This window comes from Erythranthe guttata, chromosome 8 (assembly GCF_056151865.1).
Source record: "Erythranthe guttata isolate IM_541 chromosome 8, IM_541, whole genome shotgun sequence".
NCBI classification, from domain to species: domain Eukaryota; kingdom Viridiplantae; phylum Streptophyta; class Magnoliopsida; order Lamiales; family Phrymaceae; genus Erythranthe; species Erythranthe guttata.
In genome coordinates this window covers 13,968,711-14,040,799 of record NC_142540.1, presented here as the reverse complement: position 1 = coordinate 14,040,799, position 72,089 = coordinate 13,968,711, and the positions used below count along the sequence as shown (strand labels likewise).

The window sequence follows — 72,089 nt, the reverse complement described above, 5'->3', positions numbered from 1 at the left end:
TCGCAATCAGGTTCGTTTGCATTCTCATAACAATATGTCTTGATTTGTTCTATTTACTCGAGCATCATTTAATTTTTCGTCTCGCAAAAAAATTGTGTTTCAGATACTCAACGTGTACGTAACAGAGTACGACAGTGGGGGGCTGTATTGGCCTATCGTGCACAACACAACGATATTCTCTTTGGTGCTGACCCAAATAATAGCTTTGGGGGTTTTCGGAATCAAGGAATCGCCTATTGCGTCGGGCTTCACTTTTCCTCTAATCATTTTTACTCTCCTTTTCCATGAGTATTGCAGGCAAAGATTTCACCCCATCTTCGTAAAAACACCTGCACAGGTAACAACAACTCAATATCGATTTTTACATATATAATTTTTTTTTTCCGGTTATTATGTGACGCAAAATTCTCATGCAGATTGTTATTGAAATGGACCGTAAAGACGAGAATTGTGGGAGAATAGATGAAATCCATATGCAACTGCAATCGGCTTATTGTCAGTTCAGATCAAAGTCCCACAATCTGCATAAAAGTACAGAACATAACAACAAGATTGAGTCTGTTTTGGCTGACAGCATCGAGACAGGTGATATTGTCACGCTCGAAGATCTTGACGACATTACACCAGGTTTGCAACTCAAGTAGATACGTGTGTGTGTATATATATTTATTATATAACCGGAATCTTATGTATTGTTGACAAATATACAGCCGTTTTGGGAAAGAGATCGATTTAAGCACACCCTGATGGATTTACATGAGGAACTATATATATGGGTCTGTTGGTATGCCTATATACTAGTTTACGGTTTACAAAACGAATTGGAGGTTATGTTCCAATATTGGCCGATCGAAAAACATATGATGAACTTGTAAAACTTGCAAAGCCCCGTTTGCTGAAATCTGTCCCGAAATCATTTTGCGAGTTCAGTTTTGTGGCAAAGAAATTACCTCAAAAGATCCATAAATGCTCGTTCAAATTCATTTACCGCAATGTTTTTGAATTCTATGTTTAGCTTAAAGAACATATTTCGGTAGGCAGAGGCATCCCCTTTTAATGTGGTTGAACAAACTACAGTAGCACCTCGATAAATTAATAACCTCGATTAAATAATAGTTTCTCTCAGTCCCGACTCGGTGAAAAAGTATTAAATTATTAACTCGATAATTTAATAATTTGCTAAATTAATAGAATTTCCCTAGTCCCGACTGTATTAATTTATAGAGGTTTAACTGTAGATGATATATTTCTCAATACTAGAGAATGAATTAGTCGAGGAACCAAAACACGTAATTAAACGTTCAGTTACTTTTCGACTATAATCAAATGGTATGAAATTGCGACCACGGGTTATCAATTGTCGGCATGGGCGAATCAAGAATCTTCACCTTTCTAAGCAACTCCAAAAGGAGAGGTATCAAAACGGAGCATCAAACACTCGATTGATGCTTGAAATAATACTTTGATACTTTTAAAAAACTCATATGCTCCAACTCTTGAGGTATTAAATAAATTATCCCTTTTTTCATTGAAAATTTATTGAGATTTTATTTCTTTTTCCCGTTGAAATTGCGGGAGCTATTTTTAAAGAATATTTGATTCCTCTCTTTTTTGGGTGCATTTTTGCAACCCGAGGAGGTTGAGTATCAAACTAACTACCACTTCAACACCTCCATTGGAGTGAAATATTTTGAATGTTGGGAATCAAAATGGTAGTTTTGTAATTTGATACTTCATTTGGTCCTCCCACTCGGATGGCAAAATATTAAAATGGATCATCAAATACTAATTTCATTTGATGCTCATTTTTTTTTTTTTTTATACTCATTTACTTCAACCGCAAGCATTAAATGAATTATCAAATTTTAAAGATAAATGTAAATAAATTTAAAATTGACACAATTCAATTCATGATAGATTTTTTGGGTAGTTAATATTTTGATACCTCTTTTTTCAGGATGCACTTTTGCATCTTCGGACTTTGAATATCAAAATAATTATCAATTTAATTTCTACACTGAAGATGAAAATTTAAATTTTGGAGTATAAAAATAGAAGTTATACCATTTAATTTTCCGTTCTATTATATTTATGTCACTAAATTATAACATGAAAGGATCATGGTCAATTGTGCAAAAATGCCTACCGAAAAACCAGAAATCTATATGCAAGTGTCTCTTCACACACAATCTCTTCTAAATCTTGGTGATTTGTTTCTCTTCCTTATCGAATCACGTACATATTAAATTTTTGAATATAATTTATTTTATATTAAACAATGTTCAAGAGTTGTTTAATGATAGATAACGGGTGAATTACAGTTAGACCATCTTCTACTGAAAACAAACCAAAAGATGCATGTATTTATGTCTTTTTATATTTTTCAGAAACAATTATCTCACAGTACGTTTTCAGAAGTTATAGATAAACAATTCCATGTATTTTCGACTTTCAACCTCCGATTTTTTTTTACATTTTCGGCACCAATCTTTTTCAACATATAACCTCTTAAGTTTTCTTGTTTTGCCAACATATAAACTCCGAAAGTTTTGCAAATTGAAGTACCAAACTTGTAGGAATCCGTTGGTTGCCGAGGACGCAAACATTATTTTTTTCAACAAAAGATCGAAATTTTTATGTCCAAAATGACTCAACTTTCTTTATGCGTCTATAAGACTATAACGGCTTAATCACACTTTGCATCCTTGAAATATATCATTTTGGCACTTTGCACCCTTGAAAAATAACAATAGCACTTTGCACCCTCAAAACACAATAAATCATTCACAATGCACCCTTAATTGAATGATAAAGGATAATTCATTTTTTTATTGATTTTTTTTCTGGGGTGCAAAATAACAAATTAAATTGTTATTTTCTTCAACCTTCAACTTACTTTCGAGCGCACGTGCGAGAAAATATAAATCACACCTGATAATTGAAAGAAAAAAAATTATATTTTCTTAAAACTAAAATCAAATAAACTTTTATCAGTAAATTATTCGATTCATAGATATTTTATTGTGTTGGTGGAAATCTTGGGTAAAAATATTTGGAAGAAATATGATTTTTAGATAACTTGATAACAATATAGCTGAAGGATTTTTTTTTCGTGAAATATTTTTTTGTGATAAAAAATATAAGTTTTCAATACCACAAAAAAATATTAAATTATCTTTATTAGGTTTAAAAACTCATGTGGGGTGCTTATGCATTATATATTATGTTTCGAGGGTGCAAATTGTTATTAATTTATTTCGAGGGTGCAAAGTGTCAAAATAGTATATTTCAAGTGATGGGGCCCATTTTAGCAGGCTTAGGCTGGGCCCAAGTAAGTGGGCTAGAGGAGGAAACACGAGCTTGACCGGCGGAGTTTGTACGAATTGGTGGCCCAAATTAGGCCTTAGCTCGTATGACAAGGCGCGGATTGCATGGGAAGACTCAGAGAAGAAGGAAAGAAGATATCTTATATAAGGAAAGGAGATAAAATCGGATTAGTTAAGAAGGAAACGTGTAATTTAGAGATAATTGGTTCATTACACACCTCTTGATAATAGGAAAATATCTAGAATATTAACTCACCTATATAAACACATGTAAAAATCCTCATTAGGCATACGTTTTTAATACATCAATAATATATTTCTTTATTTTTTCTCTACAAACTTTATTTTATTCTTTGTACATCTAGCCACCGCTATCCGATTCGGCTAGTGGTGGATTCTCCGGCAACTCTCAAAGTAGGTTTCGGAGAAGGTCTTGAGGATGCGAAATTCGAGAACTATCAGGTGGCGCCGTTTGTGGGGAAAATAGTCGGATTAAGGCGTTGAGTTTCTAGAACTGTTTGAATTAGATATCCAAAATACTCGAGCGAAGTATTTCATTAATGTTTCTGAATTGATTAATTCATTTGAAGAATGTCAACCTTATTTGATTATTTGAGAATTCCCTATGTTTTATTGGTCGCGGAATTATATTACTATTACGTGATGGGGCGTGCTAAATTCTACACTAAAATTTACTAAATTCCACAAATAAATTAAAAAAATATTCTCTCTCTAATCAAAATTTCTCTAACTTCTCTTCAAAATGATTTTATCCAAGTCACTCAAAATTTATTATTTTTTTACGTGAATAATCATAAAAAATGAGTTCCATTTTATTTAATATTTATTCAATTTCATTAAGCATTTTTAATTATTCAAATTCATATGAATTCGAGTTTTTTCCTCAAATTCCAACTTTATTTTAGTTTGAACATGTGAAAATTTTTGTCAAATTCGAACTTGGAATGCTAAGGATGTTTTCAGTGTGTGATTTTGTGAAAAAAACTAGGGAAAAAGAAGAAAGACATGGAAGGAGAAAAAAGATTTTAGAAAAATAAATATTTTTAGTTATGTGCATGATTTGGTAAAAATAGTATGGGATTTAGCATTTCAGTTACGTGATTTGCAAAAGAAAAAAAATGAGAAAAGGGGAAAAAGAAAAAAAAGTGGGCACTCACAAATTCATAATATCTTAGGGGTGGCCTATATGCATTCTTGTATGATTATTTAATTGATTTTATTAAAACCAAAATAGCATCTTGTTTGAAAATTTTGATGAATCTGTTGTCTTCTTTATTCATTCTAATATGCCACTGAAGGCACTGGAGAACAAATTGAATAAAAATGAGGCGTATTGACTGCATCGATTTCTCGAACTTGCAGCTATTTCACTATAGTCTTTAGCTACGACCTCGAGGATTGGTTTTTTGTAGCCTGCATTCATTCTATAGAGCTCGCATCAATCCCTTACGTTTCGAACTCATGAAAGCTCGTTTCGCCATAGGCGCAAGATAAGTTTTTCCTTTAGCCTCAATATTTTGCAGAAATTCTTTATAAAGTTTTTTCTACATTTTAATTTGAAATTTGCATGATATGTGAATTGTAGTGCTTCTCAATTGTTAAAGAAGATTGCATGTACATCTTTGCTATATATCTTGTATCAAACAAGAACTATATGCCGAATAGCTTATGTGATACCTATCTTAAAAAAAATTATAAATTAAATCGGTTGCTCGCTATACGACTCATTACTATCCCTTATAGCATGGATCTATTGAAACTTTGAATTTATATCGAGCTCACATTAATAGGGCAAGTATGCTTCAATTTGACTTCTTATGAGGTTGCATTTGAGTTTGATAACCCCCGTTTATTTTAGGATACTCGCATTTGCCTTTTTAAAACTACAATAAATACCTATTTCTCTCAAGAATTCACCTGTCATGAAACCTAATGAAGCATTGCGATAAATTATTGACTATACCATCCTTTCAGAATTTTACTTCAATATCTTAGTACATGACTCCACAACTTTGAGCTTGTTCGCTGATGCTTGAATTTATTTAAGCTCGTCTTTATTAAAGTATAAATTATCTAAAAGTATCTCGAAAAGTTATTATATGCTTGCATATGTCTCTAAAAGTTCGCAGTTATCTGTCAAAATTAAATATTCTTAAAGAATAAATTCTTTTAATTCAATTTATCTTAAGCTCAATTATCTATTAGATTCCATCATATGCATGAGCTCGCATATGTATCTTCATTATATGTTTTATATTAAAAATAAAATAAAAAAAACAACAAGTTCGCTAAGGGTTGGAAGATCCCCGCGGCTTCGGCCCAAAATGTAGTTAAAAGTGTTTAAAAGGGTTGGAAGATCCCCGCGGCTTCGGCCCAAAAGGTAGTTGAAAGTGTTTGATAAAGGTTGGAAGATCCCTGCGACTTCGGCCCAAAAGGTAGTTGAAAGCGTTTAAAAGGGTTGGGAGATCCCCGCGGCTTCGGCCCAAAAGGTAGTTGAAAGTGTTTAAAAGGGTTGGAAGATCCCCGTGGCTTCGCCCAAAAGGTAGTTGAAAGTATTTGAGAAGGATTGGAAAAATCCCGAGGCTTCGGCCCAAAAGGTAGTTGTGTTCGCCCGATAAGTCAGTTATAAACGTTCGCACAGTTGAGCTCATTACGCTCGTTTGAACAACATATTAACCACTTATGGTTATGAAAATCAAGCAAAAAAAAAAAAACAATAATATTCAATAATCGCGTGTTTCGAAAACAAACATAAAACGTAAAGGCTCCGCGAAAAGCGAAAACGGATAACTTAAGCTAAAAGCAAGCGAGAAAGGAAAAAAAAAGGAAAAAAAAGGTAATGGTTGATTTCTGACTTTTCATATTCTCAAGCGAAGGTTCACTAGAGAATAGAGGGGAGTAGACGATGGGGCCCATTTTGGTAGGCTTGGGCTGGGCCCAAGGAAGTGGGCTAGAGTAGGAAACACGAGCTGGGCCGGAGGAGTTTGTACGACTTGGTGGCCCAAATTAAGCCTTAGCTCGTATGACAAGGCGCGAATTGCATGGGAAGACTCGGAGAAGAAGGAAAGAAGATATCTTATATAAGGAAAGAAGATAAAATCGGATTAGTTAAGAAGGAAACGTGTAATTTAGAGATAATTGGCTGATTACACACGTCTTGATAATAGGAAAATATCTAGAATATTAACTCACCTATATAAAAACACGTAAAAACCCTCATTAGGGTTACGTTTTTAATACATCAATAATATATTTCTTTACCTTTTCTCTACAAACTTTATTTTATTCTTTGTACATCTAGCCACCGCTGTCCGATCCGGCTAGTGGTGAATTCTCCGGCAATGCTCAAAGTAGGGTTTCGGAGAAGGTCTTGAGGGTGTCAAATTCGAGCACCATCAGCAAGGGTGCAAAGTGCCAAAATAGTATATTTCAAAGGTGCAAAATGAGATTAAGCCCATCAATAACCATACACCACATGTCGTTTTTTGTTGAAATAAGTGGTGTTGCTTCTCTGTCGGCGGCGGTGAAGTCTTCTTTCTTCTCCGGTGCGAATGAGTCTACTTCACTGTCGGTGGGAGCATCGCCGACAACAATAAAATGGGGCGACAATAGGGTGGGGCTGTGGGGAGGTGCAGGGGCGCACCGTGAGGCATTTAGGTGGGGGCCTAAGCTTATGATAAAAATAATGAAAATATAAACAACATAAAAATAAATAAATAAATAAATGTGGTTTTATAAGAATATATTTGCAGAAATATTTGAAAGAGTTTTTATTTTCACACATTTGCATCACTTACATAGATTACATTATATAGAGTTATAGGCTAACAGTTTGCCGAGAAATCCTAATATCTAGTTACAACAAACTCCTAGATATTTGTACATAGTTGAAGTCAATCTTTTCAAGGAGTCATCAATCCCGTGGAGTGTGAGCTGGAGAGTTAGTTTCGGAAATCTCGGACTCTCTTTGAATATCTGTTTCAACACGCCCCCGCAATCGAATGGGAAGATCTTGGACATGGAGATTGTTTTTTAACAACATAAAACGTGTAGCACTCAAAGGTTTGGTGAGAAGGTCTGCAATTTGATCATTGGAAGAGATGAAACAAACAGAAAGTTGTCGTGCAAGAACTTGATCTCGAACATGATGAAAATCAAGTTCAACATGTTTAGTTCTTGCATGAAAGACGGGATTAGCGCTCAAGTACGTTGCACCAATATTGTCGCACCATAAGCGCGGTGAAGCAGAAAGTGGCAGGCCAATTTCGGAGATAAGTGATTGAATCCATTGTACTTCGGCGGCAGTGTTAGACAAGGATTTATACTCAGCCTCGGTGCTGCTTCGAGCTATGGTAGGTTGTTGTTTACACGTCCAACTGATAAGATTGTCACCATGAAATATACAATAAGCACCAATAGAACGTCTATCGTCTGGATCAGAAGCCCAGTCAGCATCAGTATATGCTTGGAGCTCATGAGAAAAGGTTCTGGATAAAAGCAAATCATTCGAAATGGAATGCTTAAGATATCGTAGTATTCGTTTCACAGCTTGCCAATGAGGAACTCTTGGTGAGTGCATGAATTTGCTGACCCGATGAACACCATAAGCTATGTCTGGTCTGGTATAAGCAAGATATTGCAGGCCTCCCACAATACTACGATAAAGTTGAGCATCCTCGAAAGTGGAACCTTCATATTTAGACAAAGTGCAGTTGGTGGCCATTGGTGTAGTACATGGTTTTACTTTGTCCATACCAGCCCGAACCAAAAGATCAAGGATATACTTTCTCTGAGTCAGCCACAAACCGTGATCAGTTCGGATAGCCTCAATGCCAAGAAAGAAAGATAAATCTCCCAATTCCTTTACAGGAAATTCAGTACCAAGAAGTGTAATATAGTGTTGGATTTTCAGTGCGTCAGACCCAGTGACAATAATATCATCAACATATATGAGAAAATAAACACGTAAATCACCTTGCCGAAGAACATATAAGGAGGTATCAGATTTGCACCCCTTAAAACCGAGAGAAACCAACTTATCTGTTAGACGAGAAAACCAAGCTCGCGGTGCTTGACGGAGCCCATAAATACTCTTTTGCAGCTTGCACACATAGGAAGGAAAGTCTGGATGAATAAAGCCAGGAGGTTGAGACATAAAGACATTCTCATGGAGATTGCCGTGCAGAAAAGCATTATGCACATCAATTTGTTTAATTGCCCAATTGCGTTGCACAGCAATAGACAATATCAAACGGATAGTGACTGATTTTACAACCGGACTGAAAGTATTCGTAAAATCAATACCCTGCTGTTGATGGTAGCCTTTCGCTACGAGACGCGCTTTAAAGCGTTCAACAGAGCCATCGGCTTTTCGCTTGATCCTATAAACCCATTTGCAGCCCACGAGGTTGACATTCGAATTAAGAGGAACAAGGGTCCAAGTGTTATTTTTTAGCAAAGCGTCAAATTCTTGGTTCATAGCTTCACGCCATTCATTGTGTTTTACAGCCTCGCTAAAGCATGTAGGCTCGACAAAAGTGTACTGCGTAGTAGCTAGTAGAGCTTCGGGCAAAGGATATTTTAAGGCGAGACCTGCATATGGTGTTTTCCGCTTGAGAGAGTTGGTTCTAGAACGAGTTACCATTTTGATGAGATGGTGCTGCAGCCGTGGTCGCAACCACATAATTTGATTCAGCATTATGGACGGGAACATCTCGTTCACCATGATCTTGGACATATACATTTGTTATCAATGGTTGAGATGTAGCAGCAGTTGGAGACGGAGTAGTCGTACTAGGAAGAGACATTTGAGGTGAAGTAAAGTTGGCGGAATTTAAAGAGTGTGGTAGGGAAACACTTTCGGAAGAGACAGGATGGTGTTCAGGAGTCGAAACATAAGGAAATAGAGACTCATTGAAGACAACATGACGAGACACAAATATTTTTCCCGTTGTCAAGTCGAGACACTTGTAACCCTGATGACATAGACTATAGCCAAGAAAAATACACGTTTGAGACCGAAAATCAATTTTATGTTTATTGTAGGGTCTTAAATTTGGCCAACACGCACAACCAAAGATACGCATAAAATTGTAATTCGGTTTCTTTTTGTAAACTAGTTCAAAAGGGGATTTTTTATTCAAAATTTTTGTCGGCAAACGGTTAATAATGTATGTTGCAGTTAAAAATGCATCTTCCCAAAAACATTTAGGTAATTTTGAGTGAGCTAGTAAAGCAAGACCCATCTCAACTATTTGCCGATGTCGCCTTTCAACAAAACCCATTTGCTCATGTGTGTGAGGGCAATAAATACGGTGAGCTATTCCACATGATTTAAAATAGGTATTTAGTCGTCTATATTCGCCCCCCCAGTCTGTTTGTATAGCTGTTATTTTAGTATCAAAGTGTCGCTCGACAAGAGCTTGAAATTGTAGAAATATTGACTCAACATCAGACTTTTGTTTAAGAGGAAAAAACCATATAAACTTGGTAAAATGGTCAACAAAGCAAACATAATAACGGGAACCATAAGTAGATAAGCAAGCAGCAGGACCCCAAACATCTGAGTAAATTAATTCAAGAGGTTTGGAAGAGTTAAATTCAGAAGAAGTAAAGGGAAGATTATGGCTCTTAGCCATCTGACAATCAGAACAAACATTATGTCTCTTATTCTTGACAATAGGAAATTTATTTGTAGAAATAACGTGCTGAACAATAGGAAATGAAGCATGGCCAAGGCGATTGTGCCAGTCGGAGACGGATAAATGAGTACCGACAAAGGCAGTAGGGGAGGACTTCTGAAAAGACGGCGAAAAACAATATAGGCCATCCGAAAGACAACCTCTATGTTGGATGTTCCCCGAGTAATCCTTTATGAGAAAAAAATAATCATGAAATTCAAAGAAAACATGATTATCTTTAGCAAATTGATGAACAGATAAAAGATTTTTAGTAATGGCAGGCACTACAAGAATTTGATCTAAAAGAAAAGAATGAGAAGGAGTAGAAATTTTGGAAGAACCATGATGAGAGATAGACAAACCTGCTCCGTTTCCAACCTGAATCTCATCTGAACCTTGATAATCCTCACTGCGAAGTGTGAGTTTGTTCATATCCGGAGTCATGTGATGAGTTGCTCCCGTGTCAGGATGCCAAACAGAGTCTGTGGTCGGCGAGGCCGAGGCAAGCATAGCACTTGGACCTTTTGGTTTATAGGAGGATTGGAAAGTGACGTCAAACCTATGATAACACTTGTGGACAGTATGACCATGTTTTTCACAAAGCTGACACCATAAGTTTGATCTTTGAACTACACCAGAGTTGTTTCGGTTGAAGGAATGATGGTTACTGGCACTGTAACCTCCACGGCTGTTATTGTATCCTCCTCTATAGGACTGATTACCACGGCTTAGAGGACCATTAGAAAAACCGCGACCCCGACCACGAGGTGGATCGAAAGATCGAGCAGCCACATTAACACTTGCTACAGAGAGTGCCGAGAGTGGTTGATTGTTGTGTAGAATCCGAGCTTCAGTTGTGAGAAGCATAGAATAAACCTCTTCTAGAGTGATACTTTCACGACCAACAATAGTATTAACCAAGGGATCATATTCCGGTCCAAGACCAGCCAAGATATAAGTGATTATATCATCCGAAGTGAGTGCCTGGCCAGCCATAGATAGTTGATCTGCGAGTTTCTTGATTTGCACGAAGTAATCTGTAGCAGAGAGATGACCTTTGCGAGATGTAGCTAATTGAGACCGAACTTGGACAACCTTGGCTCTAGATTGAGAAGCAAAACATGTTTGAAGTGCAAGCCAAATGGCATGGGAGGTTTCAGATTGATAAACTTGGGCAAGAACTTCTTCGGTGAGAGAAGAATTAATAGTGCTAAGAATTAGATTATCTTGTTTGGTCCAGAGAGCGAATTCGGGATTTGGAGTTGAGGTGCCATTGACGGTAAGAGTTGCAGGTGGTGCTTTAATTGTTCCATCGACATAACCGAAGACTTCTTGGCCTTTTAGGTAAGGAAGCATTTGCGCATTCCATATGGGATAATTTGTGCGAGTAAGTTTAGTAACATTAATGGTAGAAGAAGGATTAAAGATGGGAAGGGATGAAGTGTTTGTGGCAGATGCAGTAGACATGGTGGAAGAGAAAAGAATTTACGACGTTTGTCAATACCCAGCTGATACCATATAATAATATATTTGCAGAAATATTTGAAAGAGTTTTTATTTTCACACATTTGCATCACTTACATAGATTACATTATATAGAGTTATAGGCTAATAGTTTGCCGAGAAATCCTAATCTCTAGTTACAACAAACTCCTAGATATTTGTACATAGTTGAAGTCAATCTTTTCAAGGAGTCATCAATCCCGTGGAGTGTGAGCTGGAGAGTTAGTTTCGGAAATCTCGGACTCTCTTTGAATATCTGTTTCAACAGGTTTAATTTTTTATTTTTATTTTGACGATAAAACAAATCTTCAAATAAATACGTCCAAAATAATACAATCATTTAAGTTGTGCTCTACGTTTTTTCTTCGAATAGAATTCATCTATTATTGAATATCTACTAAAAAGATCAGCAATTTCCCTTTCAATATGTAGAATCATGCAATCTCCAAAGAACCCATCTTTTATTTTGTTCAGAATTCTAGTTTTGGTAAGTTTCATAACAGAAAAAGCTCGTTCTGTTGTAGCAGTAGACACCGGAAGAAGTAAGATCAAATAAATCAACCTATCAACTAGATAATATACTTTGGATTTTTCCGTCTTTGTTAATCCTTCGCATAGTGCTGCAAGAGTAGACAAATGATATAGGTCTTGATGCTTAGTCATGTCAAGATGATAATGTTGCAATTGAAACTTAAGGAGGAGCTTATCTTGTTTTGTGAAATCTGCAGGATAATATTTATCAACAAGAGTGCAAATATCATCTACTTTAAAGGACTTGAATGAATCACTTGGGTCCAAAGCACAACTAAGAGTTAAAAGTTCCATTGTTTGCTCATTAAATCTGCAATTTAACTCTTTCATTTGTGTGTCTATGGTATTCACAAGTATATCAAAATGAAAATGATGCTCCATCGTGATATTAGTATCTCGTGGCTGGTGAATCGACTTCTCCCGACCTACTTTATTACTTTGGCAAAACAAATTAAGATCATTTAAAAAACTATCCCACCCATCATCTCTCAAATTTTGAAGAAGTTGTTTTGTTGTTGAGACTAAATGCATAGCATTCAATATGTCTTGGGATCGTTGTTGCAAAGCGTGACAAAGAACATCTGTAACTCCCATTATCCTTTCCATCAAGAGTAAGATAAAAACAAATTGAAAAGATGTCATAGCAGTATAAGCAGAATCAGCGTCACCGCGTTGGGAATAATTTGCTCCATCAGATATAATGGTTTGAAGCACACTCCCAGTAGCACTAAACATTTTCTTCAAGCTACACACAGAAGAAAAATGGGAACCCCACGAGTATTTCCAGCTCGTTGTAAATTGCCAATTTGATTAGCTCCATTACCAGTTCCAAGTTCATTAACAGATATCAAACGAGAAATTTCAGCTTGTTGTGCAGTTATTAACTCACTGGTTCTCTTACAAGAAGCGCCCACAATATTACAATGGAGTCCAACTTTGAAAAAAATAATGAACAAGAATTACCTCTCTTAATACCGCAACTAATGTCAACTGAAGTCGATGAGCAAAACAATGTACGTAATATGCATACGGGCAATCTTTCAAAAATAATGCTTGTAATATGTTCCATTCGCCACGCATATTGCTTGCACCATCATAACCCTGCCCTCCAAGATTGTCAATACTTAAAGCATGATGAGAAAAAAATGTTGAAAGTTCGTTTTTAAGAGTCAACGAAGTTGTGTCTTTGACGCTTACGATATCAAGGAAACGTTCTTGGAGAACACCTATTTTATAAACAAATCTTAAAACAAGAGCCATTTGTTCCTTTTTTGATTCGTCTCGTGCCTCATCAACAAGATACAAAACTTAGAGTCACCAATATCTTCTCGAATTTTATTTCTCACTTTAGATGTACTTGGCAGTGGGAGGAGCTTTATCTAAAACATTTGGAGCTACTTTTTCATTATAATTTGCCAAAAGCTTCACCATCTCGCGAAAATTACCTGAACTTTTCGACGTTGGGCCTTCATTGTGGCCTCGAAAAGAACATGATTGGTATGCAAGCCAACGAACACAGTCAATTGAGGTTTTAAGCCTCAAACGATTATTCAATACTTCTTCTGATGACTGTCTTTGCAAGACCTTGTCTATATGAGCAGATTGATTCATTATATTCTCCCATGATTTTAAAGAGGCACGATGCTGGGAGTTATGGCATCCAATATGGCGTAAAAAAGCACAATTTTTTTCTTTCATTTACTTTCTTCCAATTTCGAAATCCTTCCACCATAAATGTATTCGCGCCAAAACGTACATTTGTCTCACTAGCAAAAATAAAGCATGACAAACATAAGCAGCATCTTTACTCGGAGAATACTCTAACCAAGCCAGAAATTGGGAAAACCATGAATACTGGAATCGTCGACGATAGCCCTCACTACCTGAATAAGGATATTCGGGTAAATAAAATTGATATGCCCCTAACTTAGGTATTATTTATAAATACTCAAAACATAGATAAAAAAGATATTTAAACATAATTATATCTCCATCATATATATATCCTAATAACATAATAAAAATTTAATAATAATAAGATCATAATACATAAATATGCTTCCTTATAAAATATAAATAAAAAGGCATTTTTTTTTAAATTACATACATTCCTAGCATACATTATTAGTTCTTTAACAATAATAGTTAACATAAACAAAATAAAAAATAAACTCATTTTTTTTTATTAAAATCCCAAATTTTATTTTGAATTATAAAATAAAAAAATAAAAACCGATTTTTGACCGATTTTTTGCCGATTTTTGCCACTGAAGTTTGACCGGCCTTAAAGGTTTGACCGCCTCGGACCGCCTCAAACCGCCTAAGACCGCCTCACAGGCAAAAAACCGAATTTTCAAACATTTTCACTAAAATCCTAAAGGTTTTGGACCGCCTCCGCCTCAGAGACCGATTAATCGGCCGCTTCGGCCGATTTTTAGAACACTGGTATCAGTATACGTATCAGTATTAATATCAATATTTGTATTAGTATTCGTATCAATATTGATATCAGTATTGGTCTCGGTATTGGTATTAGCATTGATATCAGTATTGGTAGTGGTGTATACATCTTATCTGTTTTGCAATATTTATAAGTTGTATTGTTGTTTGAGTAATGTGCATCACTAAGTCAACGTTGTTAGTTATCTATTGTGTTACTTCATTGCTACCGTGTTTGTTGCTAAGTTAGTTATTTTGCAGAAAATTCACATGGTGTAGTAGATTGCATTCCATGAAATAAAGTTATACCATATGTTTTAAATGATTTCACTTAATCTTAATTTCGTGTTTTGTGCGTTTCACGTTTTCTTCTTTGTAATATTTAATTGAATTTCATATATTACAACTCTGGATATAAAGTTTATGTTTTTTTATTTCCTTCTATTTTATTTTAGTTGAATTGATGTTGTTATAAAGAGACAGTCATTTACATATTTTTCTCATTTGAAACTGACATCCTTGCAACGTACGGAAGTACTACTTAATTCTTAAAAATATATCTAGTGTCATAAATTGGATTTAATTAAATAAAATGTAATAAAGAGCACAAATAATCAATGCAACTTTACACCCGAAAAAAATGAACCGGGAATACTTGTGCAATTGTAGCTTAAGTAAGATATTTAAAGATGATTTTAGAAATAAAATATTCATTTAAACTATCTTTTACTTTCAAACATTGTTCTAAATATCGATCGTAGCTGTTGATATATCGGTTGCCATATCGATGGCGGTCATAAATCTTTATGATATTGGTGAGGCGGTTTGAAAATTCGGTTTTTGAACGGTGAGACAGGTTGAGGCGGGTCAAACCGATGTATCGGGTCAATAAATTGGAAAAAAATATCAATTTTTTTTAATTGAAGGGAAAATAGGGTAGGGTTTTATTTTTCCTTTCCAGTTTCAACGCAACTTCTTTTAATAAAAAAAAACCAAACTAAATCACCACCCCCTAAGAAAGAAGAACCTGACAAAACTTACTAACCGAAAACCAACCACACTCGTGGCTGCTACAGACTGAGATGGTGTTTGACGGCGGCGGTAAGCATCGGTGGGGATAAAATCATGCAATTAAATATTTTTTAATATATATTTTCAGTATTGATATGTCTAATTGGGCCAATTCAATGGGTCTATAATTTCTTTATCTATTGTGCCACGAGCCCAATGTTGAAGAGCACTGCCACCGAGGCCCAATCACCTTCAAATAAGGTTTTGCCCCGACCATCTCAACTAATTAAACTTCAGCCAAATCAATGAGGTATAAATAAATGTTTGAACTCATTCCTTAAGGTACGTCCTATTATCTGAGTAATACTACTCACTGTACTCTCTGGACTATTTCTACTATCCGTATGTCTGACATGAGTGTCGGAGGGGTTTCCGCCGGATCAAACCCCGGCCTAGTTCACGTGTTCTATGATCGCAGGTATCTCAAGGTTGTCAAGCTGGTGAGCCAGTGATCTACTCTGCTCTTCCAGCTCATCCTACTTCAACTATCTAAGGTGATCTAACTTTAGCATCATCAAGTATATACAAATAATATTTAGAAATATATTACCATAAATCTAAACCGATTTATTTTCGATTATTCACTGCCGGACTGATTTATCGTATGGCGGTCCGGACCGCCTCAGACCCGATAACTGCATTTTAGAACCTTGCTTTTTAAATAAGATTTTACAAACACGACGTTGTAAACACAAGTATTATTTTGCAAAAACTAAAAATTATTTTACGAAAACAAAAAAGTATATAATTATATTAATTAAACACAACATTAAAAAAAAAAAATAACTGCAGAAATGAAGACACGAATCTTTTGATATCTCAGGGAAGGGTGTCACCATATATTTACACATAATTGCACACAGTAAATAAATAGTTACCATTATATTATACATTTATGGTGGGATTTACAGTATGTACGTAGGATTAAATTAATGGGATTAAAATTTGAGACACAAACACCTCAATTAATTAAAAGTCATAAATGAGAGAGAAGTAAAGAAATCTTTCACTTATGTTTGTTTGGCGTTAACAAGTCGTCTCAAAATCAATTTTCTCTCTCACACAGCACACGTAGTAGGCGCACACACACAATACACGTACGTACGTACACACACGCGTTTGAGCAACTACTCTTGAATTGATGACCAGAATTGTTGCGCGTTCAAAGTTTGATGTATCAAAACAAACACCCCCACAATACAATCTGTTGTAGCGGGGCGGCTGTTTTTGCTTTTTCTAGAAAAAATAAAGCTGATTCCCTTTTTATTAGAGAGAGAGAGAATCTGTTACAATTCTAGAGAGAGAAAGAGAGAACAAAATGAATCACTTATTACAATTTTTTTTCATTTTCTTTTTTGTTTAATTTCTCATAGCGTGATTCCAACGTTGCTTGTCTGAACCTTTTCCCTTTGCCCAAAAACAACTTCTCTCATGTTTCGCTTTCTCTCTCTCTCTCTCTCTCTCACACACACACATAACACACACAAACACACACAGAAAAGCGTAATTGCTGGGTTATCTTGGAATTTCGGAAACAGGGTGCATGTCATTTTCGCGGGGAGGGGTAAATGGGTAAATTAAAAAGAATGTTCTTTCCTTTGTGTAACTTGGCTTTATTTTTATGATTAGTATTTTGGCTTTCTTTATTTGTGGGCGAGAGATAGAGAGAGAGAATTTGGGGGGTTTTGGCCGGGAAAGAGAAAATCCGGTCTTGGTCCGGTTTTTGCGGTGATAAAAAACAAAACCCATTTTTCTGATTTGTAATGAAATTCTTAAGAGAAAATTAGAAATTGATTTTTGATAAAAAAAAAAGACTCGTGGTGGTTTTTGCCAATGTTTTTGTCCAAACGTCAAACTATAGCAATACCTCTTTTATTTTCTCTTTCCATTTCTCTCTCTCTCTTCTCTCTCTCTCTCATAAAATAAAAGAGAGAAAATCCCGTCAATCTCTCTCTTCCTCTCCCTCATAAATTTCCTCCTCTGTTTTTCCCCTTCTCTTTTATTTTCCTTCCTTTCTTTCTTCTGGGCTTTGCTTTGATTCTCTGTTTTCAAAAAAAAAAAAAAAAAAAGAGTTGGGGGAGAGAATCAGAGTAAACTGTTCATCTCCCTCCCTCTCTCTCTCCTCTTTTCTTCTCTCTCTAGAAAAAAATAAGAAAATGGTATCAATGAGGACAAACCTTGAAAGCTTCTTGGATTGCACAACACCCGTGGTCCCATCTCAATTCCTTTCCAAGGTTTCTTTTTTTCTTCTTCTTCTTTCTGCAATTCATACATACATTTTGTCTTAATAATTTCAGTTCTTTGATTGATTTATTGTTTTTAATTTAAAAAATAAAATAATGGGATTGATTGTAGAGCGAGACGAAGAAGCTGAATAGGCTATGGCATCCATGGGAAAGAGAAAAAGTAGATTACTTTGTACTTTCTGATCTTTGGAATAGCTTTGATGAATTAAGTGCTTATGGCGCCGGCGTTCCGATCATCTCCGACAACGGTCAAAATTTAATCCAATATTTCGTCCCTTATCTCTCTGCTCTCCAAATTTTCACCAGCAATTCTTCTCTTACCTGTTTAAGGTAATAAAATTATTTATTTAATTTTTTTTCTTCCTATTAAATTGTGTTCCCTTATTCAAGTCCAGTTGGTCTAAATTTTATCGATTTTTCCGAAGAAATATGATTGTTAGTGAAGTTGTAAACATGCAAGATCAATACTTAATTTTGATTTGCAATAATGTATAGGGAAGAGACAGAGTCTGTAATAAGCGAAACAAGGGGGGATTCGTATAGCGATTCGTTCAGCGACGAAAGCGAGAGCGAAAAGTTATCGAGGTGGGACGGATGTTCGTCTGAGGAAGGAGATAGCTTTTGGCATCCGAACGAAAGATTGGGTAATCTTTACTTTCAATACTTTGAAAGATCATCTCCTTATGGAAGGGTTCCTCTTAGCGACAAGGTAATTAAACAACGCCCGAATTTACTCGAGAATCAATAAAGGAGATGTTAATTTGTTTTGGATATGATAGAATCGAATTGTATTTCTTTTCTTGATTGATTGGCAAATTGGCATATAATAAAGACCAATACTTTTTTCACTTTTGAAAACGAACCAACATACTTCTTTAAAAAAAATAAAAGTATCGTCTCTGTCGAAAATATTATTGCATTTCTATATTTGAGATTATTTCCTTTCGTATTATAAAACGATCGAAACGTGAAAAATGAGATTTTAATTTATTTAAATTGCTTGCCAGATTAGTAGCTTATCGCAAAGATACCCGGGATTAATGTCATTGCGAAGTGTAGATCTCTCGCCTGCTAGTTGGATGGCTGTCGCCTGGTCAGTATATATCCGAGTAAATATGGAATGAATATTAATTATGGATTATCCGAGTAAATTAATATATGTAAATTAATTACAAAAAACGACGCGCAGGTACCCTATCTATCACATTCCGAAGGGTCAAACCATTAAAGACTTGCAAACATGCTTCCTTACTTACCACACCATTTCTTCTTCTTTTCAAGGTACGACGATGAACGAACCTTTTTTAATTATTTCGTAAAATAGATTTTATGGAAGTATTTATATAAGGTAATGAATGGTGTGAATAATGATAGATGTGGACGAGATTGAAGAGGAGGTGGAAATGAAAGAAAAGGAAGGGGAAAGAATAGCGGTCCCACCGTTTGGTATGGCGACGTATAAGATGCAAGGTGATATTTGGTTATCGGAAAACAAGAAGGGTACCGACGATAGAGAGAGGATAGTGTCTCTATTGAGTGTGGCCGATTCTTGGCTTAAGCAATTACGAGTCCAGCATCACGACTTCAATTACTTCATAGGAAATCGCCATCCTTAAAAAACAAAACAACCCCATCACAACATGTTTAATCAAGACTTGTACAAAATCGGAGTTTAACTTGTGTTTTTTTTTTTTTTTTTTCCCGATAGTTTTAGCATAAGTGAGACTATAAATCGCGACGTTGGTTTTTGCGAGTTATATGAAAGGAGAGGGAAGTCCTTGGGGGATGTTTGTTTAACTGTGGACTAGTTGTTGTGCAATTGAACAATGTTTTTCGGGCTTTTGCGCATTTTCTTTTACTATAGTAAATTTTCGCTACTTTTTTTAGACATGATAACTAAATTTTAATTATGCTTTTGTTGATAATAGTTGAAATTAATATGCTCAATCCATGCCATTTCTTTCTCTTTAGCAAAATTTTTAGATGTCAATGAATGATTATTCTCTTACAATAATAGATTTTTGTCGATTTAGTGGTCCAATTTGAATTTATTATAACCATTATCTTACTTACACCAAATTTTTGGTATACCGAAATTTGTTAATGCTACTGGTATAGATAATTTTGTCATTATATTTTTTGAACATTACTTTTGGTCTTCCAAAGTTTTTGTAAATATGTATTTTAGCAATTTGTTTTTTCATAATCTTTTATTTATTTATATATATATATATATATATATATATATATATATATATATATATATATATATATATGGTAAAACTTGTATTATTTTAAATGAAGTTTATGAACATGTACTTATTTTTTATTTATTTTTTATCAATACCTCTAAATCATAATCTCGGATGATGCTCAAATCCCTAAAGAATTAAGTTCAATACATTATTAGAATAATCTAGACTAAGTAGATTTTTCTTACATACTTGAAATATGTTACAAAAACAGAATCACATTCAATATTGCTTCTCTCTATAATGATTTTGTTATTTCTAGTGGAGTCCACAAAGTTAGTCCTATCATGATATATTTAAATACATTTGTGTAGTAGTATGCATATAAATTATAATAAAGGGCATATTACAAATAAGCCCATCAGTGGGAACTTATTCATAAAGAGATCCAGACAATATTCTCCTTTACCAATAAGTCCACACATGGTCCAGATTTATGTAAAGGACTAAAATAACCCCTCTTACTTTAATATGCTCCAATTTCATCCTTAACTTACTTTAACTTCAATTTGACCCCAACTTTCACAAATTATTCAATTTTGACCCAAAACTTTTTTTTTTTCACAAAATTTTTTTTTTTCAAAAACTTTTTTTTCCGCCGGATTCCGGCGTTGACCGGCGGTCAACGCCGGTCTCCGGCGTTGACTTTTTATTTTTTTTTTATTTTTTTATTTTTTTATTTTTTTTTTTCTTCCGGATTTTTTTTCCGGATTCCGGCGTTGACCGGCGGTCAACGCCGGTCTCCGACGTTGACTTTTTAATTTTTTTTTTTTTTTTTTTTTTTTCCTTCCGGATTTTTTTCCGGATTCCGGCGTTGACCGGCGGTCAACGCCGGTCTCCGGCGTTGACTTTTTAATTTTAATTTTTTTTTTTTTTTTTTTTTTTTTTTTCCTGTAACTTTTTTTTCCGTTTAAACAGCAATATTGCTGTGAATGACAGTAATATTAACTATATTACTGTTAAACACAGTAAAATTAACTAAACTATAGTTTAACACAGTGATATTGCTATATTAATCTCTAGCACATTAATATTAACACAACAAAATTCATTATCATTGTATAATAAAGTAATATTACTATGTTGTCCGTTCAACAAATGTAAACAAAATAAAAAAAACCAAAAGAATTACTATTACTGTGAGTGACAGTAATATTACTATAGCAACAGTAATATTACAATAGTAGACAGTAATATTATTACGTTACTCCGTGAATAACTCAAACAAACAAAAAATCCAAACAAAATAATAATATTGATGTGGTTGACAGGAATATTACTATAACAACAGTAATATTACCGTCAACCACAGTAATATTATTGTGTTTACAGTAATATTACAATAATAGACAGTAATATTAATACGTTACTCCGTGAATAACTCAAACAAAACAAACACCCCAAAAAAATAATAATATTGATGTTGTTGACAGTAATATTATTGTGTTTACAGTTATTTTACTGTCAACGACAGTAATATAATTACGTTGACTTGTCAACAAATCAAAAAAAAAAAAAAAAAATAATAAATAAAAAAAATATAATATTGCATTAATTTACTGTCAACGGCAGCACAATTACATAAATGTAATGTCAACGGCAGTACAATTACGTTAATTAACTATCATTGACAGTATAATTACGTTAATTTACTGTCAGTGACAGCACAATTACGGTCAACGTGTAGCGGCGGACGTGGAAAAACAAAACAAACCAAACAAAAAAAAAAAACTTAAAAAAACACTAAAGAAAGAGACCGCCGGAAACCGGCGAAAAAATCCGGAAGAAAAGAAAAGAAAAAAAAAAGAAAAAAGCAAAAAAAAAAAAAAAAAAAAAAGTCAACGCCGGAGACCGGCGTTGACCGCCGGTCAACGCAGGAATCCGGAAAAAAAATCCGGAAGGAAAAAAAAAAAAAAAAAAAAAAAAAATTTAAAAAGTCAACACCGGAATCCGGCGGCAAAAAAAAAGTTTTTGAAAAAAAAAATTTTTTGAAAAAAAAAAAAATTTTGGGTCAAAATTTAATAATTTGTGAAATTTGGGGTCAAATTGAGATTAAATTAAGTTAAGGATGAAATTGGAGCATATTAAATTATACTCCAAAAAAAAGTCAAAATTGAACTTTTATGGACAAAATTGATTAATTGGGGTTACAATTAAGAATTGGGTATAAATTGTTGAGGGTAATATTGGGATATACATGAATGTTTCTTTTAGTTATAATAAATATTAAAGGGATGGGCTTATTGGTGAAAGAGATATGTCCCCTAAACCTAGAATAATAAACATGCTTGGTTGGGGACTTTTGCATAAAAATCCCTATAATAAATGATAAAATACATACTAAAAGACTATCAAAATATAGGATCTGCTAAAATAATTTAGTGCTCGTCGGATATCACATATTTGTCAATGGGGTCTAGACTCATTTAATTGAGTGTGCATTATTTTAATTAATCTTTTCGTCCAGTCATGTCAAAAAGAGTAACATAAATCAATAATTAAATAAAATGGACAATAAAAAAATAAATAAAAAGACAAGTTATGGATAAGTCCAACACTTTGAGAAATTGGGGGACCCCATTTGTGGGCAGGTTGTAACAATATGTTTCTAATGCGTATGTTCTATCTTTCCAGATTGTAATAATTTATTTATGTTTTTTTTTTAAATAATGGAAACCCAGTTAATTATATTCAGGTGCACTGGTTAAATTTTACTAGTATGTAATAATTTTGAAATCACACGATAAATGTCTATGTTAAGCAGTTATTTATGACAAGTTCAATCTAGAAAACGTTTGCAAGCGAGCTCGAACCCAATCATTTGACATTGTCCTCTCTTACTTATTCAACTAAGTTACTGAATTAAAAAATATTCCTTGGATATGTACAAAGAGGACTTGGTATTTGCATTTAAAAGTATTTTCATAATACTTATATTAGTATTTGAGTGTGGAAATTTAAATCTTGTTGCATGTTGTTATTTTATATGTAGATGTATTAAATTTTTTAGGATTCGGGGGCAATGCCTGAAAAAAAAATTAGGACTTTTTTGTTTTGATAAAACTAGAAGACGAGAAAAAGAAAATAAATTTTTAAGGACTTTTTTGAATTAATTTAGACTTTGGGTGGACTAAATAATACAAATTGGGTGGACTAAAAAAATATATAAGTATTTTTTGAAATAATATAACGGATAGTTTTTCAATTGAGAGTGGACTCGCCCCTGATTCCAAGCCACGATTTGTAACTTTCTTATTTAACTTGTTAGACGCATTCATTATTTTTCGTTGCTCTCTTCAATTAAAAATAATCAATTTTATTTCTTATATAAAATTAAATTATACAAAATTACAGAAGCACGGTACAATGACAATAAATTATATTTACATATAAAGTAATAAAAAAAAATAAAAAAAATCAAGGGGGCAGGCCCTACATTGGCTTCTAATTTATGTTACGAAAGATGAGTTAGATAGTTTAAATGTAAATTAATTTAAGTGAAAGTTGTGGAGTTAACAGCTTGTCCCGAAGTTGGGGACCATTCACATGTTTTATGTGATTTTTGTATGTTTCGTAGAGTCGACAAACAATGCTATCAAATGAAAAACCATGCTATCAAATGATTTTCGCCTATTATAAAAATAAATTTTGATCATCGCCTATTATGTAGACGTTTTGTCACACATACACGTTTTTTCAACTTTTAAGTGTTAGAAAAACTTATGGTTGGTTAGAGATTATGTTTAGGATTAAGGTGGTATTTGCAAGAAAATTAAAAATAGATTATGAGTTTTTTTTCTGCATATAATTTATTTTTAGGTATTTGTAAAACAAATTTTTGTTTTTGTTTCTCTTAAAATAAATTGTTTTAAGCTATAATTTTACAAGTATCGATGTACTTGTTTTTTTTTTTTTTTTTCTAGTTTAGTTGTTTTTAACTAATTTTGCAAATACCCCAACTTTTAGAAATAAACATAATCCAAAATACAATTACAAACTTCTGCTTTTAAATAAGCATTTGCAAACGCCATCTAAGTGTGTGTATATATAATTATATATATATATATATATATATATATATATATATATATATATATATATATATATGTTTAGGGGTGTAATTAAGTTCGAGGCGATCTCGAAACTTAATCTTTTTGTAGGTATTTTTTCCTCGTAAAGTCACTTAGTCATATAATGTTCCATACATCAAGATGTACGTGAATTAAGGACCAAAAGCCACATTTAGTATCAAATATCAATATAGACTAATGCCCGACATATATAATCGGGCTTGAAAGAAATATTTATGGATGACTAATTCATAGTTTGGGACCCTTAACTTACCATTACATAAAAAAACTTATTGACAACAACTTTGAATTAGCAGTACTAATGGACCTACACATTTGTGAGACTTCGTTGCTTATTATCTAATATACAATTAAGTGATGTTACATTTGATATACATCTTGGACTATGTCAAAGATTTTGTATAAACTTTCAAGTTAACAGATATCTATCTTGATAATGATGGATCAGTTTGGTAAGGTTGGGTCAAACCCTCTATATTGCGCTTATTAAATAGTAATAAAGGTAAAACATATTTGCAAGAGATTTATTGGGTCCATCGACCGAATATGTGTGAAAGACAATGCCTCTTAAGAAGCACGTTCGAAGAAAACTCTTAGTATCAAACTCACTTAAACGATGTCTCTAGGTTATGCGGTCAACGAGCTCACCAGTCCATCCAAACATGCTACAGACAAATCAATGGGATAGGTGACAAGTTAAATGAGAACAATTGGGAAAGAAGACCCAAAAGCTGTGTTACATAAATAGATGAAGATAATTGCAATTATAGATAGCAAGATAATAGTAATGAATAAAGAGCAAATTAAAAGGGTCTAAGGATGGGAAATGTCAGTCTTTAGGTCTATATAAACAAATGTAACGTAACGATTAGAGACATGACTTAACATCAATAAGAACACTTTATATTCTCTCCAAAACTCTCTCTCATACTTATTATTTTCCGTCCATTCGTTCTAAGATCCAACGTTTGCTGTACTTTCCGACAGTTTAAAAGAACTAAGATTTGTAGTGAGGCCTTCAGGGTGTAGATCCTACGCCATCGTATATATTATATCCGAAGCAACTCGTATTATTTTATTATCTTATTTTTTTTTTGCACGCAATGAGTAAAATTGATATAGTAAATATATTCATGAAAAACCATTCATTCTAAAATCAACTGATGGTAAAAAAAGGGCAATTTTCTAAATATCCCCAAGCGCTAATAGTCTTTCAAATCAGGACAGCCGTACTTTTACAATTTGCTAAAAGTCATTTATTCTTCAAACGTCTTCATCCTATCCGCCTCCGTTAGGTCTGTTCACCCATCAAATTTGTTGTACCTCCGCTCCCCACTACCACTGTCGATGCTCTGCCACACATACATACCCACATAATCACACACCTATATACACACATACGTAACCACATACACGCACACACATACGATTTTGGTTACACTTATTCATCTCCGCTGAAACCTAATAATTATGGTGATGTTGGTTGTGATGTACGCACCACATATTTAACTTTTTTTCTTCATCTTATTTAACGAAGTTGTGTAACTCATCTATGCAAATAAGCTGTCTAAGCTTTGTATGTAACTAAGCTTTCTGTGTAAGTTGTATATATGTTGTGGGAAACATTTATTATGTTTTTGTTTTTTCTTCATTGTATTTCAACTAAGTTGTTCCTTATTAATACCACTAAGTTGTGCAACTAAGTTGTTGCTTACTAATATCACTAAGTTGAGTATTTATAAGAAATAGTGAATATTTCGCGTGTTCTTATAGCTATAGTGAATATTTCTAAGGGACCTTCAGCTAATTTCCCAAAAACTAAAAAACGTATATAGGCAATTTAAATGCAATCAACACCAATTACATCTTGATTGTGGTCCCACGTATACGCAAACTTTTATCACGTGGCCATCACATGGCAATAACCTACTATGAGTGCTATATAAATCCAAATTAAAAAAAAAAGTATAGTATTAGGAATATGAGTAAATGTGTGATACCCCTACTTTTTAAAAATATATATGAGGGGTCTTATGAATTTTTACGCCTAGTCAAAAATCCAAATTATGATCTTAATTTGTCAGACCCCCTGAGATATAGAGATGTGACCGTTTTACCCTTAATGGGCAATGTTTGAGAAATAAGGCGAATGAAGTCACGATCTTTCATCTGAATCTCTCTTCCCCACTCAAATCCTAACATTCTCTCCACCCACAACCCCTTCACCTCCAAGCGCCGCTCTCCATGCGCCTAACGCTGCTCCACGATATTTTCTCAATCCATCCGCTTCAAACCCGCCGCAGCAAGATCTGAACCAAAGTTAGAGAAGGGAAAGCCGCCGCCGATTCACCCTTCGCAAATCCGCATGATTTCCGACCAAGATCCGCCGCAAGCGCCGCTCTTTGATTTTGATGAAGAAGATGAAGAACAATGTCGTATCGATGGCGTCGTACATGTTCAAACCACAGAGATCCGTCCTCTTCCAGCGGATCCATTCGCCTTGGATCCCTCTAATCGCTGCCTCTACTGAGAAACTATTGATCAGATTTCAATTGTTTTTTTTAATTACCGACATTGATTTCAGTGATTTGAAAGACCTTTCTCTAGTACACAGTCTTACAGTTCTTCTCTATGTGCATATTACACACACTAAAACGTGTGAATGTATGTAAATAATAAGCATTATACATTTTTATTTCCAGTTGATTGTTGGTGAAATACACTAGATCTAGGGTTTTAAATTTTTGTTGTTAAGTATTCTTATATTTTTAGTGACGTTGTTTGATATTGTTTGCGATATTCTAAATCATATATAGTCACATGTAGTAACATATAGTAACATGTAGTGACAAATGTATGTGATTGTGTATTTCAATCTATATTTGTTATTTATGAGTTGATTTAGAATGTAAATAATAAAATTGAACTTGATTTTTCTCCACAGGTCTTCGTGTTTGAAAAACTTCTATGCTTTAAGTTTTTGCTGAGAGGACATGGTGTTTGTCAATTCAAAACAATTCTTTTACAACCGATAGATAGAAGTTGTTGTCATGTTGAAAAGGCGGATTTGAAGCTATAAACTACAAATTATACTATGTATGACTATACTCATATAGTCACATGTGGTCATATATATGTAATCATATATAATCACATGTAGTAACATATAGTAATATATATATATATATATATATATATATATATATATATATATATATAAGCTATGTGGTTTTTTCTGATGTATAATGATGTTGATAATTTTGTTTTTCCATTTTTTTCTGGGTACTAATTTTTTTTTATTTTTTTTTGATAGGTTATTGGGTACTAATTGATTTATAATATAAAGATTCAAATTGTGAATATTTTTTTTGATGTAGATAAATGTTTTTATTTTATATAAGCAGCGGTCTACATAATCGGTCGACCATGTCCATAACTTTGGTGTAAAAAGATAGTACATGATTATATATAAATATAATCAAAATCCCTACACTATAATATGTATTATAAAAATATGTATAAGACTAGGGATCTTTCGCCAATAAACCGATTTCTTTATGTATTCAAATAAATCCCTTTAACTCTTTCGCCAATAAACCGATCTCTTTAATATGTATTATAAAAAAAACGCAAAATTAATGTATATAACAAAATTACCCACAACCCTTTAAATCCAATTCCTAATGGTAACCCCAATTGAACTTCAATTTCATCAATTTTGACCACAAAATTCAATTTTGCCTTTTTTTTTTTTCTTCGGCGGTTTCTGGCGTTGATTTTTTTTTATATCTTTTTATTTTTTTCCGAAATTTTTTATCCATTTTTTACACCCACTGTTGAACGTTAACCGTGATTATACTGTTATTAACAATAATTATATTGTCGTTCACAATACATTTACGTAATTGTATTGCCGTTGACAGTACAATTGCTGTCAACCACATCAATATTTTTTTGTTTTGTTTGATATGTTGACAAGTCAACGTAATAATATTAGTGTCGTTGACGGTAAAATTACTGTAGACACAATAATACTGTCAATCACATCAATATTTTTTTTGGCTTTTTTATTTTGTTTGATTTGTTTACCGATTAATGTAATAATATTACTGTGTACACAATAATATTACTGGTTACTACTGTAATATTACTGTAAACACAATAATATTAATGTGGTTGACGGTAATATTATTGTCGTTATAGTAATATTACTGTCAAGCACATCAATATTAATTCTTATGACTTTTTATTATGTTTTTCTTTGTTGTACGATCAACATACTAATATTACTCTATTATACAATAATTGTGATTTTTGTTGTGTTAATATTATTGTGGTAGAGATTTTAATATAACAATATTACTATGTTAAACTGTAATATAGTGAATATGACTGTCAACCACAACAATGTTACTGTTTAAACGGGCCAAGAAATGTTAAAGAAAAAAAAGTTAAAAAAAATCAAAAAATAATCAACAATGGTGGAGACCGGCGTTGACCGCCAATCAGCGGCGGCAAAAAGAAGAGAAAAAAATCGAAAAAGTCAACGCCCGAGACCAGCAGAAAAGGCAGACAAGAAAAAAAAAGTCAACGTCGGAGACCGGCGATCAATGGCGACGACAGGCGAAATTGTACTCAAAATTGGATTTTGCATCAAAATTGAATAATTTGTGAAATTTGGGATCTAGTTGAAGTTAAATTGAATTAAATGATGAAATTGGAGCATATGAAAATGTGAGGAAGGTATTTTTGTCTTTTACACACTCTGAACAATATTATGATTTTTTTGCAAAAAAACGTTTTTTGTCCTGACTTCTTTATGAATAAGTAGCCCATGATGGGCTTATCTGTAACAGACCCTATAGTGTAGAGTAGGGGTGGCACACGAGCTGAGCCGCTCGTGAGCTCGATGTGTCGGCTAGAAAAAAGTTAGAACTCGAACTCGAGTTTTTCGAGGTCGAGCTCGCGAGCTCGAGCTTGTTGTTAGTTGTTCGTGAGCTCACGAGTCGGCTCGCGAACCTTATTTTATTATGTGTTTTTTTTTATATATTCTTTTTTTGTTTTTATAGATTATTCTTTATTTAAATAATATATAATAATATAAAACATTATAGAAATAATATAAGAGCAACCTCTCCCCCCTCTCTCTCTCTCTCTCTCTCTCTCTCTCTCTCTCTCTCTCTCTCTCTCTATATATATATATATATATATATATATATATATATATATATATATATATATATATATATATATATATATATATATATATATATCTTATATATAAAAGAAAGAAACGTTGGGTAACCCTAAAAAACCCTAATGGTATTTCAGTAATTAATTATTTTTAATATTTTTTTCTCTACTAATTTTTAACCATCATTTTTAACAATTATCAAAATTGAACTAAACCGTGAAGAGTCCTACCCGAATGGTACTTCTTTAATTATTTATTTTTAATATTTTTTCTCTACTAATTTTCAACAATTATCAATCTCCTATTTTTCATCAATATATCTCAAATCTTAAGAGATAAAGATACAAAATCGATTTGTTAAGATTAAATCTATGTATTTTGTATTGTAATTGTTAATATGTAAGATTTAAAAAAAAAAACTAATATTATATAAAATAGGAATAGAACTACATTATTAAATTTTACTTTGTTAGTGTACTATATTTTCTTATTATATATTAAATTGATTTTTTTTCACTATCGAAATAATATCCCGTGCATCGCACGGGGGAAAACGCTAGTATATATATATATATATATATATATATATATATATATATATATATATATATATATATATATATATATATATATATATATATATATATATATATATATATATATATATATATATATATATATCTTATAAATAAAAGAAAGAAACGCTGGGCAACCCTAACAAACCCTAATGGTATTTCGGTAATTATTTATTTTTAATATTTTTTCTCTACTAATTTCTAACTATAATTTTTAACAACTATCAAAATTAAAACTAAGCCGTGAAGAATACTACCTTATTGTTACTTATGTAATTATTTATTTTTAATATTTTTTATGTACTAATTTTTTAACTATAATTTTCAACAATTATTGATCTCCTAATTTTCATCAATATATCTCAAATTTTAAGAGATAAAGCTAGAAATTCAATATGAATAATACTACATTATTAAATTATATTACTGTACTATATTTTCTTATTATGTATTAAATTGAATATTTTTTTTGACTATTTAAATAATATCCCGTGCATCGCACGGGGGAAAAATGCTAGTATATATAATTACAGTTTATTGTTTATTTTGAATTTATTTTATTATAATCTAATATATTTTTTAATTAAAAAAAAATCAAAATTAGCTTGGACTTGAGTTCGACAAAATGAACTCGAGCTCGAGCCTGCTACAACATACGAGTTCGGCTCGTTCACACGCCTAGTGTAGAGTTTAGTACCCACATTTAATTTAAATAAATCAATAAATACATGATTGGTAAGAATTAAGGCTGACAGTGTATCTCATGGGAAATTCTATGCTACACCTGGTGAATATAACCAGGCACCATAATTAATAAAATTCCCACTACGGGTTCAGTTATGGCCCAATGAGTTTTAGAAATATAATTATAAAATAAATAAAAAAGGACACATGACAAAAAAAGAGTCACCCCGTAAAAATTACCGGGTGTAGCATCGTATTCCCCGTATCTCATTAACCACAACGACACACACGGGCCATCGCATAGATAAGTTTGTTTTGATTTGACTTTTTCTAGTAACCCACTTTAGATATGGTCCACATAACACATTAAATGTTTCCACTGATTATCTACAAATAAAAGAAATAACTAAAAAAAAAAAAAAAAAAAAAAAAAGTCACAATGTCACACTGATCACAAGTGCAGAGCTAATTATTAAAAAGAAAATTGTAACACAACATGAATTAACTATTATATAAACAACATTCAAGGCTTTAGTGCAACCACCAACACTCAACTTCTACTAGTAAAAGATAGGATTTTCCAAACATTTTTGTCAACAACGTTTGACTATTTGGCTGTATAGTCCTTGATCACTTGTCACATCTCTATTCGCATTAAGTATAGGTTTATTTGTGCCCGCACCTCATGACTATAACTCAATTGCTTTCCGGGATCGTAAGTTGGTGCAATATCTTGGGATAAATTATTGGCAGGCGCAGTGTGTAAAGTTCAACTTCAACTAGGGTTGGTTTCTTGTGGACACCAAATTCAGATTCGCTACCATAATGAGTCGTTGAGTTATCATAATTTACATGTCAAATATTTGTTGCACAGAAGGATGGGGATATGAGGACGAGAAATTTCGTCTTTTGGTGCAAGTATATATTTATCTGCTACTCAAGGGTTGATTTAGTTAATTGAATAAGATAATGTAATGTGATTTAACTCAAATTTAAATCTCATCATCAATACTTTCTAGTTTGAGCTCCACATAAATAATTAACTTAATATGGTTTACATATCTCATTTGATTTATAAACTAGATTATACAAAAGTGAAATTTTCTGGGTGCACTTCAAGTAACTGTAAACTCTGTTGCCAATGAATCAAAAAAGTATAGTTTTATACAGGCCCGGCCCTAGGCTATAGGCATCTTTGGCCTATGCCTAGGGCCCCCAACTTTTCATTATTATAGTTAGGGCCCCAAAAATTATGTTACTATATAATTAGGGCCCCCAAATACGAAATAGAATTTATATTTTCTTATTTAAAAAAAATATTAATATATATAGACTGAATTTTATATTAATAATAATTTTAATATGTGTATTTAAAATTTTAAACTAAAATAAAAATATCAAAAATATTTAATTTTATATTAAAAAATTAATGTAAAGGGCCATAAATTTATTACTTCGCCTAGGGCCCCATATGGGCTTGAGCCGGCCCTAGTTTTATATTGTAAGCATAATAGTTTGGGAAAAATAATACACTTTACTCCTTAAACTATGTGCATGTAACAGTTAGCCCCTCAATTCTATACAGTCCGTTGAGTTTTCATCCAATACAAATGACATTGTAGGGAAGTAAGAATTGTTTTAGATAGACATGGCCACGGGCCGGGTCGGACCCGGACCCGACCCGGCGACCGCCCCGCCCCGCCCCGCCCCCGCCCCGTTGACCATGGACCCGGACCCGAAAATGTATGGGTCGGTTTCGGGTCCCGATATTTAGGACCCGAGACCCGACGGGTCCACCCGGCGGGTGGACCCGAGGACCCGGACCCGAGGACCCGACCCGAGGACCCGTCGGGTCCACCCGAATAAAAAAATATTTTTTTTTCAAAATTTTAAAAATGCACCGGCTATAAACCGGACCCGAACCGGACCCGAACCGGACCCGGCCCGGACCCGGTCCGGGAATTCAAAATTTTTTTTTTTTTTAAATTACAACGGCTATAAACTCGGGTCCACCCGGACCCGACCCGGAACCGAACCGGACCCGACCCGAAAATTTCAAATTTTTTTTTTTTTTTTAATTTCAACGGTTATAAACTCGGGTCCACCCGGACCCGACCCGGAAATTCAATTAAAAAATTCAAGAACCGGTTTGGACCTGGACCCGGCCCGGACCCGGACGGACCCGAGTGGACCCGACCCGGACCCGGACCCGGACCCATGCGGGTCGGTTTCGGGTCCCGAAAAAGTAGGACCCGGACCCGGCGGGTCCGACCCGGACCCGGACCCGACCCGACCCGGGGCCGTGTCTAGTTTTAGAGGCAAATTTTGTAGTAGCCCATAGAGATATAATTATTTGTAAAGCAGTCCAGACTAAAATATGTTTTTACCTAAAAGGACAAACAAGATTCTTAAGCCCATCAAAACAAAAATATCCCTCAAATTCTAATTTTCTTCAATTTCGTTTCTCCAAACTTAGTTTAAGCCTAATTTCACAAATTAATTAATTTTAATCTTTAACCTCAATTTTAACTGCATCAATGTTGACCAGTCGTCAACAATGTTGATTTTTGTTTTTCTAATAACTTTTTTTTAATTTTGTTTTGTCCAACATTAAATTTTTTTCCAACAATGTTGCAGTTTCATTCTTTTTTTTTTTTTTTTTTTTTTTTTTTATAAATATATTTGATTAACTAAATTTTTACCCTTTTTTGTCTTTCTCTTCCGGCTATTATGGCCAAATATAATAATGACGTTCAATAGTCTAAATAGCGGTAGTTTACTGCTAATAATCATATCATAATTGTAATCATAATGGCATATTAGTAAAAAAATTATCTCTACTAACCTACTAGTATCTTTTGTATTATTTTTTTTTCATTACTAATTTTCTAATTATATTTTTCAACCGTTCACATACCATAATATAAGCAACCCTAATAGCGTATTTGTAATTATGAAAAAAAAAAAACAAATCTCTACTAATTTTCAACCGTTCTCTTGACATACCAAATAAAGCAAAATTTTAGTAGTCAAAATTAGTAGATAAAAAAGTTAAAAAAAACCAAATAATTACAAAGATAACAAAATTAAAATACCGTTGTTTTCGTTGTTATCGCAAGGGAATGGTAATGTTTGATCTGCAGAACATCAACGTTTCACCAAACTTTCCACGTTTTTAAAAAACCCCAATGTCATCTTATCTTCTACAACCGTAGCACACGATGCGTAGCTTCTCAAATATTTTAAAAAATAACCTTCTCAACCGTAAAACACGATGGAATTTTATAAACTTTTTCAGCTCATTTGTGTTAACAAATTTATAGGAATGTTGATGCTAATTTTCCTAATATTTTTTAATATATTGTGTAATATATTTATTATTACTATTTTCATTGTCACGTATTAAAATATTTTTAATACGTGACAATGAAGAAATATGGATAGATTACAGCTCTGCATATACCAACAAAATAGCGCGCCCATAAAGCAAAATTGTAAAGCATATTTAACTAACAAATCTAGCAAGAAATCGTTCAATGTAATGATCCCTCGACATTTAATTTGTCGAAGCGATTAATTAATGCTCAGAGAAAGAAAGATCTGCTCTCTGTCTTCTAGTTCGACTCGTTATTTTAACTGTACATTGGAAAATCGAGCAACTGCACAAACTAATGAAACAACATGTTATAAGCAGGCAGCTCCTGTATTCTGTGAACATCTTCTAAAGACAATTCTCTCTCCAGTTGTGTCTTTGTTACTAGAAGAACCTCCTGCACCAACAATATCGAAAATTGAACTCGATTAAATAAAATATTCACATGGCAAAAAATTAAATGAGAGAGAGAGAGAGTACATTGAACTCCATATACGAAGCTTGCATGGCAAGCCACTGAGCATCCATCAACGCGAATGCTATGCAATAGAGGACATCAAAAGCGTCTTCCTCTTCTGCACTTGTATGAAGCAAATTTCTCGCAAACATCAAATAGTGAAAAAAAAATAAAAAAAAAATTAAAAACAAATGAAGGCCCGAAAATAGAGATTCTTTGTATTTGAATTATTTCTTTACCTTCCAATAATTTAAGAAAATTAAGTCCCGGAAGACATTTCGGTTTTTCTGTAAATACAACGAAGACAGTAAGTCGAAGCACTGTTTTAACTTTTCTTAATTTAGACGGTTTAAGAAATCAAAACATAACTATCAATGTAAAGCATTTGAATATAAAAAAGGTGATCGAGTGACGACCTGATTGTAAGTCGAGCATTTGAATGAGCATATAAGAAACGTTAATGCCAGCGACAGCAAAAGGGTACTCCCATTGAGCACGCTTTCCACCTTCTTTTAGAAGTAACCTACGAAAAGTAACCTTCGAATACTTCATATTAGTAAATAAAATACATATTAATTTGTTCTTGGAAGGAGCAGCTGATCAACCATACCGGATAAGTTGTAGCGAAAAATAGCAAGTTCTCGAGCGAAATTAATCCACACCCCCTAAGCCAAATAACAGAGCATAAAGAGGCAATAATAATCTCAAAATTTTGAGACGAATTATGAAATGCACAACATAATTAATGATCATAGATTGTACTACTTGAAAGAAAAAAAAAACGAGAAAAGTAACACAGAGTACTTCAACATAAAGTATATGAGCAGATGTACGTAGCGTTCTGCTTTCGGTTATTTATGCATTGCTTGGGAGTTATACAATATAATGAAGTTTTGGTCAAATATTGAGGCCATGTTTGGTTCATAATCGAAAGCAGAATGATAAGATTAAATAATCTAACGAAAACCTAATTTGTGTTATTGACCATGGGAGGTCTGATGAATAATCTCCAAATGCAAGATAGGCCATGATAAACTATTTTTTTTCAAGTCGACCCGGAAAATTATAGGGTTTACCAAACATCAAACAAAGTTCAATTATTTAGTTAATCATGGCTAATCTTCCCAAACAAACGTTCAAGCACGTGATAAAAAAATTAAGACAGGATTTTAATCAAGAATATGAAAGATATTTAGTCCAAATGCAAAACCCATTACAGTTAAACCTCTATAAATTAATATAGTTGGGATTGACAAAATTCTATCAATTTAGCGAAATATTAAATTATCGAGCTAATTATTTAGTACATTTTTACCGTGTCGGGACTGTAAAAAATTGTTCTTTAAACGAGGTTATTAATTTATCGAGTATTAAAATTATCGAGGTTCTCCTGTATTACGTAATCCTAATTTTACCTTTTAGATAATAATTATACCTGAAATCAGTGGACGGATTAGCGCCTTGCCAGCCCATATCTTTCCACTGCTCGGAGATCAAACTTTTTAGCTTCACATTTGGGAATGCCGCACTCCACAAATCCCGTAGAGCTTCCTGTTAATCAAGAAGCGAAAAATAGATTTTTTTTTTTTTTTGACCTTTTCTGAACTCGATCGATTATGGAAAAGAATAGAGCAAACGCAAAAAATATACTTGGTGTTCAATCCTTGTCTCGTCGAAAGGTACTCCTAATCGTTCTTGAAGACTTTGCAGCCTTTCTTCCTGTAAAAAAAGAAGAAGAAAAAGAAAAAACAGATTGCACCAAACGAAGTACAAACAATAATATCGTAGGACACAGTGAAAAACCTATTGCGTACAATCTTAACTCAATTCATAACAATTAACAAACAATCTCCTCCATAAGGTGCCAAAGAAGCTTTCGAAAAGATACGAACAACACTTGCGTACAAGAAATAGCATGTCATACAGGAAATAAGATTAGGCCTCGTTTGGTCCCCAAAAATAAGATTAGCCAGAATAAAATCATGCAATATTATCAAATACACAATCCCCCAATAAGCCAAGATAAGAGCTCATTTGTTCATAAGTGAGGGCCGCTCTGAAAAGTTAATGCACTAACGAAACACAAAAAATAAGACGTAATTATTTAGTTAATAATCATGGCAACGCCAAACAAGGCCTTACGGAAAATATCGATCCTAATCACCTGAATAGGAGTCAAAGTGTAGTCGAGATATTTGTCACTTTCAAATTTTTTATTGCCGTAGCGGTTAAAGAATCCTCCTATCCATGCTCTTGGTCCAACCATAGCATTACCTACAAAACAAACCAAAGCTATAAAACATATCGAATAGATAAGTTAGAATTGATTGTGCATCAACTTAGTCTTCCCCCTCCACATATTACAACACGGGACGAAAAACGAACTGAAATTATTAAGGTAAAAAATTATCAGATTCAGATTCATCAACTAAATCATTGTCTGAAATTAACTCGAATCAGCAAAATCCACATAAGCATCAAGTTTCCTCCTCTTTACAATGTAACACCGAGTTTCCTCTTCTTTATTTTTTTTTTGTTTTTCTTTTTTTTTTCTTTTGGCTGTAATGTAAAAGTGAGTCGAAAAACATGAATGCAAACACAGACAGGTAAATGGTAACGTTCCTAAACTGTGAGAAAACTCTGTATAAGTGGATTTAAGTGAGAGAAGAATTAATGCGAAAAATAGAGTAAATAATTGGACTCACTAAAGCACTGAGCTAACTGTGATATTACGTGAGTTGAATTACGCGAGCATGCCGATTCTTCCTCTCGCTTCTTCCCATTGCAGTATAGTTCATCTTCATCAACCTGAACACAATCACACATAAGCATCTATAATCGCAATCGTCTTAACTCTCGACACTGTGATTGACATCCTCGAATCCCCATTTAAATTAAACAAACAATTCAATGTAATGCAAGTAATGAAAATGATCATTTTAAAACAGAGGGAATAACAACAGCTAGCTTACTCTGTGGTGAGAGGCACAAGAAGGGATACATTTTCGGCGCCTTAATTTCATCAGTCACAAAATTGCGGGAGACAGACAAAAAAGAATAGGTAAGAGCAATTTGACAATGCGCACTTAACCCAATAATTACACCAACCCATGCTTGGCAAAATGGCAAGGCAAACCTCTAATTCAACCTCTCCTCATTTCAAACTTTTCTCTTTTCTCCTATTCTTTTACACACACATTCTCTCTCTCTCTCTCTCTCTCTCTCTCTCTCTCTCTCTCTCTCTCTCTCTCTCTCTCTCTCTCTCTCTCTCTCTCTCTCTCTCTCTCTCTCTCTCTCTCTCTCTCTCTCTCTCTCTCTACACACACGCACACACACACACACACACACACACACACACAAATACAAACAAAATCCCACTAACTGAAACAACTGTAGAGAATACTTATAACACCAAAAGGGCAAGAAAGATTAATAGCGCAATCAAAGGCCACTTTTTGGTGGGTTCACTTTATTGTGGACATAGAAATGATGAGATTCATCTATAGAGAATAGGGGTGGAGGATAAAACGATTCCAAAAAGGAGAGAGAAAGGCGTGAACATTTCTATTTGCATGAGCGAATGAAGAAAATGAAAATTAAGCAAGAAATAATCGCATGAAGAAAGAGAAAATAGAAATTAAAAGTACCTGGAGTTATATCATGCGAGAGGTGAAAAAGGAAAATTGGTGATCTTTATGAAGGGGGAAACCCAGTTAGAGAGAGAGAGAGAGAGAAAGAGAGAGAGAGAGAGAGAGGGGCCCTCGATTGACAATGTGAAGAAAAAAGCTGATGTGATGATGATGGGGCTATTGGCTATGGAGGACGAAGCTTTCTCAAACCAGCCATGTTGCCCGAAACACCGCCCAATTCGTACTTTATGTTTGCAACTTTTAATCACTATAATGTAATTTTTATGCGCAACAAACAAAATATGGAAGATATTAATTATGTTATTTAATTCATCAGATATTAGTATTTTTTTTTTATAATAATAATAATAATAATAATAATAATAATAATAATAATAATAATAATAATAATAATAATAATAATAATAATAATAATAATAATAATAATAATAATAATAATAATAATAATAATAATAATAATAATAAATTTTAGAATTCCTAACCGCCAATGTCCTCACTGGTAACAATATTTTAGAATTCCTAAAAAGAATAAAAGATCCAAATTTAAGAACAAGTATTATTGATCAGATGGAAGATATACCTTCTACTTCTAAAGAAACAGAAGATAATTATGTTCCTCCTTCAAATATATCTTATTCTATGACAGAAGTTAATAAGCTTTTAAAAAATAAATATACTAATCATAATACTGTTACAATACAAGATTTATCATATGAGATTGATAATTTGAAAAATGATATTAAAGTACTCAAAAGAGAAAATTCTCTCATTAATAATCGTATCTCTGACATTGAAAAAGGGAAAAATATTATTCAGAAAAATTTTGAGGAAATATCCTTAGAAAAAAATCATCTTTCCACAATTACTATGATCATATCTCAGAAATGGTATACTAGAATTATCCTTCTTATTGATAATACATATAAAAGAGAATTTATTGCCATGATTGATAGTGGTGCTGATTTCAATGTTATACAAGAAGGTCTTATCCCTACAAAATATTTTCATAAAACTTATCATTCCCTGTCACATGTTGGTGGAAAACCTCTCAACATAAATTATAAACTTCCTAAAGTCTATATTTGTAAGGATAAAAATTGTATTCCTTCCAGCTTTCTTTTGGCCAAAGACATTTCTAGCCAACTCATTCTTGGTCTCCCATTTTTACATCAGATATATCCTTTGGCTTCTGTTAATTCAAAAGGTCTCACAGGTACTTTTGAAGGAAAACCTATAATTTTTGAGTTTATAACAAAACCTATACAAAGAGTTCTTAATGAACTACAAGAGCATATTGACAGAAAAGAATTCCATATCAATTCTTTAAAAGAAGAAATTAGTTTTCTATCTATTGATGAAAAACTTAAAAATCCCAAATTACAGGATAAGATTAAAATTATCCATAATAATTTCTCTGTTGAAATATGCAATGACTTTCCAAATGCTTTTTGGGAAAGAAAGAAACATATTGTTTCCCTTCCCTACGAAGAAAATTTTAAAGAAGAAAATATTCCTACCAAGGCTAGACCTTGTCAAATGAATTCTGAATATTTGGAGTTATGCAAAAAGGAGATAAAATCCCTTCTTGACAAAAAACTTATTTCTCCCTCTCAGTCCTCATGGTCCTGTACTGCTTTCTATGTTAATAAACATTCTGAACAAGAAAGAGGTGTTCCTAGACTTGTTATTAATTATAAACCCCTTAATAAAGTTTTAAAATGGATTAGGCATCCTATCCCTAATAAAAAGGATCTTTTAGACAGACTTGTCCATGCCCTAATCTTCTCTAAGTTTGATTTAAAATCTGGATTTTGGCAAATTCAGATTGATAAATCTGACAGATATAAGACAGCTTTTAATGTTCCTATTGGACATTATGAGTGGAATGTTATGCCTTTTGGATTAAAAAATGCCCCTTCAGAATTTCAACAAATTATGAATGACATTTTTACCCCTTATAGTGATTTTATCATCGTCTATATAGACGATATTCTTGTCTATTCTAAAGACATTGAAAATCATTTCAAACATCTGGAACTTTTCAAAAAGATTGTTATACTAAATGGTCTTGTCATTTCAAAACCTAAGATGGTTCTCTTTCAAACAAGCATTAAATTTCTCGGTCATAACATTAAAAAGGGAAATATTATTCCTATTCAAAGAAGCATTGAATTTGCATCAAAATTCCCTGATATTATTACTGATAAGACCCAGTTACAAAGATTCTTAGGAAGTCTGAATTATATTTCCCCTTATATTGAAAATCTCAATAAAGACTCATCTATTCTTTATGATAGGTTAAAAAAAAATCCTTTACCTTGGTCTGATAAACATACTGAGGCAGTTAGGAAAATCAAAGAGAAGGTTAAAAATCTCCCCTGCTTAATGATTGCTAATCCCCAATGGGAAAAAATTATTGAAACTGATGCTTCTGATATTGGATTTGGAGGAATCCTCAAACAGGTTAATCCCCAAAATAAACAAGAATATCTTGTTAGATTTTATTCTGGTAAGTGGAACAATGCACAAAAGAATTATTCTACTATTGCAAAAGAAATTCTTGCCATTGTTAGAAGTGTTCTTAAATTTCAGGATGATTTATATAATCAGAAATTTATTATTAAAACAGATTGTCAGTCTGCAAGATTCATGTTTATAAAAGATTTTAAACATGATGTTTCAAAACAAATGTTTGCTAGATGGCAAGCTCATTTAGCACCTTTTGATTTTCAAATTATCTATAAACGAGGGGAAGAAAATCATCTTCCTGACTTCTTAACTCGTGAATACCTGACATGTCTAAATCTTCAGGAATGAGTACACCTGGACGGGGTTATCTTTCCTCTTATAGAGGAAGAGGTGGTAGGGGTAAACCCCCTAATCAAAATTACGATGGAAGAAATGATACTTCAAACACTATCCTTCAGCATGGGAGAAAGAAGCTTATAGCTCAAAGCTTTTCTGGAAGTACTACTTCTAGTAATCCAAAAGATCCACTTCATAATGAGTTCCAAGAATTCTTGAAACAAAAACAACAGAAAGAAGGTAATATCCCTGAGTCAAGTTCACATACATCGTATGCCAATATTGCAAAAGATGATGATGATTCACATCTCTACATTGAAAGTCTTAATAAGGAAATCATTCTTCTTATAGAAGAAAAGGACTCACAATGGGCAGATAACCCATGGATAATCATGGAGAGATATTTGAGTAATAGCTCTTTGTCATATGGTTCATACAAACCAAGAGGATTCTATGAAAATATCCTCGTTCATATGAAGAGTGTTGAGATCAACCATTTTTCTTCAGGAAATGAAAAAGATAAAGGAAATTATAGCTTTTCCAAAATCATTATTAAAAAGATTATATCTTTTGAAGAATGGGGAATTTCTCCCCTTAGTGAGAAAGAGATGTTCTCCCAAAATAATACGAATTTCAAATTCAACTATTTTGATTATATAGAAAGTTTTAATAAAACTTTTTACTTTGAAAACAAAAAACAAAGGCATTCTTGGTTTATTAAGATATGTGAAAATATTTTTCACAAACCAATCCCTACTTGGTTTTTTTTCTTGGTGGAGAATTTTTGGACCATCAACAAACATTTTGCCTGAAAAATTCAGCAGTCTTATGAAAGAATGGGTAGCCATTTCTCCCAGCATTCAAAATAATGAGAAATACATTGAAGGAAAAACTTCCTGCATATTTTTTATCGAATTTGGTATTCCATGGATTTGGAAGTGGAAACCAACTTTTGGTTATACCAACTACGGAGCTCCATGCTTATGGAGAATTAGCATGTGTAAGTTCTGGGAAAAACTCATGCGCCTTGATACAGAAACAGGAGAAATATTTGGCTCCGAAACCATTGAAAAAATAAAAGAAAAAATCAGTGTTTATAGAAATGATCAAGAAAAACGAGAGGAAGATGAGAATACTAGTCCTTTCAAACTCTTTGCTCAGAAATATTCTGAGATCTATCCAAAGGAAAAAATTATTGATATTTTCCTCGAGCAAATGAAGAAGGATATATATAAACAGATTAGAAGCTCAGGATCAGATGCTTCCATGAACTCTGAGTCAAGTTTTACCAAGTCAAATAATCCTTTGCAAGATGCGCAAGATCCGGAGGATGATATTGATAATGATATTGAAGACCTCCCAGACATTGATAATGCATTTGAAGAGTTTAAAGACTCTCTCTTAAAGTCATGAAGGAGACGACAAAAATTAAAGTTTGAGCATTATTAAAGTATGAGCATTATTGTCTTTCATAGTGGACAAAATTGCTAATCACCTTTTTGACTTTTGAGTCATTTCTTTTTGTGGTGGTAATTATTCACCTTTTTGACTTCTGAGTCACTTGTTTGGTGAAATATCACCTTTAGTTTTATTTTCTATTTTGAAATCCGGGGTTTCATGTCCGCGATTTCTCTATTTATAGGCTTGTCTTTCATTCTGGAAGGGCATTCAGTTTTCTGGCCTTTCCTACTCTCTCCCAAACCTCTCTCTTGTAAAAACCTTGTGTTTTATAAATAAAAGCTTGCTACTGGTCGTCTTTATCATTGTAAGTATTTTAAGTTTCTGTATTTAAATTTTGTTATTACTTTATTTTCAGTTTCTGCCGCCTATATGGTCGGCTAGATTGTATATGTGCTAGATCATGGCTTGACTAAATATAGTTTCTACTAACATGGTAATAATGTCATTTTAAATTCAAAATTTTTTAAGTCATGTTGAAGCTTGAATAAATCAGTTTGGTTAAATATACTTCGTGCCCGTTGTCCTTGTTGCCATCATGTCCCGTCGTGTAGCTTTCCGTAGGGTAACATCGTGAAATAGCTCAAAATCTGCATCCTCCCAGCACATTTCAGGCAGCAAAGGGTGAAACACGCCACTATATGTGTTCTTATGGTTTCTAACACTGTAGTACTCGGCAACCAAAGTTTCGGCATCCAAACGGAAATCACGACATACATGTTGCACATGAGAGCAAGGAATCCCAAACAAGGTCCACTTATTACATGAGCATTCTTTGGCCCTAAGATCGACACATTGTGTTTTTCCTCCACCTCCTTGAGGTTTTGCCCTGGTGAATACCTCACCAGCGTAGTTGCGAGTGATGAACCTTCTCATGTAATGGGTCGTCGAATGTTCCTCCCATAATTTGAACTTCTTCAATGGAAATTCGGCCCATCGTTGTCCCGATTGCTCCCAATTATTACCTTTCGCTACTCGATTAATAAAGTGCTTAACCACTCGATGAAATGTAAAATCCACAATAGCTGTGACAGGCAGTTTACGAGCACCTTTCAAAGCACCATTGATGGACTCGGACAAGTTGGTCGTCAACTGACCGCGTCGAGACCCTCCATCATGTGCTAAAGTCCACTTTTCTCGATCCATGTCCATCAAGTATCTGTGTGCATTGGGATTTTCCTCCCCAATCTTGTCCAAATACCGGTTCAGCTTCCAAACCTGAGATTGTTTTCCAGCAGCGTAACAAAAATCTTTCACCACAATGCTCTTAAACTTGGCGTTGACATTTGAACAAACATGCCTCAAACAAAATCGATGGGTGATGCGAGGGGGCCTAAACTCGGGCATTGAATCGATGGCACTTAAAATTCCAGAACCTCGATCCGAAATTATACAAATACCATCTGATATGCCCGAAAGTAAATGTTTGTCAATGCATTTGAAAAACCACTTCCATGCACTTGCGGTCTCTTCATCAACAATAGCATACGCAAGTGTTAAAACTTGTCGCATCCAAACACACAGCAAGCAACATCTTATGTTTGTACTTAGTGTACAAATGAGTTCCATCGACGCTGATCACCCGACGACAGTATTTGAAACCATCAATACATGGCTTGAAGGCTCAGAAGACGTATTTGATTATGAATTTCGATGGATGATTTGTCGCGTGATGTTCCCACTCAACAGCTGTGCCTGGATTCCTTTGTTGCAGTGCTTTCATAAATTTTGGCAACTTCTGGACCGAACTCTCCCATGTTCCATATACATTTTCTCTGCATCGCTTCAAAGTGTACCATGCCTTCATGTAGGATATCTCATATCCTATTTGCGCAGTCACAATCTCTCTTGCCTTTGAAATCTCACAAACTGGATTTTCACGAACACTTTTCAATAGAATTACGGCGCAATAATTGATGTTCAAGTTGCCATGATTGTTTGTCATCCCTTGCATACCACAACTATGATCGCCATCGTAGATCCCAATTCTAAATTGTCCTCTATCCCCAATTCTTGATGCTCTTAGCCTCCATCTGCAAGGTCTTGCTTCAGTGTCGTGTTTGTAGATAACCTTCCAAGTTCTTTTTGTACTTTCGATAACTTTAAACTCTCTTCTGGCAAATCGAATGGAGTGGTCTCTAACGGCTGAAATGACCATTGCTTTACTATAAAAAATCATCCCCTTTTCGAGAGTACCTTTGCTGCTATCATAAAATTTTGACCACATACCCGACGGAACATCAATGGAATCGGCTGGGATTTCAGGAAATGACAGAGAGTAGAACGAAGGTGGATCATAAAACTGAGTAGGAGGTTCTGCAAATGATGGATTGTTGACATGAACATGGGAAGTTGATGGAATTTCTGCCTGCGATATTGTTTGTACAACGTCATCAACGACTTCGATGTTCTCATCATTGTTCTCTTCACCACTATCATCATCGTCTCCATGGTCGGAGGGTTCAGAGTCGCTTCGAACATTTGGCCCATGTGCGTCTCCGAAAGGATCATCGTCATCATTATTATCACAATGACGAGTTTCATTAGGAAGATCAAAATTTTCATGAGCATTTCTCATGCCACTTGATTCCCCAATATGTACCCCAAGATTTTTATAAGAATGCCTCGATGGCCCCGCTTCAAAGCCCATATTAGAAAACCCTTGTGTAACCGCAACTAACTCAGGACTTGTTTGCATAAATGAATTGTACGCTTCATTCAAATCAAAATGTTGTGAAGGTCTCGAAGGGGAGTAGAGAGGTTCTGATGTAGTGAATTGTGAAGGTCTCGAAGGGGAATAGAGAGGTTCTGATGTACTGAATTGTGAAGGTCTCGAAGGGGAGTAGAGAGGCTCTGATGTAGTGAATTGTGAAGGCATCAAAGGATTGTATAAAGGCTGAGACTCAACATAAATATCTATGGAATCGTTTCCTTCATCCGGGTGCAAATAGATTTCTAAATCATCATCATTTGTTATCTGAGAAACTATCTCGCTCCACTGATTTTGATACCATCGTGATATTTTGCCCGACACCGATAACACAAATTCATTTCTATCTATTCGGCAACGTGAGTATATTTTCGCCAAGAAGTCTGAGAAAGATATATCGCGTTTCACTCGTACGACTGTATGATGAGATTGATCATAATTCACTGACAATCCATCATAAACAATCTGGCCTCCTATGTACACGAAAACTTTGACAGTATTCCTACCCGGAGTCGCCATTGAAACCCTATATTTTGATATTTTGAAATTATTATTTTTATTTCGAAATATTTAATATTTTCTATTTCTTTTTATAGCTACAAACACTTATGTTGTATTATAAATCAGTTAAAACAAACAATTAATATTTAATATTTTCTAATTCTTTTTATAATTTGACAGTTCCAAAACTATTAATTTGTATATTATAAATCCTAAACACATTGTGTAACTCGTAATTTTTCGACACATTCATATAACACTAACCAGTTAAAAACCAAACAATTTGTATAAATTAGCAAACTTATCATTCAAGTAAGACTTAAATTAACCAATAAAATATTTAATTTACCTCAAAGATAATTGTAGATTTGCTAGCACCCACAATCACTACTCAACCAACCACAAGTTGAACTTCCACCTATTTATAATAATAAAAAGACCATCAACATAAAAATTTCAGCAATTATTTAAAAATGGGGAAAAAAAACACAGCTCCAAGTTGTACTACATTTGTACAATATAACAAATAATTACCTTCAAATTATTATTATTTGCTAGCTACAAAAACCCCTTCTCAAAACACCACAAATTAAGCTTCCACCTAGTTATAACAATAAAAAACAAAATTAAAATTTCAGCAATTAAAAATAATAATATTTGTCCAATATAACAAATAAATACCTCCAAATAATTATTATTTGCTAGCAGCGTAAATCCCTTCTCAATCAACCACAAATTACATTTCACCTAATTATAACAATCAAAACACACCAAAATTTAAATTTCAGACATTATTTAAAAAAAAAGGATAAAAATATGTTAAATTATTAAAACATGGGATCAAAAGTGAAACTGATGTAAACTTAAGGGGCTAAAGTGTAATTTTATAATTTTCATAAATTGAAAAGAAACAAAATAAGAATTTTGAAGTCATTGATTTTGAATTTTGACCAAACATCCATAAATTCGAACGGTTTGAAATCTAAATCCTAATTATGGTAAAAAAGACGATTTATGGTCAAAATTAATGGCACTAAGAAATTAATGGTAAAAAAGACGATTTATGGTCTTGTTGAGGTAATACCTATTCTAATGTCATGACTAATTCTACCAATTTATCCACTAACTCACTAATAATTAATTAATTTATCCAACTAATTATTCTACTCGTATCATATTTAAACCATTAGAAAAATTTTAAATTTCAGAAATTATTTAAACACAATCAAACATTCCTTCTTAAATCCACCATAAGTTAAAGTTTAACCTAAAAATAACAACGAAAAACAACAATAAAAATTTGAATTTCATAATAAATTATATATATTTTAACAATACAAGAAATAATTTATCTCCAAATTAATTGATAATTTACTAGATCAAAATTTCATTAATCCACCATTAATAAAAATTTAACAAAATTATATTAATAATTAAAATTCTATTTAACTATAATAATAATTGAAAGAGTGAAAAAAATTACCTCAATAAGTACCCTGCTGAAATTAATTAAATTACCTACATTAGTTAAAATATAAATTAAACAATAATAAATAATAATTAACAAATAAAAAAGGGAGAGAAAGAAAACTTACGGTGTTGGGAAGAAGGGAGCAAGGCAGCAAATGTGGAATTGTTTGTTTAAGGGATATATATATATATATATATATATATATATATATATATATATATATATATATATATATATATATATATATATATATATATATATATATATTCGGCCGAAATTACGACCGTTAGATCGAGAAGAATCGGACGGCCGCTAAAACGCGCAGTTTTAAATGACGCGTTTGACCATCTGACATGTCAAAGCGCGTCATTTTAAATGACGCGTTTTAGCGACCGTCAGATCTTCTGATCTATCCCTGGACGTCCGATTAGGAGGACAAGATAGGAGATCTGGCCGTCAATCGCAGCTCAATCCAACGGCCGGTAAAGCGCGTCGTTTTAAACGACGCTTTATTGTATTTTTGTAATTAATTACAAAATCACCCCAATTCTCAAAAAAAAAACCGAAATATTGTAAAAAAAAAATGGCCCATACATTACTATACATTACTAGTTACATATAGTAACATGTAGTTACATATGCGTATATTTGTATATTTTCGATTTGTATTTTATTGGTTGTGAGGTGATTTTTAATAAAAATATTGAAATTTGTAAATTTTTGTTGTTGGGGTTTATGAATTTCTTTTGTATAAGCCAGTATTCGTGTGTGTATATAATTGATCGACTAAAAATATGGGGTAAAAAAAATAGCATAACTACGAATTACTATAGTTTACTACAGTTAGTCATTTTCAGTACATACGCATATTGATTTAAAACAAAATTTAAAAAAAATTAAAAAAATTAAACATTAAAAAAATGTATAAATTAAACAAACATGTTTATTAAAAAAAATACTAATAAATAAATAAATCAACGAAAATGTTAAATGCATGACCAGAAATGCTGAATGCAGTTTGGTCAAAAATTGCATATAAGGATAGTATAGTACTTTCGCCGCTCTAGGGATATGTCAAATGATGATTTTGGCTTGAGTTTATTCCTAGTCTGTTTGGTATTCAGGGGTGTGTGCAAAATGAACCCTTTTTCATATTACAATTGAATATGGGTTTGACTTAATTTGAAAAAATGATTTAACTTTAAATAAATAAATTTTTTTTTTATAATTCCCCTTATATTGAAGAAAACATGCATCAAATCCCCTTGTGTTGCTAAAACATTGCATGAAATTCCCTCATTAAACGGTGTTAGTTATATTGTTAACAGAAGAGGAGATTTCATGCAATAAATTACAGAGAATTCTACACAACAAAACTAATAAAGCAAGGTCTGGTGCAAGTTTTTCATAACACATGAGGGTTTTATGCATGAATATTTGAGAGATAAATACATTGAAAAAAATATTGCATTAGTAAAAATTATGATAATGAGATATGCAGTTCAAATCTCTCACATGAAGTATAAGTTTAATTTTTATTGATATATGTAATATTATAATGAAAATTATACTTTCACCTAAAAATAATTTAAAAACTAAACACATGTTGCTTAAAATAACAGTATTAGTAAGGAAAAATCAAATTGAAACAAATAAAACATTTCTTTGTTAAAAGACCTATGGTAAAAAAATGCTTGATCTAGCTAGAAGCTCTTTAGTTTGCTCCATTATCAATGAAAAGAAGCAATGGCTAACCAACTAACTAAAGCAGAAAATTCAATCCAACCAGAAATTTCAAAAGGTGGATTTATATACGTGACAGAGAAGATAAAATAAATGTAACATTATCTAGGTAGTGTAAAATTAAATTGAAGTCGATAAATCGAAAGCTAATTAAGGAATCATGGAACTGGATAAGACTTGTTTTTGCACATGCATTTGTAAGCCATAGGGCAAGTCTCAGCCTCTTCAATTGATGAGCAAACAAAGCTAACCATCACCAATCTGCATGGTGTACAAGATCCACATGCGTGTGTACAATCCGGTAAGCTTGACCCTGCTACCAGCATCGGTTCGACCCGTTTGTGCAACAATGGCTTCGTACCGACCCGATAGAATCCGGGTTTTACCGTAGAATCCTTTCTCGTATACTTTGGTTGGTGGTAATGGCCATGACCTGCCAAAACAAAAAAAAAAAAAAAAAAAAAAAAAAAAAACTAAAATTATTCAACAATTTTAAATAGTGCTACCATTTCATCAAGAAATCTAATAATATAGAGTACTATTGTATTAAGAACTGACTATATTAACAAACAAATTACTATTTATTACTGATTACTAAGGTTGTAATCATGCATTCCTAAAATGTATAGCCAAAAGATAATTGTTTGTTTGACTGTGGTTTTGCACTCACGACCCTTGTAATTACCGGCCGTCTAATTTAAAAAAAAACGAACTCCTAGTGTTATTTCATTAGCCAAAAGTTAAATACATAAACGTAACCCTTGGAGCTCATTGCGTAATACTCTCGATTTTGCTACTCTTTTATGATCTTTTGGTTGAAATAACACAAATGCCCGTGATAACACGAATAATGGGTACTAGGCATTAAGCTAATTTATAAAATGCCCTTTTAATTAAGGGGGATTATTAGTGTGACATATATATTTATTTGATTGGTATTTTAATCAATTTTCAACTGATCATTAACATGAATATGGCAAAATGAAGGAATCCAACCTTATATCTAATACATCTATGTCACAAAAAAAAAAAATGAAGTTAACAAATAAACAAAACAAAAAAAAACGTACGTGGATGTAAACTGCCGAGGTTCCTTGCATGCATGAGCATCGGAAGTAAGATCAGAAAAACGACGACCACAAATCTTGATCTGCAAGCAAGACCCTTCATCATCTCTCTTCTTAGATTTCTTTCTTTCTTTCTTTCTTTTTGTACGAGAATGAATCTTTAAGTAGTCGAGAAAACCTCGTTGGAGGAAATATATATGGGGAGAGAGATAGTAAAGTATATATAAAGGGGTAGAAGAAAAAAGAGAGAATTGAAGCAAATCACAGGCAATATGGTATGAGATGTGAAAGAGTTCACATGAAAAGAAATGGCTAAGTCACATGCGTTGCTTTTGAGCTCACACTTTGTGAAGGAATTTTGATAATGAAAGAATTTACTGAGTATAACTATTGCTTGCTTCTTTTACGTGACTGTAATTCAATTCAATTGTGCGAGTTCGATCTCTTCATTTAATGCAATTTATTTATACATGCTGCAGTTAATTGATGAATTTAATTTTCTTCTTTTATTTTTTTATTTTTATTTTGTTACATATAAATTAATTATTATGGGGTAGTAAATTCCTCTGCCCAATCTAATGTGAATGTCATTAATGTGTTCATGTAGCTATCTTGTAGGGCTCACAAACTTTAGGGATTTATATTTATTTTTTATTATTATTTGTTTGTAACGATTGGCAACAATACACACACCAGAATTTGATATTGAACTAGTGCTTCACCTATGCGATGCACCGGGATCAGTCTCAACTATCTCACTGTAACAAATCGAAATCAAATGAAATAGAAAAAAACAACGTCATTTTACTTTTTAATTCAAAATTGTGATATATGAAATGCAATTAAATATTAAAAAAAAAAATTACGAAACCCCAAAAACCTGAAACCACATGACATTATTTACAACAAATTGCACAAATATTTCATGTAATGGAATCGAATCCACCACGGACTGTTTTAGATCCCCCATATCCAGCCCCAAGACCCGATGGGTGCACCCGGCAATCTGAGGACCTGTTGGGTCCACCCGAATTCAAATGCTGAAATTTTACCATAAATGTTTTGTTTAAGGGTCGAACTTGGGTCTCTTGCATGCGTATAAGAGTACTAACCAACAGACATAGCAAATGCTTAATATAATAGCTACGAATAATGATATATCATATAAAATAACAGTGTTAACTGATAATAATTATTATATAAATTATTAGTTCTAATATTCATTAATTATTCAATATCGTTAATTAATTTATTCACAAATATAATATAATAATTTTGAAAAATATAAAGACATACGGAAAGCGGTGCAAGGCAAAGGGCGGCGGAGTGGCGGTGGGTATAGAGAGATGGAAGATAACGAGATAAAAGAGAAACGCGACCTGGTTAGGTCGTGGTTTTTTGGGTATGTATTGAATTGAAACTAAAATGGTAAAACATGTATTTCAAGCTGCCCAAAGAGTCTACCAAATTAAAATCAGAATTTGAGTTTTTGACTAGGGCAGAAAATTTCATAGGACATCCTTATATATATTTTCAGAAATAGGGGGATATCACACATTTACCTAAATATTACAAAGTTTAAATAATGAAACAACACCATAAATAAATACAACAATAACATCCCGATGATGACGGTAACCACCGGTGCCACATCTATTTTAAAAAAAAGTTATGACCTAAGTCAATATTCTATACTTTCATAAAAAAATGTTATGACCTAAATAGAAAAACTAATAATTGCATAACAAACAATTTACATAATTTAACACATTTAGCATTCAAGTTCGAATTTACCATTTAATTTACCTTTAAAATAATTGATGCTTTGCTACTAGCATTCCCAATCACTTCTCCATCTACCACAAGTTAAACTTCCACCTAGCTAACTGTGACAATCAAACAACAAAAACATTTAAATTTCAGCACATATTTAAAAATAAATTATATTTCAGCCCCAATTCCAAATATATTTGAGCAATATAACAAATAATTTACCTCCAAATGACTATGATTTGCTAGAAATAAAAATCCACCACAAGTTAAACTTTAAGCTAATTATAACAATCAAACAACAAAAGAACAATTCAGTACAAATTAGAAAAAATCAGCCTTGCATCCAAATATATTTAAAAAATACAACAAATTGTTTACCTCGAAATAAGTTATAATTTGCTAACGACAAAACTCCCCTCAATCCACCATAAATCTGAAATTAATCAAATTGATGAAAACTCAATTACCGAAGATGGGCCTGAGGAAAGTCTTGGTTTTATGACCCGAAGAAAGGCCCAAAGAGGTGAATCAATATAAAAACCCTAATGATATTTCTGTAAGTATTTATTCTTGATATTTTTTCTCTACTAATTTGTAACTATAATTTTTAACAATTATCAAAATTGAAGCTAAACCGTGAAGAATCCTACCCTAATGGTACTTCTGTAGTTATTTAATTTTTTATTTTTTTTCTCCAATTTGGATTATAAATCTTAATACCTAAGATTTAAAAAAATTAATGTTATAAAATATGAATAATATTATAAATGTCTATGTAAAAACACGAGTTAGGGTTATGTTTTTTTGACCATCAAGAACAGTTTTGTCTTCCTCTAAACTCTCTCTATTTTTCTATATTCCGTTAATTTATTCAGTGCCGTTGGCCTTAAATCCGACGTGTCTTGATTATTCCGGATCTAATGAATATGGTTTAGAAGAAGATCTTGAGAGTGTGAATTTCAAGAATCATCAAGTGGCGTCGTCTGTAGGAATTCAAGAAGCTTTAGATAAGACGTTGAGAACGAAATAACGAAGGAGGAGATCACGAAAAAGGTTGGAACTGGAGTTAGGTGTGAAAACACCGCCAACAAAAGATCCGAAGGAGATAGTGGGCATGGCTGGTGAGGAAATACCACTAAAAGATACTCCAAGAACTCCGGAGGAAATTCAAAATCAGGCTAAGAAGAGTGAGAAGGAAGTCGCTCCCATTGGATCTAATGAGGGAGTGACCCGGGGAATAATTTTGGATCGAAGCGATCAACATATCACTTTTGGCGTAGAATAGAGAAAAACAGCCATACAGAATGAGGAATCTAGGAAACTCGAAGAAGAGTTAGCCGAAGCCCGCAAAGCCGAACAATACAAGAGGAACCCAAGGTGCACGTATCGTACGGATATCGATCCCACAGAAAATATTTAATTATTTAATCATAACAATCGAATTTGGAAAAGATTAACTAAATTAAACTAAATTAAAAAGACAAAGAAAACAAATTAAACACGGAGATTTATCAGAGTAAACAAGCCTATGATTTTATTCTCCCCTATGTGATTATTACTCCCCCAATTCCTTCAATTATCCAAGCAATTAACCCGGATTATTAACCTGAGATACTAAATTAATCATAACCCGCTTCCGCGTGTATTACGATTCTAATACTCTAGATTCAATTACTGTATTCCTACGCAATTAATTCTAGAACACAACATTAAACACAAATCTCAATAATGACTACCTAAGAGATTAACTATATTCCTATGTTAATACCACAAATGCTCTTCTACCACAGTTCTAATTATTAACCCGATCTTCCGATTCATGCGATTAACAATAACAAAGTACATAAAGTGGCCAGTTTCATGAACTTAATAAAACAAGTATAAGAAATAATCCGGAATTAAAACTTGCATAAAATCATAGAAAAATGGTTCATATATCCCACATAGGGTGGAGAACTTGAAATTGCGTAAAAGATGGATCCCCAATTGTGTGCTTGACTTGGTCTTATATAGGGTGGAAAACTTGGGGAAGAAGGTAGTTTCCTTGTGCAATTAAAATCCTTTTATTGCGCCTCCTCGTGATCTCGGACGGTCGTCCCACATTTTGAACTAAAACTCGGACGGCCGTCTGGGCTTTAAATCTTCAGATTTTTGACTTTTTCACTTTTGGCCCATATTTTCTCCAAAATTGCAGTTTTTACCCCATACTTTTCCAATTCTTCAGTTTGTACCTAAAATACAATAAATCAACTTTTTAAGCACCAATTATCGTTAAAACACATCAAAAGCTCAAATAAAAAGGTACGATAAAATGTAAAAATATACACTTAACAAAGAGCATGAGGGAAATTATGCCTCGCAGATAGAGGAGGCATACGTGGCGATTAGATCGCGGCACAAAAAAGAAAGTACCCGAATATTGGAACAAGAGCGAAATAATTAAAGAAGCGTTGCGAATTAAAGATATGAAGCGCAAACTTATGCGATTGCAAGAGAGGAGAAAGCTTCCTCGAGATGAACAAGTTCACATTGAACGACATGGGAGTGGTATGACGGTCCCGGTTTGTTCGATAAGGAAGGGGACCAAGCAGTGACGGCTAGGGATGTCCGACAACTCATAATGCGCAGATGCGAGGGAGCCGTGGAAGCTGGTCTGTTCGCTTGGAGCATCGTCTAGGATCCTCAACCACCCACTTTTAGCCCTGCGGGTTTCTTTTATGACGGAATGGGAAAACCCATTGGGGGTGTGCGCGGGTCATAAACCCGCGGGTTCTAGCGATTATATTTTCAACGGGTTTAGGATAGACGGGTCCATGACGGGTTTATAGTAGGACCCAGTCTTTACGGGTCGAAACCCGTCATAATTAAACATAATTTTTTTTAATAATTTATAAGTTTTACGCGAAACTATTATTGAATGACCAAGCGTAAAATCTTAAAATGAAACCAACGTACATAACATCAATGATAAAATGTCAATTAATAAATTAATGAAAGATTGTGGACTCAATTAATAAATTAATAATTAAGTGGTTAATTATGGAAGATGGGTTTCTTTTTTAAAATTAATGAAAGATTGTGGACTCAATTTCCTCAATTGGTTTTCTTAATATCAACCGAATTACTTAAAAATGACCGAATTATCATTTCTAATTGTACATAGTTTTTTTTCTTTTTTTAATATTTATATTTTGTTAATTTTTATTTTTTTCTAATTTTTTATTAAATTTTTTCTTCAGTTTTTTGGATATTTTCCTTTTTGAAAAACAAAATTCGAAAAAAACAATATAACTTTATTTTTTTGGAAAAAATATTATATTTCGATTTTTTTTAAATTATTTTTCAGTTTCTTTTCGTCAGTTTTTCCGATATTTATTTTATTTTTCGAAAATAAATATTCTTTTATATTTTTTCGGAAAAAAAGTTGTATTTCAAATTTTTTTTGTACTAATTATTTTTAAAAAAATAATTGAATATGTCACTGTGATAAATGTATGAAAACTAGAAGGACAATTTTGTCATTAACGTATCTAATCATAGCACAATAATTTTTATTGGACCTCTCAAGGTCCAACTAGTTATCTTACAATTAGAAACACAATCTTGGCCCGCATGAGTATAGCTCAACTGGTTCAGGGGTGACAAGTTGGAGCAATGACCTATGATCGAATCCTGGCAGCCGCAGTGTGAGAATTTCAACTCCAATGAGGGTTGGTTCATTGTGGGCACCAGGTCCGAGTTCGCTACCCTAACGGGCCATTGAGCCACCATGTTACTTTCCTCCATCAAATACTTGCGGGGTCAACGGATGGGGGCCCTGGGGGTTCGGGATTTCGCCTTTTTGGAGCAAGTTATATCACAATTAACCAAGATAAATCATAATAAAATTATTTTATGGGGTCGACCCAAAAAATAATAGGACTAACCAAACATCAAACTAAATTTTACTATTTAGTTAATCTTGAATAATTTCCCCAATCAGGGCATAATGGTATAGTTTATACATAGATATTGAGCAGAAGAATATCTGGCAATGCTCCGTAAAGTAAAAAAAAATAATCACAAGTAGTTTATTTGCAGAAAAAATGAATTTTAAATAGAAAACGATAAATAATAAAAGAGTATGTTTTGAGGTAAGAAAAAAAAATAGTTATTAATTTATTAGGCAATTACAACAAAATAAAATAAAAATTTAGGCAAACACAAGCCACATATAACTCATAGACATACAATTAACGGATACAATTGGCCACAAGAAGTACAACAACTATTAAAAAACAATAGAAAGTTAATTTGGCACGTCAACAAATACACACACATTGCAAATTGTATGGTGATTTTATTACGTTTCGTAATTAAGGAGTGTAAATACCACGTACCTTTTAATTTAGGAGTGCAAAGTAAACTTTACCGCTCAATAATAGATGATTTTACTTATTGAAGGATTGTAGAAGACAACTTAAATGACTGCATCTTTTTTGAACACATCAATTTGAATATTCATGCTAGTGTCAAAAATATTAAGCTACATTTCTTACTTATTTTAGTTTTATATTTTTCCTAATTTATCATATGTTTAACAAAAATGTCTCGCGGTCCAACCCTGATTACTAGAGATATACATGGTGATTTTACATCATACACCATTTTCTAATGGAGTAGTTGAGTAATCGGATAATATGGAAACTATGGGTTATTAGCATGTTTCTTTTAAAATAAAAATAAATCATTCTAGATGTCTATATTTTATTTGTAAATTCAACCTAAACAACCACACTCTTCTAAATTATAATGTCTAAATAAATCACGTGTACAAATGTTATACTTATTCCAATTCAGGTTGACAAATAAAACAACACAATTGATAATTAACATTGTTGGTCCACAGTCAGAATTTTGCTGCGTAAGACCAAATTGAATAATTGCCTAATTACGCAAGCTGAAGAATGAATTATACAATGCTACTCACCCGGCCCCACCAACACCAAAGCTGCAACCAATGGAAATCCATCATTTGAATGTCCTCATTCATTATACATTTGTGATTGTAGTGGATCACATAGAGCCACGTGGCATGAATTTCGTGAGTTTTGTCATGTGTTTGGTACAGTGAATCTGAACTCATAAAAATCTTCTGAAACCCAAATGAAGTCATACTTCAAAATTGATCTCAAAATTTTTAGGAAATCCAAAACTATTTACTATTGAGGTTTGACTTAATGTGGGGCCACCGAATAAGTTGTCACGTCTTATTTTTTGAATTAAATTTTAGGGATTTTTATGCATAAGTTCCCAACCAAGCATTTTTATTATTCTAAGTTTAGGGGTTATATCTCTTTCACCAATAAGCCCATCCCTTTAATATTTATTGTAAATAAACGAAACATTCATGTATATCCCAATATTACCTCAACATTTTATATCCAATTCATAATTGTAACCATAATTTAATCAATTTCGTCTATAAAAATTCAATTTTGACCACAAAAATTTAATTTAGACTTTTCTTTTTCAATTTTTTTTTGCCGCCCGATTCCGGCATTGACCGGCGGTCAGCGCCGGTCTCCGGCATTGACTTTTCAAAATCGGAGCATACTTTAATAGGCTCTAATTTTATTTTTTAACTTAATTTAACCTCAATTTGATCCCAAATTTCACAAATTATTCAATTTTGACCCAATTTTTTTTTTCAAATTTTTTTCTTCTCAAATTTTTTCTTTCCCGCCGGATTCCGGCGTTGACTTTTCAAAAAAAAATTCTTTTTTTCTTTTCTTTTCTTCTGGATTTTTTCGGCAGTTTCCGGAGTTTACTTTTCTTAGTGTTTTTTTAAGTTTTTTTGTTTTTGTTTGTTTTTTTTTTTTTTTTTTACGTCTGCGGCTAAACGTTGACTGTAATTGTGCTGTCACTGACAGTAACTTAACGTAATTATACTGTCAAGGACATTGAATTAACGTAATTGTACTGCCGTTGACAATACTTTTATGTAATTGTTCTGCCGTTGACAGTAAATTAACTTAATATGATTATTTTTTATTCTTTGTTATTTTTTTTTATTTGTTGACAAGTCAACGTAATTATATTACTGTCGTTGACAGTAAAATAACTGTAAACACAATAATATTACTATCTACAACATCAATATTAATATTTTTTTGGGTTTTTTGTTTTGTTTATATTATTCACGGAGTTACGTAATAATATTACTTCTATTATTGAAATATTACTGTAAACACAATAATATTACTGTTGTTATAGTAATATTGCTGTCAACCACATCAATATTATTATTTTGTTTGGATTTTTTTGTTTGTTTGAGTTATTCACGGAGTACGTAATATTATTACTGTCTATTATTGTAATATTACTGTAGTTGACTGTAATATTACTGTTGTTATAGTAATATTACTGTCACTCACAGTAATATTAATTCTTTTGGCTTTTTATTATGTTTACATTTGTTGAACGGTCAACATAGTAATATTACTCTATTACACAATAATAATGAGTTTTGTTGTGTTAATATTATTGTGTTAGAGATTAATATAGCAATATTAATGTGTTAAAATGTAGTTTAGTTAATTAATTTTACTGTGTTTAACAGTAATATAGTTAATAACGAAAAAAAGTTACACAAAGAAAGAAAAGAAAAAAAATCTGGAAGAAAAAAAAATTGAATTTTTTTTTTTGAAAAAAAAAAAGTTTTGGGTTTAAATTGAATAATTTGTGAAATTTCGGGTCAAATTGAAGTTAAATGAAGTGAATGATGAAATTGGAGCATATTAAAGTATGAGGGGTTATTTTAGTCTTTTACAAAAATCTAGATCATATGTGGACTTATTGGTAAATGAATTTTTTCTCTAGATCTCTTTATGAATAAGTACCCATTGATGGTCTTATTTGTAATGACCCCTAAATTTTAAATTGGTTGGATAATTAATGATTTTATAAACTATTTTTATTCATTATAAGATCTTAAAAAAAAAAAAAAGGGTAGTGGTACATTTAAAAAAATAAACCTTATTTGCTCTACAACCTATTTTTTTTTTTTTTGAATTTATAAGATCCTTTTTTTGGTTTAAAAAACTTCCCAACATTTTGAAACAACTTATAAACTCTTAAATATTTTATAAACTCTTGTTAACAATTTATAGTTATATGCATAGCTATGCACCCTCTTCACTTGGGCCGTATGTATATATAACATATATTTAAATCTTACTATTGTTCATATGTATATATAATTAATTAAATCATTCAATGAAATCCTCAAAAAATAAGAGATTTTAAAGAATCGTTTGTTCTTTCACTTGTATGCATATAGTATAGTCAAAAAATAACAAACAAGGTATTACAATTTTTGTATGACGGAATATTATAAAATTTTCAAATAAAAAAAGCATTTGTGAGTCATGCTCAATAATTGGCATCTACGTACCGTACATATATGAAATAAAATATCTCCTTACTTAGAATTTGGAGTTGTTGACAACATTAACTATTACAGTTGAAATGTAAGCTACCTCCCGCCCGCCATCATAGAAAACACATTCAACATTATATATATATACAACCAAACATTCTCCTTCTTTCTTCTTCACACTAATCTTAAAAGACTTTATTCATAAATTGTTCGATCTAGCCATGAACACATTTACAAGAAATTCTACTGTCCGTTTGATCGACAAAGATAATAGCTACGAGGCAGAAGAAAGAAGAAGAGAACGTCATATCCAAATCCACGGGTGGAGAATATTCTCGACAAGTCGGAACAACCAAAATATGATGATGATGACGACTTCTTTGAGCTATAGGCGCGATAGGGCTAGAAAGCGTCAGATCTTTCTCAAGACGTATAAGTTGGGGTCGTCGATTAGATCCGGCGACAAATTGACGAGAAGTCGTAAACTGAAGAAAATGGTGGTCAAGGTCAAATCGGCGGTGTTGTCTGTTTTGTCGTTCATGCGCGGCGGTGCTTTGAGATCGTGTAGTTCACGGTCGGCCATTCGGGCTTCTACTCCTGCACCACTAGTTAAGTTTTATTCATGATTTTGTTTTTTTCCTTAATGACTATGGATGGAGCATTGTGTAACCAAGAAACATTAATATTAGGTTATTCTTGTCAAGGGATTATTAATTCGGTTGGCCAATATTATTTCTTGTAATTTCTATCGAAAAGGCGCTGATCTTTGATTGTATTGGTTTTATTAATCACTCGAGGGTAACGCATAAATTGGTTTATTTATTATTTTTTTTTTTTTTTGCTAAAGTAGAAATCTCCATATCTTGTGTAATGTGTAATATTGAAATTGTTGTCTACTCTGAAATTTTGTTAGGTTTTTCCTCTCTGATTTCATTAATGCAATTCATGGTTTGTTTCTCTATGGGTTCTAATTTTATGTCATTTGTTATTTTTCATTCTTGAATTCACCAAAAATTTGAGAAAACCCTATGAATTTTGTTAAAGTCTCGAAATTCAAGGTGGAAACAATAATGCTAAATTTTTCTAGTTAAACTAGGAAAATCTCGGAAAAAATAACAAAATACGGAATTAAAAATCCGATTTTCTAAGTGGAATTAATTATTAAATTTTGATGGCCTAAACGACTCTGAGACGTCGAAATTCAACGTAAATTAAAACCGCCCAAACTAGTAGAAATATTCCTTGTTCTTCATCACATTGCGGTCAGATGAAGAATAGTTGGACGAATAAAAATCGGGGTTTTTCTGCATAAGTCCCTGACCAACAATCTTTATTATTGTAGGTTTAGAGACTATATTTGTTTCACCAATAAGCCTATCCCTTTAATATATTATAAATAAAGGAAAAATTAATGTATATGACAAAATTACCCCCAACCATCTACATCCAATTCTTAATTGTAACCCCAATTTAATCAATTTTGACAATAAAAATCTAATTTTGACTTTTATTTTTAATTTTTTTTTTTTTAAATTTCTTTTTGCCGCCGGTTACCGGCGTTGACTTTTCGATTTTTTTTTCTTTTGCCTTTTCCCGCCGCCGGTTCAGCATTGACTTTTTTTAGTGATTTTTTTTAATCAATTTTTTACACCCGCCGCTAAACGTTGATCGTAATTGTACTTTCACTGACGGTAAATCAACGTAACTATACTGTCGTTGACAGTACAATTAGAGTCAGCGACACTATTATTATTTTTTTGGGGTTTCTTTTTTCTTTTGTTTTTTAAATTTGTTTGATTTGTTGACAAGTCAATGTAATTATATTACTCTCGTTGACAGTAAAATAACTGTAAACACAATAATATTATTGTCAATCACATCAATATTATTATTTTTTTTGGGTTTTTTGGTTTGTTTGAGTTGTTGACGGAGTAAAGTAATAATACTACTGTCTACAAATGTAATATTACTGTAAACACAATAATATTACTGTGGTTGACGGTAAGATTACTGTTGTTACAGTAATATTATTGTCAACCACAGTAATATTAATTCTTTTGGCTTTTTATTATGTTTACCTTTGTTGAACAGTCAACATATTAATATTACTCTATTGCTCAATAATAATGACTTTTGTTGTGTTAATATTACAGTGTTAGATATTAATATAGCAATATTATTGTGTTAAACTGTAGTATAGTTAATTTTACTGTCAACCACAACAATATTGCTACTTAAACCGGGGGGGGGGGGGGGGGTGATGAAGATGTTAAAGGAAAATAAATAAATAAAAGTACAGCGGGAGACCGGCGACAAAAAAATCAGGAAGAGGAATTTTTTTTTTTCGAAAAAGTCAACACCAAAAATCGGCGGAAAAATCAGGAAAAAAAAAGTCAACGCGGGAGACCGGCGGTCAACGGCAACGACATACGAAATTGTACTCAAAATTGAATAATTTATGAAATTCAGGTCAAATTGAGGTTAAATTAAACTAAGGAAGCATATTAAAATGTGAGAGGCTATTTTAGAATTTTACAAACATCTGGACAATGTGTGAACTTTTTTGTAAAAGAGTTTTTTGTCTGGACCCCTTTAGGAATAAGTACCTATTGATGAGTTTATTTGTAAAGTGCCCATAAAAATTAGAGAACACAACTCTTCCCCGTGAAGGGTTTGAACTCACCTTTTCCCTCATATTCTCCATATTTTCTTTTCCTCACATTCGGCAACTCCACCGCCTCCGCCACTTTTCCCTCAAAATGTATCCGCTTCCCCATAAACGTCTTAGGCCATCTCCAACAGTTGTTTAAAAATCGGTTGTCTATATCTATAATTTAAGAGGCGAACAGTGTTACACCACTTTTAACATCACACTCCAACAACATATATTTTACACAATTATCATATTTTATTATTTTACAATATTTCTTAATAAAATATAATATTTTAATATTTCTTTGAGCATATCTGTAAACTATCAACTGAAATCCATCTGCATATGAAATATAAATAGTTTCATCACTATTTATTTAATTAAGATGTTGTTTGGAATTAAAATATAATATATATATATATATAATATATATATATATATATATATATATATATATATATATATATACATACGCCAACATCGCGCACACACGTATATTAAAAGAATTACACACTCATTATTTTATTAATAACTATTATACATCGAAACATATTGTGAAAAATAATAACCGTAAATTTAATTGTTTTTTGAAATAGCACCAATGGACCAAAAAATTAGCCAATAACTCTCTTCTTTTTATAAAAAAACAATACGCACTAAATACAGTACTTAAGTTAATATATTGTTTCTACTTTCTAGGGCTTTCTCTATATCTCAGTCTTTCTTCAACAAATTCCCAATAGAAGAGACGCAAAAAACCAAAAGAAGAAAGGGATCAAATTTCAATAGAGGAGTGGTGGTAGAGAACTAGTTCTAACATCTTCCATTGAGGGGCTCAAATTTCATGTAAGTTGTTTACCTCTTTAATTTTTTTCGGATACAGGTGTTTATTTTCAATTATGATTTTTGATGAAACCAAATACCACAATTTATAGAGTTGATTGGTGTTAAATTTTTTTACAGTGGTGATTGATGAATTAAATTGGTAGCTGATATTGGCCGTTGGAGTTTATTACTGCAGATTTTGTTGTTGAAAGGGATGGGTTGTGGAATTTTTATTATTCTTTATTTTTACACAATTTGTTAAATTGTAATTTTGGTTTCTCAATTTTGAATACACAAAGTTGAAATCTTACAAATTCTGCCTTTTCCCATTTTGTTGCTGGAGATGTGATTTTGGGTTGAAATTGTGCAAATTGTGCAAATTATAGGTATACATGATGCTGTTGGAGTTGCTCTTAATCTCCTTTCCTTCTTCCTCCTCCACTTATTCACGACAACCAATTTTCCCGATTAAACCTCCATCGTTGGATATTCGAGTCTTCTTCGGCTCCACATAATTCAATGGTTGTGCATATTCGACCAGACAATCAACATCAACCAAGGTAATAGCATCCCCGACATCGCATCCAGAACGTCTAGGTAGAAATCAACGTGACAGTGCTTGATCATAATGGTGCTCCCATGCCCCACACACGTAAAATCCCCTAGCCTTGTCTCCAAAACGGCCCTCTGGTTGGCAAGCTTGGTGAATGCTGCCACGTGCGGTTGCAGCTTCATGTAAACCCCCTTGGAAAGTGCGGTGGCGTTGCTCACCATGACGGCATCTCCACCACAAACGTGTATATTCTCCATTATGCATGTGAGTGCGTCCTTCTTCTGTGTCGAATTGCAGCACGACAAAGTGGTAAACCGCATCGGTCGTGAAGCTATGCACCTTGAATATTAGATGGTATTCGATCCCAGCGAGATAATTTGAGAGAGGGAAGATGACAAAATGATTATCTTATCACCGGATTCGAGATAAAGGCTTTTGTACTAGCTCATCAGAAAATAACTCAAGATCTCTTGAATTTTTGAACTAGGTTGATGGGGTTCCCATTCATAATCTGAACCCAAATCTAAATCCCAATCCGCTTCCGATCGTCACCTATTCTAACTTCGGTCGCTGATCCGACTCCAGTCGTGGATCTGAATCCGATTGTTCCATTGTTAATTTTCTTTTTGAAGAATTTGATAGATAATTTGAAAAAAATATGGGGAATCCCAAAAGAGAATTCAAACTAGACAATGAAAATTAACAGGCTTAGGTGTACATTTCTAGGGGCTATATGACAAGAACCCCTCGATGAACTTTTCTATTATAATAAATCCAAATTTTAATTTGATTTTTAATATAAATCCAATGGACTCAAATTACCCAGAATGCCCAACTAAACGCATTGGATGCAGATTACCTTAATTACCCAAACTCTCTGTCATTTTGGATTTCTTTGTATTTATATATACTAGATATTTGGCTCGTGCGATGCACGGGATTGAAGTAAAATTAATATAAAGTAAAGTTCAATTTAAACCACAAAACTGAAATTTTAATTCATTTTGATGTTTTGCTATATGTATTGATGATAATCCCCATATTTATTAATTTAACTTTATGTTATTGATGTAATATGGTTGTATATTTATCTTATCTCAATTAAGGTAGAAGTTTGACGAATCTTCTTCCTTATCACCCATAGATGTTTTGCTACATGTAGTGATGATAATCCCCATATTTATTAATTTAACTTTATGTTATTGATGTAATATGGTTGTATATTTATCTTATCTCAATTAAGGTAGAAGTTTGACGAATCTTCTTCCGTATCACCCATAGCAGGCCTCAGTAAATTTACTGTAAATCAATGATGCCATCAAATCTCAAGAGTTTATCATGAGCAACCTTACTTTTTTTAATAAGTTAAGAACCAAATATTTTTCTAAGCAATTAAATAATTTTTCCATAAAATTAATATTAAATAAAATGACAATTTTAGTGGGAAAAGATACATTGATTCGGGGCCAAAAAATATGGATACTTTATAGATTTATTAAATTTGATTATATTAAATAAAATAAAATAATAAAATTAATTAATTAAATAAATGACAATTATAATTATCAAATGAGCGGGAAACATTTCCTAGGGTTTATCATGAGCAACCTTACTTTTATTACTAACAAGTAATTATCCCCATGCACTGCACGGGTAGCATTCACAAATGAATGAGAATAATTATTTAAATATATAAAAAATAAAAGATATTACATAATATTAAAAAAATGTGAAATTTAAATTATAGTGATAACATAAAAAACTAAAATTATTATAAATTTTGTTTTTCGCGAACAAACGAGTCAGATAATTAAATGTCTGTATTATTTGAAAAATAATATGAAGCACAATATATATACACTCTTGTTTGCCTAAAACCCAAAACTTGGTTGCAGAAGGTTTTAGCAAAACTTGTTAGCCTAAAAAAGATTAAGAATGCAAGAAGACATTTTGAAAATTATTTTGTAATTTCTCATACATTGCAGGTGCTTAAGAACACTTAAATATAAACATGTAAAGAAGAATCTAGCTCCCTAATAATAATTATTTCCAGTATAGAATCATCTTGAAATATTCTACTGTACTATATAAAAAAATAAAGCTTTAATAATTTTCACATATTCTACTTGCAAAACTGTTTGAAGACAATTGTTTATCTGTACTTATCTCAACCTGTTTGAATATTTCACTTTTTAACGAATCAGAGTTTGCACTTAGTTGTGTTCCGAATTTTATATTTGTTTATGCCACAAAGATTGAATTTAATTGTTATAATAATTTATCTGTTCAAAAAAATGTTATAATAATTTAAAAAATAGTTACAGATTCTCGTAAATATATTGTACGACTTTGTATGGATAAAATGAGAATTGATATGATTGTATGGACACGCTGTGTTTGTAATATTTTGGGTACATAATATAGGAGGCTGTTAGAATTTATTTCGTGCAGATATAAATTGTTTGTGTCAGATTCAGTTTTTCGTTACTGTTGCGTGAAGTGTTGCAACAGTTCGTGAAGCAGTTCGTAAAAACAGAAATAAACGAGACACAAATTTTAATGTGGTTCGGATACAATTGTACCCTACATCCACGGGGACCTGCAAATAAAATTTACTAATTTTTAGTTTACGAATACAATAATAGGACTTAATCGAAATACAAAGACTCCCTCTTTGTCGACGCCGTTCTTGTATACTACGCTGAATTATAAATCTTCAATTTGCAGCACGTCCCTTGCTCCGCACGGTTGAACTCCCTTCAACGTTGAATCCCTCAGTCGGCGGATCGATCTCCTCCCGAGATCTGTTTAAGCCCCTCTCCCGAAGAACCGATCTTCTTTTTGTATAGAAGAAGCAAACTTGTGATACTCCTTGAATCTTGGTGTCTTCAACACAAAGCCTTGAAGCCGGTATATTTTCTATGAAAATCACGTATCACGATGGAGCAATAAAAATGAGAGCAAATAATATTTTCTCTGTGAATTTTTCTCTCGATAAAAAGGACGCTGGAAGAGCGACACAGAAAAGAGAAAATCTTTCTCTCCAAAAAGCCGCACTCAATCACGTTGAATGTCTTCCCTTTTATATGTGATTGAATCTTCCTGTACAAGAAAAATAATTAGGTTAAAGAGTCATGGTTAAGAAGGAAAAGGAATTTCATAATATAGAAAATTAAATATTTATTCCTTATCTAATCTAATTTCCACAATTAACAAAATACTAATTAATGAAAATAGATGAGAATACGTAAGATGAATTCTTGACTTTTATTCCTAATAGAAGACTCCTTATAATAAATAATTCTTAATTAATGACAAACAAGAAAAATATCAATATATAAAAGAAATATCTTTCTCTTTCACAAATCACACGTATGTGTGTAATATATGGCAAGAAGGAATTCTTCTTTCACAAGACTTCTACACAAGTCATTAAGTTAAGAATAAATCTTTTTAATTAATAAGATAGTTTCCTATATAAAAGAAACAATTAATGACAAATTAAAGAATTAGAGTAAACAAGGAGACTTCTCTTTTGTGTTTCACGGTACATAAGGACTTGTTGCACAAGTCTTTACTCATCCCTTGTTTATTAGAATCCAATTAGATTCTAACAATCTCCCCCTTTGTCATTGATTGATTCTAATCATTTTCTCCCCCTGAATAAAATGCCTGAAAATAAAACAATAGAGGATATAAGGAAACAATAAAACTAAAGATCATCCTCAGCATCAAAAGAACAACTCATCATCATAATCTCTTTCAGCAACAAGAGTGGCATGAACTGCTGCAATAGCAAGTGCCACAGTTTCAGCAACTGTTCCCACAGTAGTGGCTTCGGCAGGTGGTTCATAATGGAGTCAGCTCCCCCTGCATGTGTTTCTCCCCCTGTAAATGATCCTTAGGCAGCTTCTCTTGTAAATGACTTCACTCTTCCCCTTGCTTACTTGGCTTGGTAGACTTTCGAAGGCGACGTGGTATATCATCCACGTGATAAAAGACTCAGCAAATAACGCAAGCATTAGCTCCTCCTTTTATATTCTTGTGAAGACACATCTCCATAGAATTCCACTTTGTGTTGTGGACTTAGAATCCCACCGATACACATCTCCATAGAATTCCACTTCGTGTTGTGGACTTAGAATCCCACCGAGATTCTAACACTCTCCCCCTTTGGCATTGATTGGTCAGAATATTTACTCCCCCTAAATATATGATACCTGCATGAACAAGGGTTAGCAAATTCAGAATAACATCTGCACATATAAACTGTTGCAACAGTTTATCAAACAGTTCAGCAGATAGTGTAAACCGTAAATAAACCATAGTTCCAAAATAAAAGCAGATGATTCGTTCAGATAAGCACGAGATAAAAGGATATGCAGTAGCAGAAACAACTTCTTTGCACAATGCTTATTATTTGTCCTATATTTCTGCCCAGCAACTGTCGGATGCACTGTAGCAACAGTTGTTGGAACTCCCCCAGTGTTCATGCCATCGTTACTGTTCTTTTCTCCCCCTTTCTGGGCAATCACCATGCATAGATAACGCAACATGGACTAATGATCTTGATGTTTCAAGCAAGCTGTTCAAACACTTAACAAAAGGATCAAACGAAGAGAGAATCTTGAAAGTAAGTGAGAAGAGTCACCATACACAACTTGCAAACAAAATCACAAACTCAAAAACTCAAAACCACACGATAATTGCAATGCGAAAATCAAAGGATAGTGATATCAAATCCAACATTAAATAGCAAAGACTACAGACTTTGCCAAACTTCGTAAGAAACGTGGAAATGTGAGGAGTAAGCCCAATCGATCCGGTTGCAACAAAAAAAATCAAATTTAACCGGCACATAAATAAAAATCCCGTCTCTCTCTCCCTTTTTTTTTTTTTTTTTTTTTTAAATGCCTAATGCAGTACAAAAAGTAAACATGAGAAATAGACATGAGTGAAGAGTCATATGTGAATAGGATACTGCATGGACAAACAAAACATATGGGATTTATCTTCACATTCACGATAAGCGCAATCCCCAAAAATCCGACTGCCAATGCAACCAACAAACTTAATAATCCCAAGTCAAACACAAAGATGCTCTTATTAGATAGCGTACACACACGTCTAATGGTAGCTTTTTCTCATGAAAAACAGAGCAAATAAAAGGAACGAGATTATGGTGGTCGTGCAATGTGTAGTCCCCTGGGCTTTCTAATTGAGCTTTGTAGTAAGTGTTCGGTCAAGTGGTTTACTGGCTCGACTCAACTAGGCTTCGAACTATTCACTGACCATATATATTATAATTTATATTGGCCGTGCAATGTGTAGTCCCCTGGGCTTTCTAATTGAGCCTTGTAGCGAGCTTTCGGCCACGTGATTTACTGGCTCGACTCAAAAAAGGCTTCGAACTATTAACTGACCAAATGGTTGTAGATATATATATATATATATATATATATATATATATATATATATTAGTGACAGTAGTTCAAGAGTAGCTTTCACTCATTAAAAGATGCAGATTTTCCCTATAAAAACATCCAACCATGACAAGACTATTCAGAGAAATAAATAAGTTGGAGCCTTTTAAGTAATCATTTTGGGAATTGGTGAAGTTCTACCCCCACAAAATTTAGAAATACACGAAGTATCAAATTCACATTTGTCTCAATCATATGCAGTATGCTTAATGCAGGTCCTATATGAGATGCAAAAACATATGAAGTGTCCTACCACTAAAAGTTGCAAGTCTGGACACACAGACTGTTGCAACAGTTCATGCAACTGCATCAGATTAAACAACATAAATTCCCAGCGATTTTCGCAAGGAATCAAATTTCTGTGCATCAAGGGTTTTTGCAAAAGCATCAGTTAATTCATTCTCCGTTGCAGCATAATCAATTGAGACAACCCCCTTTTCGACCAAGCCCCTTATGAAAAGATGACAAATATCAGTAAGCTTAGTTCTCGAATGCTGAATTGGATTCATAAACTTATTTTTCGCATACAAATTATCACAATTCAGATTACCAAGTTTTTTATTCCCCAAACTAGCTTTTTCACCAGAACTGTTGGAACAGTTAGTACTATCATCACATGAGTTTAAAGAAGTAATGGCAGATAAACAATTAAGATCAGACTTCTTTACCCAGATTTTTTGTTGAGATTTATTCACGAAATCAACCTTTATCTTGGGTTTTTGAGACGACACATAAGTGTGATCAATTTTAGCGGAAAGTGGTGAGCGGGCCATTATTCTTTTAACCATTTTCAAGTACTTAAAACACCTGGGTCGTATATGACCAGGAACATGACAAAAATGACAGGTAGGGACAAAACGTTTTCTTTGAGATGACTGTGTTGATGCAACTGTCGCAACAGTTTGTGAAACAATGGATTGTTTAACAAAATTGATTTTTCTTTTTGAATCTTCTTTCTGTTTCAATGCATCATTAGATAGCTGATTACCCCCTATACCTATACGACAGTAGTTCGGCTGATTTTTGTTCAAAATTTCATTCAAGGTTACTCTACCAGTATTAAACTTAGAAATAACATCTTGGGTTTGAGCAAATTTAGCCTTCAAGCTATCTATTTCTCTACTAGAAGAAATAACATTTTGTTCAAGAGTAGAAATTCTTACCTTCAACACTTTATTTTCCTCTATGAGAACATGTTTATCCTTTTCAAGGCGCTTATTTACCTCAGATACTTCAAGCCACTTCCGGTACATTTTTTCATATACATCTTTCACCTCTTCGAGGGTTGGCTCTTCATCATCACTACTGCTCTCAGATTCACCTGCAAAATTAAATGGTGAAGTCAGACTATTGTCCTTATTTAAAGATAATTCATCATACCTGAAATCTGTCGGACAGACTGTTGCAACAGTTCCCTCGGTTCTGCTCATCGAAGTTGTACCACTGAATGCCATAAAGTTAGTGGTTTGATCTCCTTTGTTGTTCTCATCCTCATCACTGTCCTCTTTATCACTCCAAACAGTGGTGAGTGACATCTTGTTTTTCTTCAAAGTGTTCGCACACTCGGCCTGAATATGTCCAAAACCCCCACACTCTCGACATTGCTTTCTCCTAGACTTTGCATCACCAAAATAACCATTATTAGAAAACTTTTGAAATTTGTTAGGGTTAACAGACTTACCTGATTGAGAGGAATTTTCTCTATTTTCAATTTTTTGACGCAGGCTTTCGAGGTTATTTGACATAATTGCTAAGGATTCTTCAACATCAATGTCACACTCATGAAATGTTTGGCCTTGTGAGATGCCATGGGAAGCTTCAGCTTGGAATGCCACATTCTTCACCTTTTTCTTTTCTCGAATATTTGCTCTAAAATTCATTTCTTGGGCTTGCAGTTTACCCATGAGTTCATCTAGCTTTAGCGTATTGATATCTCTCACTTCTTCGATTGCTGCAACTCTATAAGCGAATCTTTCTGGTAATGAACGTAGTGCCTTTCTTACCAACTTTGTTTCCGAGTATTGTTCACCTAGTGCATACGATTCATTTGAAATATCACACAGCTTAGCGTGGAAATCAGCTATCGTCTCGTCCTCCTCCATATGAAGACTCTCAAATCTCGTGGCTAGCATCTGCAACTTAGATGTTTTAACAGTTGATGTGCCTTCATACGTCACTTGTAGGATCTCCCATGCCTTTTTTGCTGATTCACACGATGCTATCAGTTTGAACTGATTGTCACCAACGCCATTGAAAATTGAGTTTATCGCCCTTGAGTTGTAATTGGCAAGTAATATCTCTTCATTAGTCCATGCTTCTTCTGGTTTTACCGTTTGCGTACCATCCGTTCCTTTAGCCATGGGCGGGGTCCAACCAGTCACGATAGCACGCCAAGCTCGTTCATCAACGGACTTGATGAACATCTTCATCTTCGATTTCCAGTAAGAGTAGTTTGATCCATCCAAGAGAGGTGGTCGTACTGTAGACGCTCCTTCACGATGAAGCATATCTGCACAAAACAAATTAAAAAATTAAATCCCAAAATCTCACTAAGTGTATCTAGTGACAGGCTCTTGATGCCAATTGTTAGAATTTATTTCGTGCAGATATAAATTGTTTGTGTCAGATTCAGTTTTTCGTTACTGTTGCGTGAAGTGTTGCAACAGTTCGTGAAGCAGTTCGTAAAAACAGAAATAAACGAGACACAAATTTTAATGTGGTTCGGATACAATTGTACCCTACATCCACGGGGACCTGCAAATAAAATTTACTAATTTTTAGTTTTACGAATACAATAATAGGACTTAATCGAAATACAAAGACTCCCTCTTTGTCGACGCCGTTCTTGTATACTACGCTGAATTATAAATCTTCAATTTGCAGCACGTCCCTTGCTCCGCACGGTTGAACTCCCTTCAACGTTGAATCCCTCAGTCGGCGGATCGATCTCCTCCCGAGATCTGTTTAAGCCCCTCTCCCGAAGAACCGATCTTCTTTTTGTATAGAAGAAGCAAACTTGTGATACTCCTTGAATCTTGGTGTCTTCAACACAAAGCCTTGAAGCCGGTATATTTTCTATGAAAATCACGTATCACGATGGAGCAATAAAAATGAGAGCAAATAATATTTTCTCTGTGAATTTTTCTCTCGATAAAAAGGACGCTGGAAGAGCGACACAGAAAAGAGAAAATCTTTCTCTCCAAAAAGCCGCACTCAATCACGTTGAATGTCTTCCCTTTTATATGTGATTGAATCTTCCTGTACAAGAAAAATAATTAGGTTAAAGAGTCATGGTTAAGAAGGAAAAGGAATTTCATAATATAGAAAATTAAATATTTATTCCTTATCTAATCTAATTTCCACAATTAACAAAATACTAATTAATGAAAATAGATGAGAATACGTAAGATGAATTCTTGACTTTTATTCCTAATAGAAGACTCCTTATAATAAATAATTCTTAATTAATGACAAACAAGAAAAATATCAATATATAAAAGAAATATCTTTCTCTTTCACAAATCACACGTATGT

The 72,089-nt window shown here is 33.1% G+C and overlaps 5 protein-coding genes and 1 pseudogene across 8 annotated transcripts in view; 2 read left to right on the top strand and 4 right to left on the bottom strand.

Annotated features, from left to right (window-relative positions):
• LOC105970627 (hyperosmolality-gated Ca2+ permeable channel 2.1) overlaps nt 1–967 on the top strand; it is a 4,624-nt gene extending 3,657 nt beyond the window's left edge. The window contains exons 9-12 of the mRNA XM_012995459.2: nt 1–10; nt 104–337; nt 417–627; nt 711–967. The exon at nt 1–10 is cut by the window's left edge and continues 269 nt beyond it. Of these exons, the coding sequence (XP_012850913.1) occupies nt 1–10; nt 104–337; nt 417–627; nt 711–736 (481 nt within the window). The 3' untranslated portion in view covers nt 737–967. The remainder of the gene's footprint in view (nt 11–103; nt 338–416; nt 628–710) is intronic.
• Nucleotides 968–11,866: 10,899 nt separating this feature from the next.
• Nucleotides 11,867–13,672, bottom strand: LOC105970540 (uncharacterized). The gene is made up of 3 exons (XM_012995375.2): nt 13,507–13,672; nt 13,092–13,287; nt 11,867–12,806 (listed from the first exon to the last, which is right to left on the bottom strand). The coding sequence occupies exons 1-3, from the start codon at nt 13,670–13,672 to the stop codon at nt 11,867–11,869; spliced, it is 1,302 nt and encodes a 433-aa protein (XP_012850829.2).
• A 3,073-nt stretch (nt 13,673–16,745) lies between these two features.
• On the top strand, nt 16,746–19,659 carry LOC105970622 (plant/protein (DUF789)). Its single transcript, XM_012995454.2, has 6 exons — nt 16,746–17,805; nt 17,927–18,147; nt 18,313–18,526; nt 18,825–18,910; nt 19,007–19,098; nt 19,192–19,659. Exons 1-6 carry the CDS (start codon nt 17,728–17,730, stop codon nt 19,431–19,433), a joined length of 933 nt encoding a protein of 310 aa, XP_012850908.2. The 5' UTR covers nt 16,746–17,727; the 3' UTR covers nt 19,434–19,659.
• A 14,414-nt stretch (nt 19,660–34,073) lies between these two features.
• On the bottom strand, nt 34,074–38,339 carry LOC105970616 (ELMO/CED-12 family protein). 3 transcript variants are annotated; one of them, XM_012995448.2, is made up of 11 exons: nt 38,091–38,339; nt 37,416–37,455; nt 37,149–37,251; nt 36,608–36,717; nt 36,094–36,162; nt 35,879–35,994; nt 35,054–35,108; nt 34,860–34,980; nt 34,683–34,730; nt 34,467–34,561; nt 34,074–34,383 (listed from the first exon to the last, which is right to left on the bottom strand). In XM_012995448.2, the coding sequence occupies exons 4-11, from the start codon at nt 36,707–36,709 to the stop codon at nt 34,282–34,284; spliced, it is 708 nt and encodes a 235-aa protein (XP_012850902.2). In that variant the 5' UTR covers nt 36,710–36,717; nt 37,149–37,251; nt 37,416–37,455; nt 38,091–38,339; the 3' UTR covers nt 34,074–34,281. The 3 variants fall into 3 exon arrangements, with proteins under 3 accessions (XP_012850902.2, XP_088678048.1, XP_012850901.2); XM_088821922.1 differs by having other exon boundaries at nt 37,416–37,703; nt 37,766–38,107; XM_012995447.2 differs by lacking the exon at nt 37,416–37,455.
• Nucleotides 38,340–42,427: 4,088 nt separating this feature from the next.
• On the bottom strand, nt 42,428–45,951 carry LOC105970541 (uncharacterized; annotated as a pseudogene). The gene is made up of 2 exons (XR_016033160.1): nt 45,917–45,951; nt 42,428–45,592 (listed from the first exon to the last, which is right to left on the bottom strand). The product of XR_016033160.1 is annotated as an uncharacterized LOC105970541 (transcript).
• Nucleotides 45,952–48,797: 2,846 nt separating this feature from the next.
• Nucleotides 48,798–50,048, bottom strand: LOC105970561 (protein EPIDERMAL PATTERNING FACTOR 1). The gene is made up of 2 exons (XM_012995396.2): nt 49,852–50,048; nt 48,798–49,214 (listed from the first exon to the last, which is right to left on the bottom strand). Exons 1-2 carry the CDS (start codon nt 49,952–49,954, stop codon nt 48,940–48,942), a joined length of 378 nt encoding a protein of 125 aa, XP_012850850.1. The 5' UTR covers nt 49,955–50,048; the 3' UTR covers nt 48,798–48,939.
• Between the last annotated feature and the right edge of the window lie 22,041 nt (nt 50,049–72,089).

Coding starts and splice junctions, on each gene's coding strand:
- LOC105970622 (XM_012995454.2), top strand. CDS start 17,728: ATGGTATCAATGAGGACAAACCTTGAAAGCTTCTTGGATTGCACAACA. Junction 17,806..17,926: donor CATCTCAATTCCTTTCCAAG/GTTTCTTTTTTT, acceptor GATTGATTGTAG/AGCGAGACGAAGAAGCTGAA. Junction 18,148..18,312: donor TCTTCTCTTACCTGTTTAAG/GTAATAAAATTA, acceptor AATAATGTATAG/GGAAGAGACAGAGTCTGTAA.
- LOC105970616 (XM_088821922.1), bottom strand. CDS start 37,466: ATGAAATTAAGGCGCCGAAAATGTATCCCTTCTTGTGCCTCTCACCAC. Junction 36,163..36,607: donor ACACTTTGACTCCTATTCAG/GTGATTAGGATC, acceptor CTTTTTTTACAG/GAAGAAAGGCTGCAAAGTCT. Junction 34,384..34,466: donor CTTCGTATATGGAGTTCAAT/GTACTCTCTCTC, acceptor TTGTTGGTGCAG/GAGGTTCTTCTAGTAACAAA.
- LOC105970561 (XM_012995396.2), bottom strand. CDS start 49,954: ATGATGAAGGGTCTTGCTTGCAGATCAAGATTTGTGGTCGTCGTTTTT. Junction 49,215..49,851: donor CCTCGGCAGTTTACATCCAC/GTACGTTTTTTT, acceptor TTGTTTTGGCAG/GTCATGGCCATTACCACCAA.
- LOC105970540 (XM_012995375.2), bottom strand. CDS start 13,672: ATGAATCAATCTGCTCATATAGACAAGGTCTTGCAAAGACAGTCATCA. Junction 13,288..13,506: donor CCCAACGTCGAAAAGTTCAG/GTAATTTTCGCG, acceptor TTTATAAAATAG/GTGTTCTCCAAGAACGTTTC. Junction 12,807..13,091: donor TTATTTTTGAAAGATTGCCC/GTATGCATATTA, acceptor TTCTGTGTGTAG/CTTGAAGAAAATGTTTAGTG.